A 72089-nucleotide genomic window follows, 5' to 3' on the forward strand; every position below is an offset into this window, starting at 1 on the left:
TCTCTCTCCTTTTCTTCCTGTTTTTCCCAAGGGAAGTGTCTATTTTAGGAACCTGATGTTCTCTGACAGCTCTCACACACTCCTCCGTGGCATTAATGCTGAAAGAGGCACACGCACGAACACGATAACACACATACATTCACATATTATAAGGGAAAGCATGTACATCTCCATAAAGGAATACTGAGTCTTTCTAACATCAACATTTACAGAGGTCCTCGGGTCACGTCAGCTGCACTCGAGTAAATCGGCTGCAGGACAAAGGAAAATCCAGCACAATAGAAAACAATTTTCCAAACAGCACAGGACATTACCACATACAGTATGAAAAATTGCCATACAATGCAACACAGTGTGGCACAGTACCACTCTGCTCAATGCACAACATCACTATAGAAGACAATAAGATTCACTGCAGATTTCCTCATCCTGTTAGTATCGAATGCAGTCTGGCTGTCTGTGTTTGGGGTCTGCTCGCCACAGTGATATGATATCTTGTCATAGTTTCTGTCATAACTTGTCAAGTAAGATTATGACCAGCTTTAGACATGCCATAGAAAGGGTGAATCACATTCTGAGGCTTTTTACAGTATGTGTGTGTTTGGGTCTGCTTGTGTACGAAAACAGTACAGAATGATTTAAGACACACATATATATATATATATATATATATATATGTAGTCATTAGTATTTTTTTATTTTATTTTGTGTGAAACACACATTAAGTGTGAAAGATACTTAAATGTCATTGTATAGCTCAGGAAGTCTAATTATGCTCCTCTGCTGACACAAAGACGTTCCATTGGCCCTCTCTTTGAATCTCCATGGGTACCTGACAAGATACGTGACCTGGACCAAGCTGGAGGGATTAATGGCCTTAGTAGTGCACACACACACACACACACACACACACACACACACACACACACACACACACACACACACACACACACAAGCAAAACACAGTAAAGCATGTGCTTATTTAACACAAAGTTATCCCTTTCACATATAACTTATTTGACAGATTGGGAAATATTTTTTGACCATATTCACATCTGTAGGGATTATACTGATTATCAGGGATGGCACGATACCACTTTTTAAGGTCCGATACCGATATTTTATCTGCCGATACCTATACAAATCCGATCTTTAAAAAAAAAAAACAAAAAAAAGATTCCAAATGCCTGGATACATTTTGCATACGTCAACAGTCTCACACACAACAAAATCTAAATCTTTTAGTTGTCCCACGTACAAGACTAAGAACCAGGGAGGGGCAGAGCTTTTCAGGCAGTGGCACCAAAGCTCTGGAACTGTTTACCACTCCAGCTCCATTTAGCTGACTCTGTGGAGTCTTAAAAAACCTTTCTGTTTAACCAGGCTTTCTGTTGACATTATTTTAATATGGTAATGTTAATATGGTTTTGATATGGTGTTTTATCTGGGTTTTTTGATATTGTGTTTTAATTATTGTACAGTGCTTTGTGACTTTTTTTCTGTGAAAAGCATTAAATAAATAAACTTAAACAAACTTACAACAATCGCCCTATCACCTGAATCCTGTTGCTCCTATGTGAGAAGGTGATGCATTGGCTTATGGTATGTTGCAAATTTCAGCAGGGCTGCAACTATCCTTAATTTAGTAATCGAGTATTCAATCAATTATACCATCAATTACCCGAGTAACTGGATAAGAAATACTTTTTCACATTAACAGTTCATCTGCACATTTTAACTTCCATACTGCAGTTTTTCCCTGTGTGAAACCAACAGGGTGGATGAAGCAGCTACAAAGTTCTCTTTTCTTCACTTACTGATCAGGTGGTTGATGAAGGACCTCCAGCTGTTTCCCAGTAAAGGTTTAATGGAGGTTACAGGGAGAAAACTTTCTTCTGCTCCATCTGAGCTCACCGGCTCCGCCTCTTTGCGCTTGTGCAGACAGACTGCACGTAAATCAGCTGACTGCTGCTGTTGTGTTATCGGTGTTTATGTTGAAAAACTGGGGGCTGTGTGAGCGTCATCTCGCAATGCTTTATATTCACAAGCATTCTCCTAAATACGTTTCTACTGCAGGTCTATATTTAGTCACTAATCAGGGATTAAAGTATCAAAAATATTTTGAGGGGTCCTTCCGGTACCGGACGCGGCGCTCGCTAGCAGTATGTCCGGGAGCTGAAGTAGAGAAAAAAATAACTGCTGAAATTCTCAGCACAGCGAGCACAACACACGAACACGCAGAGAGCGGCGGAGGCGTGGAAAAACATGTCAGCGATCATCCACTCGGTGTCAAAGGGAATCCGTCGCCGCGACGGAGAGCTGCGGGGATTATTGCCTGATCCCCACTCCATTCCAGGAGGTGGCGGTAATGCAGCTTTAAGCTGGTTTGGTCAACCGCAAACCCACAAGAAGAAGAAGACGACCGAGCACTGTAATACAGCTAATGTAGGTCGGATCGGATCGGATCGGATTGCAGTTTTTATTTCTTACCGATATCCGATCCTGTAATTTAGGCCAGGATCGGACTGATACCGATACTGAATATCGGATCGGCGGATCCCTACTGATTATGAAGACCCTATCCCACTTAAACTTAGATTTTTGGCCTTTATGGATATTTTTCCCCCTCATAATAACTCTGCATGGGGTGATTTATTTATTTTTAAATTAACTAATCCACTACTGGATACTGGCGTTAGGGGTGTGGCTGCACAGATTGACGGGTGTCCTGACACAGTCATCTGGAGGTGATCCACATCTGGTACACTTCAGTTGCTACTTCGACTCTGTGGGCTGGACTCATTCACTGCCTGTGTTCTGTTGATACCTTTTTAATGGAATATCTGATATGGCTTGCTGTGGGGTAGCATCCAAGGAGTTTGCTGTTCAGTTTCTGTGTTTCTATGATTCTAATATATTATTTGTCTGCTACAAAACAATGCACTCATTTGTTAATATAATTAATATAAATAATCTTTACTTTGCACCCTTGTGGCTTGCTAACTAACTAGCATTACCTGAGAAATCCATATAAAGTAACTTCTGGCTCAAAAACAAAAGAAACAACCAAAAAAAAAAAAACTACAATGAAAATGCTGAATCTTCAAAATACAACATCCAAAACCAGTGAGTGAGGTCAAGGTGATTATGACCAGATTTTTACTAGCTATAGTTTAAAATTACATACCAGTGGCTAGGTTATAGGTAAAGAGGTAATTAGAATTTAGTGGGGAACTACTGTCTGTCATGTTACTTGATTTCAAAAATAATGGGGCTGCAATCCTGTCAACATTGTGAGTGCCTGTGTCTTCCTTATATATGTGTTCTGGACTGTGTTCTGCTGATTATGAAGGCTATCTGTGAGGCTTTTCAGTGTAATTATAGATTTTCTCTTCTGTAAGCCAGTCAGAGAGGACTGTGCCTGACTCTAAGCATGTCAGAGTTCACTGCTCTCAGCGTGGTCACACAGCAATTAACCCGCACTTGCTGTACAAACTGTCACTCCTCTTAACTCTCTCTTTTTCTCAAACACACACACACACACACACACACACACACACACACACACACACACACACACACACGCACACACACACACACACACACACATTTGATTATACTGCAGGTAATCCAAATTTGAATTACATGTTTCTGAACCACTCCTTTTGCATCGGTACCCTGTAAGTGAGGTCAGTTTTATCAAATGCAACATTTTAGCAGAATTATTCGCAGACTGCTGTGAAATAGATTTAAAGGGACTAGCATTTAAAGCAAAAAAGGTGCGTACGGCATGTTTCCTTCATCAAATACACACACAATAAGAGTGTGTTGCATCAACACACTCTGTCTCCTTTATCTCGACCACACACATTTGTGTTTCTATTACAGTGCATTACAACACCCACTCTAACCCTGACCATGACTTGCCTAAACCTAATTTTAACCAAAGCCTAACCTTACTTTAACCTTCAGGCAAACCTTCATCCAAAATTGAATGATTTATGTCATGAGGAGGCAGGTCTCCTCAGTGTCAGTAATACGAAATAGCAGACGCACACACACAATGCATCATCCAGAGTGTGATTTTCAGCTGTCCACCTGCCATTTCAGGTTTGCATACTCTGCAATTTTCACGCAGCTTTCCAGCAAGGACGCTACCTCGTGACACACAAACCTACACATCTACGCACACATACACACATCATTCATGATTCATGCTTGAATTCCCTAATATTTGATTGCCACAGGTCATTAATTATTTGTGCTTCTCTCAAAATATATCTTCCTGCATGACAAGGACATGCACCATCTCGCTGTCCATCACAGACTTTCACGCTGCACATGCTCAGGTACAGACTCAGACAGTTTATTAAGTGCCCATTTTAAGTTAAAAAAAAAAAAAATGCCACAGGCTTATTTGTATAAATTAAACAATTGTTTTTTAATTTGCATTTCAGTAGTTGGTAAGCTTTGTAAAATAACAAATGCATTCAATACCCATAATTTCAAGACAGGTTTTCTGTTTAATGCAATCTATGTATGTACTGCAGGTTAAATCATTTACAATGAGAGACACTCCAGGCTCCTTGTACGAACATATGCCGGGAAAAAGTGAAGAAAATGTTGTTTTTCTGTTATGGTAGTTTGGCATATTAGATATTACACCCAATCATCATCCTTATTTATTCATTACCTGCTAAATGCCTCTTTCTTATCGCTGCTAGCAAGCCATCTGCTATTTGGAGACACAATAGAACATAATAGAAACATTGAATGGCAAACAGAAGTACAGTTTTATAGAAATAACAGATTTGTGGAGAAGACAATGAATAATTCTCTTTTCTATTAAAAACCTACATGAGACTGCAGAATGCACAAGAATGTGGTGTATCTTATCAGCGCTGACAGTATGTATGGTTCTATTTTCTCCAGGGTAGCTAGAAACATAGAAAGGCTGAATGGCTCTTAATTATTGGGAATAACACACACACACACACACACACACACACACACACACACACACACACACACACACACACACACACACACACACACACACACACACACGCGCGCGCGCACACACCCGTCCTGCGGGCGGTCTTTGTCCTTCTCCAAGTTTGGGTCCTCTACCAGAGGCCTGGGCGTTTGAGGGTCCTGCACAGTATCTTAGCTGTTCCCAGGACTGCGCTCTTTTGGACAGAGATCCCGGATGTTGATCTGAGATATATAATACCTCAAGGATGGCACATCCATATGTGCTGGCGTAAGAAGATTTAGTCTCCCAGCACAGCCTCTAGTGCTTGGAGATACCAGGAGGCAGCTGAACATCCAGCAGCATGGCCAGTATTCACTTGAGCACTCCCAGAGCTGTAACGGTGGGGTGAGTGGGACCTGTGCTCACAGCCGAGTACCAGCCGAGACATTTGTTGAGGACATGCCTCCCCAGACCATCATGGACCCACACTGGTCCTGCTTGATGATGTTGGAGGCAGCATTTTGTTTGCAGTGGTGTCCCCAGTCTCTCTTTTTTTTTTTTTCTGCCACATGTGCTCAGAGCTCGTCAGACTAGAAAATAGATAACCAAGTAGGATAGAGGGCCTCAAAAACAAACAGATATATAGAAAATGGATGTAAACACCCAACAGACAGATAAACAAAACCAGTTTCGGATTATCTCGAGGGATTGAGTTCATTGAGTTCTTAAGCATTTTTTACTCTCTCAGTTTGGTTTGTGTTCAGTAGCCACACCATAAACAGGAAACACAGGTTGTGTTTCAAGCATCTTTCAAGGTTGCTTTATTGTGGTGTGGTTAGTAATAACCACAAAACATAGCTTTATGGGTGTGAGAGAATCTCAGCTGATACACTCACTCAAATAAAACAAGCCACAGCATAAACTGATGTTCACATTCATGTTTCACACTTCTGTATTAATTCATGGATTTTTTTATTTTAGAAAAGACAATTGAATTCAAAGCAGTCCTTCCTGGCTGCAGCTCATACATCTCCTGGAAATTGTTTAACATTTCAGCATACATGAGAAAGCAAACATTGAAGCCTCTTTGAAACAGTCCTTACTAATTAAGATGACCAGTCAGATTGAAAAAACATATTAATAGAAGCTTTGATACCACAGTGGTAGGACAGTAACCTCACAGCATAAGGCTCCTAGGGTCTTTTTGTGTACAGTTTGCATGTTCTCCTTGTGCCAGTGTGGGTTTTACCATACCTGTCTGGTCTGAAAGCAGTTTATCATATCTTCAAACACACAAAACTAGAATCAGGGCTTCCAGATTAGTTACCAACACTACAGTGTAATAAAAAAAACAATGAGGTCATTATAATCTGATATAATTCTATACAGAAAAAAGCAGCGATATCTAGACCTCATCTTGAATGTCACTCAAGGCCTAATTTAAACTTGGTTACCATGCTGCTGATCTAAGAGGACTGTCGGCTCGTGATTATTTTTGCAGCAATCATTAATAACCTCATTTGGGCACTGCAACCCAGAGGGTAGTTTGAAAGGAAATTAGAACAAATGCCATCCTTGGCTCTCAGGAACATTTTTGTCCCCTTGTTAACTCTAGCTTTGCGGTGAAATTGTACCTAGCAACAATTTGCTTGATCACCATCCACAACCATATTGCTAGTGAACTTGAGTATATATTGTGTGCTTCCTGACTCTGTCTTTTTCCCTCAGCACACCACCGGCTTTAAAAATACAGAGCGGGGAAACTGCACCTCTGATGAGTATGAGGTTTTTATCATTATAGAATTAGACTTCTGTGTCAGCTTTTTCCTACCTTGTCAGCTCTTTCACTTGACTGGAGGTATGGCTGAGGAGATGAGGCGAAAAATTCTTTAGGCCTATTTCAGCCTCATAATGGGCTGTCGATTTCCCTGCAGCCACGAAGGAGGAACTTGGGAATGCATGCTATTTGCAGACCACAGCTGTTTGTCAAGATATGATTATAAAGAATGACACAGATACATCAGCGATCTTAATCTCTACTTTTTCAGCATGTAAACCGAAAGGACTGTTCAATTTCATCTATCTTATAATCACACAAAGAATGGCAGCAGGTGGAAGGGGGGAAAAGAAGTTAAATGAGGCAAAAAGATTATCAAAGCTTGCTGACCAAGGCGAGGATAAGACAATCCCATGCAAGCATTGTCTTTGTGGAAATATTTTCAAAGTGTCCCTGTCCCCTCTGTTCTTAAAAAGGCTGAGTTCTGAAATAAAACCAAGGCCATATAATTCAGCAGCAATGTGTGTTGGACGAGAGAGGAAGATCTCTAAATCTGCAGTTTCATGCAGCTCCTCCCAGCCTCTGATTTCTGACGCTTGGCTTGCCAGATAAGATTCTGAACTTCAAACATACAGTCACTGCTCATCCTGTTAAAGCAGAGATAGAGGATGAGGCTCTCTGAGTTGAGATGTTTCTATAAGGCATGTAGGCCTGTTGTAGACATGATAAAACTGTAATACTGAGTATAAATTCACACACATGTACATTTCTTTACACCAGCGTACATAGTGAATTGAACAGGAAAACATAAAAAAAGTACCAGAACACCCAGACCACATGTGCACATACTATAGAGAAGGACACGAACTATTCATTTATCTCAACAGCCCTAAAGCAGCAATTTCATCAAAGACAAACATCTACAGAAATAGGGTGCACTTTCATTCAAACTGTTTCTTATTCTCCTTAAACCTACTCTAAGTGTTTCATAATGAACATCCCAAGTGTGTCTGTCTGGAAAGCTGGTAATGGAATATTTATAGAATATTTCTGGGAATACTTGTGGGAAACCCTGGTTGTAACAAGCATCTTTGTTCTACTGAAGCACGATTTCTGCTTTTCTATGTTGCATCTCTTTCTCGCTGTCTCTCTTTCTGTGCCTCAACCTCTCTGCTATGCTCCCTATGCTTCTGTCGTTGTGTCTCATCGTATATACAGTGTGTGTCTGTGTCTTCCTACCTTTTTTTCACTGGTTTCTCAACAACCTCAAAACCTGAGCTCAGTCAGAGCCTCAGTATGAATCTTATATGTAATGTATTACCATAGTAGCCATTGCATAACAGAAATCCCTTAGAACGCATCTATCTTACAGCCTGTTCTTTTTTCATTGTAGCACCACAGAGCTACTTATAATCGGCACAAGTAATTCCCACCACAGCCATTCACTCTTGCTCGCAGATGTGAATACTTAATTTTTGTTCATTTAACTGGCAAAACAAATGTTTGATGTTATATACATGTTCTTAATACACTGCAGGGTGACAGATAACACTGACAAAATCTGAGTGTGCTTTCTCACGTGTGCTGTAATTTGCGAGGCCACGCTGACATTTATAAAATGAAGGTTCAGCATGTGTTTGATGTAAACATGTCCCAGAGCGCATTACTGTTAAATGTTGCAAGATGTTTTTGGATAAGCACAAAATACTCACATGGTTTGAAATTCTCTCTGCATTAGAAAGATTCTTTAAAGGTGCAATTAGAAGTGTTTCTTGTGCGTGTGTTTTGTCTTCTTCTGGTTCAGTATTATCACTTTAATCGCTGTGAGAGGCAAACCATCCTTTCAGCAAAAACATTTACAGAACTGGTTGAAGCTTTTTGAACCACCAGAACAAATCAGTTTGTAACCTGTTTCTAAATTGTAGGACCTGACGCATGAACCACGACAGCGTAATCAGTGGATGTATTTTATAATGTCAAAAAACATTTGCTTGCTGTTTGCACGGTGCTCTTACTGTGGTCTTGATGCTGGACTAAATAAACAGCAGAAACGAGGGACTAAGTTTGCGCAGGTAAATAAGTTGAGATATTGTTTGGTTTTAATATTTAAAGATGTTCATTTCTTGGCAGAAAGCCAGTTCTTTTGTGATACCTTTCCAGCATTAAATGGTGCACCAGAATATCAATTTAGTAGCAGTGGAACATGAACCAAATAAAAAGATTTATTTTTCCAGGAATTGGTGGAGGGAAAAACCAGCTGAATTTTGGACTTGGAGAGAAACACAACTTTAAATGTATGACAGTGTGCTATTCTTGTTCAATATGTATTCAAGCCAATGTTGTGTAACACTTTTGCAATTAAATTTTTATGGGGAAATAACACTGCATATAAATTTTGTCTTCACAATGTTTTGTGCTGCTCATACGTAACTAAAAGATCCATTAAATTATTATTTTTTTTTTTTTATCGAGACAATATTTTGCTGCTGCATGTGGCTGCCATCTTTTCAGCAAAACATGAAAGGTGTTGAGGTTTCTCATGTGGTGTCATGCACGCACTGCTCAAGACTTGTCCATTATTTTGGACATGGTGCAACTGCCGCTTGCTTTTTTGTTGTTATTGTTGCTGTTGGGCAAAAATATGTATTCCCTGAGTGTATGGTCAGTGGTTCCAGAGGGTTGCTGGCTCTTACTGGATAAAACTGATTGCAAACAAAGGTGCTAGTGATTGCTTTGGTAGCTAGCAGATTGCCATTGTTGCCTGTAGCGGTTAATGTTTGTCTGCAAATATCTGGAAACTACTTGCCGAGCGGTAGTAAAACTTGAAATGTGTGACGCAAACTGGGAATAGGTTTAAGGTTTGCCTTAAAAGTAAAAGTTGTGCCTTAGCACTACAGCCGACATGGTTAAAAAGGTGCAGCTTTTATTTTGAAGGGAAATGATCTTAATCTCTGGTATGTGTTACTCTTTTTTTTTTTTCACTATAGCTCCAAAAGTAGCTGGACAGTATTTGCAGACAAGTCCATGGTTAGTAGGATCTGAGTATAAATAAATTGTTTTGTTTAACATATGTGTGGCTATTTATAGATATTCATGTAATTTTCATGCAAATTAGGTCTAGCTAACTAGTGGACCATAAATTCCGCCTGTGGCAAGACTTCAAAAGTAGCCCAGTTCTGTGGGAAATCACAGACCTGGCAACCCTGCCACTGACCTTCTTTGCTTAGTCACTTCAAAAGAGTATAACATGATAAATCTCAGCTCTGTTTCTCTTCTGGTCTTGGGACACATTTGCTGCCCCTGGAATCCTGCACCTGGAATTTTCTGGAATCTGTGAAACACGAATAGCCGAATCAACCTCAGCGAGTAATTACAGTCACTTGGGAAGAACTAATATGAAATACTTGCACTTGAAAGAGCTGTGTGCATGTGTGTTTCTATGTGTGAAATACATTAATTGATAACCGTAGGAGCAAAAAACTATTCTTGAAGCTTACCTAACTTTCTCTGATAGACAGTTATGGCCTTGGACAACATCACTAAAGCCAACTTCAATTGAATTTACTCAGTGGGTTCAATAATTATTAACTTACAGAACGCTTGGATAAGAGGTGGGTGAGCACTAGGAACCGAATGCAAAAAAAAGAAAAAAGCAGACTGTGGAGGAGAGTGTTGAGTGGCGACACAGAGAGAGAAAGAGAGAAAGAAGAGGACAAGAAAAGAGAGTTGTCCTGGAGGCAGAGCTAGTAAATGAGTCATTGAAGTGGATCTGCTATCAGGTCTATTCTAACAGCCCTACAAGTGAATGGATGCCTTAAAGGTTAGGCATAAAATGATTTCTCATTTTGCTGCGATATACCCCCTGGTAGACATTAATGCTTTGGTTATGGACTTGAGTGTAAAAGCTCCTGAGGTAACTTGCTGCTTGTCGGCCATAAATATTTCTGGCTATGTATATGTATACTGTTATTTCAATGAGGCTGCTTTTATGGAGAGGAGTATATTTTTGTGCAAATAGTTAAAGTTGATGTGATGCTGTGTGTCATTTCTATAGCCAGGTAGTCACCCTGTCTACACAAAGCCAACTCCCCTGGTACCTTAGATCACAGCTGGGACTCCGTTCAGCTTCGATCGTCCTGACCCATTTCAATACACACACACACACACACACACACACACACACACACACACACACACACACACACACACACACACACACACACACACACACACACACACACACACACACACAAGCACACACAGATACACCGACACTTGCAAGCAGACTCATGCATTCATACAAAGTAAAACAGCTGCACACAAAAAACACTTACATATGTGCCAGGTTTCATTTCTGCTTTATTGAGTCTGTTCATGTCACAGCTTTGCAGATGTTTTAGCCATGGGGACACGAACACTAAATTTGCAGAAATTCTCTTCCCAGTCATTTGGTTGGAACAGCGGGTTTTGAAATGATAATGAATCTGTGGGCCAGGATTTCCCATATGGCATCATGTCTAGTGTGGAAACAGTAGAAATAGAATAAGGCAGCCTTGGAAAGCAGCAGCAAAAGATTTTTTTTTTTATTACCAAATGTAAAAGTCAAATTCTGGCTGAACTTGACAGATAAAGCAGTCGGTGTTTCTAAGAAAAATAAAATGTTAAAAAAGTGTGAATCGGAGGTTAATGTTACTGTTGCAGAGTGCAGAGGGCTCCTCGTACAGTTAATTTAGAGGTCAGTGTTTTGCTCTATCAATCAATAGCTGGAAAGCAACATCAATATAAAAACAAACTACATATATACCCAAAAAATGTTGGATGGAATCATGACTCACAATAAAAAAACAACAAAAAACAGAGTTGTGAGTTGCTTCCTGCACACTCCAAGACACATGATTTCAGGTGTTGATTACAGGTATAATAAACATATGTACCAACACACACACACACACACACACACACACACACACACACACACACACACACACACACACACACACACACACACACACACACACACACACACACACGCAGCGTTTAAAAAGGTTTAAAAAAAAATCACACATAAATACAAGGAGGGAGAAGCCGTGTATAGATCAGATTCCACAGCAGCATAACTACACAACAGGTAACACTGACCATCCAAACTCAACAGTAGAAGGAGGCATATTTGAGAACATGAAGCCAGAAGGTGTGGTGTTGCATCCTCTGGCATCTGCAGATGCCCCTGATCTGGAGCTGATGTGTATCTTAGGGACTGGGGACTTCAGATGCTCTCTGGGCCTGCGTCTGCTCCAGTCCGGTGGTGTATGGCAGCCGCAGACCTCACAGCTGTGGCCCCCTTGCCTCAGGGGGCTTAGGTATGCCACATGGGATTATATTGAACTTGAGTTTTTAAAATGTTGAAAAATTTGGGTACGCATCTCAAACATGTTTTGTCTTGTGTTTTGTGCAGGTGATGACCCACGCAGAAGCAGCCCGGTCTGCCAAGCTCACCTTCGTTTGTGTTCACAGACAACGCTGTGAATTTCTGGAGAAGATGGCACCTCAACTTGAAGGAAAGGTGAGTTGAAGTCTGATGTTAGTATTGGAAGGAAAAAGATACACAACACCCTGAGTTGCTACAGTTTATCCGTTGAGTCAAATTGTGCTAAATATATCAGTCAGTAACAGCAGTTTTAATATTTGTTTTTGTTTCTTCACATCTGTGATTCTGCACGTTTCTGTTTTCATTTGCTAAATCGCCTGAAAATAATATTTAACATATTGCGTCCGCATAAGTTACTAGTTTCATTTACACATGGGAAGCATAGTAGCAAGACTTAAAAATGTAAAATTTCATGGAATAATCATATTAATTTCTTAGTAACAACTTAGACTAATCCATGTTATTTGAGAGGACATGAAATTATCAACTACTGTGTCATTCATTTATTAAAGGAGTATTTTTTAGTGACACAACAGCATCTAAATCAGTGATCTTACCAGTTTCATAATGCTTGTATTGTCAAATTGTGATTTATTGGGTATACAACTGGCTAGTAAACCAAAACCAAAAGTAATTTTTAGGGCTGCATAAAACGATTATTTTAGTAATCGAGTATTCTATCGATTATTCCAGCGATTAATCGAGTAATCGGATAAGAAATACTTTTTTTTATTAACAGTTTATCTGCATATTTTAACTTCCGTACTACAGTTTCTCGCCATGTGAACAAACAGCGGTGAATGGAGCAGCTACAAAGTTCTCTTTTCTTCACCTTAACACTTGCTGATCAGGTGCTTGATGAAGGACCTCCAGCTGTTTCACAGATTTAATGGTGGTTACTAAAAGAAAAAGCTGCTGTTTTGGACGCTGGAAAAACGTTTCCTTTTTCACTACTTGAGCTCACCGTCACAGCTTCGCCTCTTTGCGCTTGCGCAGTTAAAACCGCTGCCTGCTATGAGTGTTTTGAAAAACTAGTGGCTGCGGGAGCCATGGCGCATGTGTGAGTAATGGTGTAATGCTTTGTATTCACAAGCATTCTCGAAAATACGTTTCTGCTGCAGGTCTATAATTAGTCACTAATAACGGATTAAAGTATAAAAAATATTTTGAAGGAGCCCCTCGGTCCTGGGGGGCGGGCCTTCCCGTACCGAACCATCGCTAGTGCTAATGGCCTGCGCTCGCTAGCAAACCAGTTCTGGTAGCTACAGCTGAAGTAAAGACAAAAATAGCAGCTGAAATTCTCAGCGAGCACAACACACACAGAGAGCAGTGGAGGCGTGGAAATGCATGTCAGCGACAGTTGCCACCCGTCCCGTAAAGTACGGAACACGGCATGTTACGGAGCCGTATTCCACGGAGTCCCGTAACATACGGGGTTCTGTATTTTACGAGACAGGTGGCAACTCTAGTGATGATCCACTCTGTGTTAAATAAAATCCATCGTAGCGACGGAGAGCTTTTTAGAATGTGTGCTTGTGTATACGTGAGTGATTCACACTCCAGTCCAGTAGGTGGCGGTAATGCAGTTCTATGTTGGTTTGCCAGCCCCCAATAAACTCACAAAAAAACGTCAGCACTAATGCTGCTAATGCTAGTGAGGAGCGCCGCTTACACCGAGACAGCTGAGCGCTGCAGAGTTTAAACGAAGCATCACACAGTAAATTTGTGTCGATAAATTTTTAGAATCGATTTAATCGAGTTAATCGATGAATCGTTGCAGCCCTAGTAATTTTACACAATGGTATTATGTTACAACAACACTTCCATTCAAACATTTAGAATTATTCTTTTCTTTAAAATCAAAAGGATGAGTGTTGTTATAATTAACAATTAATTCATCATAACTCATTCATAATTTTGATTCCAATATTCTGGTGTGTTACCTTATGTGTGTTTATCATGTTAAAGGTCCTACTGTTGTTAGCACAACTGATTAAAGAAGCAATAAATTGGTCAGATTGAGTATCTGGAACATCATCCTCGGTGGGATTATTGTGTTTACAACAATCTCAAGACCTCTCAAGTTTATATGATGAGGATTACGTCACTGGAACATCTTCCAACACCTCTGCACTCAGTTTGAACCCACAAAATTCCCCTACACTAAGAAATATTTGAAGGGGAAACTAAAAATTGAAAGAAAGCTAATCAGAGTCTTGCCAAAATTATCAGTAATTGTTGACAGTAAAAATCAGCATTTGCTTTTTTTTTTTTTTTTTTTTTTTAACCACGTCATCTCAGGGCAGCTTAGTTGATTCCAGGTCTTACAATATCACACAGACACTGAACAAATCCCTCTTGAGAAAAAAAAAACTCCCTTTCAACAGGAAGAATCTCTGACAGAACCAAATTCGGGCTGAGGGGCTGTCTGTCTGAAACGGTTGGGGTGAGAGGAGCGTGGAGAGAGAAATAATGAGCATTTGAAAAATAACAAACAAACAGCGAGCAGGTTTGCGGGAACAGTAACCACAGATCAAAACCACGCAGCTATGGATCGAGACGTATCTCCCGAAAGGTACCGAGAGAGTGGTCTGAGAGGAGAAAGCTTAAAATACAGGAGAAAGGACCAGAGGTTACTGACGTGTAATCGTGGCATATGAAAGCACAGTGAGTGAGGAGAGTAGATGAGAGGTGTTACACAAAAACACAATGTTGTAAAAGTCACACCTCATGTGTATGGAAACCCTCTAACACGTATTACTCATAAGCAGTAATGTAATAACCTCAATGTTCTCTGCTGTTCGCACTCACATGATTATTTGGGAAGGACATGTATGAGATAAATGAAAAATACTGTAACTACTTTCTTCTTTTTTCTCTCTACTTCATCGTGGGTTTTTTTCAAGGTGTTGGTGGACCTCAGTGACAACTTGAAGAAAGACATATACATGGAAGCAAGTGCTGCCTACCTGCAGCAATAACATACTCCTTCAAAAGTATGGAAAAGAAATGAAGAGTCTCTCATTCATAAATATACTGTACATGTAAGTCAAAGGCAGCCCAACATTTCTCCAAACAAATCTTTATTTGTTGTCAAAAATCTTTTGTTATGCTTTTTTTTTCTTTTTTTTTTTTTTTGCAACCGTGCTAACTGCAAATGTGTGTGAGAATGACATTGTTTTGGGAAAATGCTCCTAAAGAGCACTTGGAGAATGAAAGATCAAAACTCTCCACTGAATCCTAAAGAAGTGAAACAAATCAAGTGCTTGCAGCTCCCTCGACAGGTTAGCCTGCTGTGTATCCATTCGGCTGAAGTGGAAACATTGATTCTCATCATTTTGAGACTATTCCTTTCCCCTGAGTGTCTTTTTAAAAGAAACAAAAGCAAGTAAAATCCTTGCTGTGTGTTCTCTAGACTGCTCCCTAAAACTGCTGTAGTGAAAGGCCTTAACACCCCATCTGCGTGGGCTCCGCAGACTGGACTCCTGGCAGGGAAACAGGTAAGACAAGAGTAAAAGTAAGGCATCTGTTAAAAAGATGTCAGCGAGATCAAGATGGAACAGAGTCAGGAAGCTTCCGAGCCTTAAGGAAGACTTTGGTTGTCTAGAGTAAAAATACAGACAAGGCAGTTACAGAAAGAGGAGATTACCAAATTGATCTGATCGTCATGAGAAATGTTTGACTTCAAACTACAAAATAACAATCGCTTCCAGCATTTTCTGTAATGCAATGGGAAAAATGTCTTTTAGACTGCTTAATAACAGGAGATTGCTTCACAATACTCCATGCAAAATTTAGGGAAGGAATTGATTTCGGTTTTGTTGCTGCTGATTATTGATTTTGCTGTCTTTCCATAACAATGCGAGGGAAAATGAGGGCAGTGCTTGTATAAATACACAAACAAGCACACTTCATGATCTTACAAAGTTGAAAGACCAGTGTTTATTGCAGCTTCTGTTTCACGGCTACAAAGAGAAACACAAACATGCTCGAACCTCTGGAGACCAAACCTGAATCTGCCTCAAATCCTCTTCAACACAAACAAGCCCCCATACATGCGCACACAAACACAAACACACTCGCACATACACACACAAACCACTGCAGTGTTCTATTTCTTTGAAAACAGGTAGCTGTGAGAGAAAAGGGGGGTTTTGTGTGTGTGCGTGTGTGTGTGTGTGTGTGTGTGTGTGTGTGTGTGTGTGTGTGTTTTTATCAGTGCATATGTAGTTACAGTATATAGCCACACACACTCATGCTTTTAAGTGTGTGCTATTCCCCAGCCAGCAATTTGATTAGATCCACAGCGGGGCTGTGGCTCTGTCACATTTACATTCAGATGGAGATTTAGTCTGTCGGCTGTCCCCTGCTGTTACTGGTGCAGTAATGTAGGGAGACATGGCTGGCTGCCCGGTCCACTTACACACACACCTGGGGAAAACTGCTCAATCCTACTGACTCCGCTATATGCCTGTCAAAAGTGCTCTCTCTCTCAAACACTCACTAGCTCTCGCCAGTTCTCGCCTTTTACAAACAACTTAATCGTCTTATCAAGGAGCTGTGAGTACAGTAATAAGCTTCAGTGTGGTGAGATCTAGACATGGGATTACAAATTGAGCAGCATATGTATATAAAGTAGGCACCGTGTCTTTATGTAGTCATAGATTTTCCGGGGCTTCATCTCAAAAATACTGAAGCAGCGGTGGGAGAGAAACAAAACAAGGGTAATTCTGTCGACGTACACTGTAGGTGTACACTGTGCACTCATGTACTAGATATTTGAATTGGCACTGGTGAGTCATCTCAGTACATTTATTAGCGATAGAAACACACAGATCATTAGAATGCGCCAAGAGAAAAATGTTAATAAATGTTAATGTGCATATTATTATTGTCAGGTGTTTTATTTTCTTTGAAGTTTGCTTTCATCAATTTACCATCTGATACACTTCATAACTGCAGAGAGAAACGATAATGTAAGAGACATGATGAAACTTCACAAACAACTAAAACCCCATCATTTTCCAATTTAGTCAAAAACTACTAAAAACACATCAATTGCTCCTGCTTACAAACAAACTGCACCATAGAGGGTGTAGGTTTATTTTTTTGGGCTTTTGTGCCTTTAGTGGATAGGGTAGCAGTGAAGACTAAATAGGAAGGAGGGGGAAGGTGAGCAGGAGAGGACAGGTCAGACCCATCCCAGGCCACTGCATTTCAGCCCAAAGGTGTATGTATGCCTGCTCACCCACTGAGCTAAAACAACATCCATCAGTGCAGGTTTTTGAATCAGTTGCACATATGCTGTCCTGCTGCCTTAATACCAAACTGCTGGCTGAAAAGTCTCCAACAAAAACCTAATTTATTCCTGTTTCTGTAGTTTTTGAAAAAAATAAAAATAAAAACCTCAATGCTCAGCTTAGGGGAATTAAAAAATATATAAAATTAAACTATATATTTGTGACAAGCTTTTCAGAGAATTGCACATTTATAGAATATTTCTATTTATGCTGCCATGCATTAGGTGTCCCTGTGTGGGAACAATGAAGAAGCAAAACGGGCCGTGGCAGAGATGGCCACCAAACTAGGCCTCATTGTTGTGGATAAAGAGTCCCTGTCAGCTGCTAGAGAGCTGGAGAACTTCCCTCTGCGGCTGTTCCCAGAGCGGAGGGTGCCTTTATGCAAAGCTGTCAGCCTCACTGCCTTCTTTGTCTTCTGTTTGCTCATTAGAGGTGTCATCTATGCATATGTGGAAAAGGATCAAGAAATCTCCTACTGCATAATGATATCCCTGGCCAACAAGGTAAAGATATGACCCTTTATGTTTAGTTTTTTGTAAGATGCTATTTTACACTGCTTGCTGAAAAAGGGTGTGTTTTATTTTTATTTTCCATGTTTCAGGTGTTTCCAGTCGTGTCACTCGTTACGCGGTCTCTCTGTTACCTACCTGGTGCTATGGCTGGGCTCCTTCAGCTCTACATAAGGACCCAGTACAGGTCAGGCATCAAACCAGGACAAACATTTTCATTCTTGGTACAGTTTATAAGACCTATCATTTTTGCAGCATAAAATGCTTAGCTTCATTTTCAATATTCCAGGCGTTTTCCCCACTGGCTAGACCGCTGGATGCTCTGCAGGAAACAGCTTTGCATTTCTCCATGCCATCTACACATTTATCATTCCCATCCACTATGCTGTTAGACACAAACTCATCTTGCATGTGGTGAATGATGTACAGTTCAGCAAGCTGGTCCAAACTAATTGGAGTGTTTCTACAATCTCGCGCAAAGAGAACTATTAAAAAAAAAAAAACCCTTATATGTGCATGTAGAACATTAATTACAATTAGAGTCCTGCTTTTCTCTCTTTTTTTCAGAAGAACAATAAAACGACCCTGTTTTACTTCGGCACCACCGAGGCATGGGGCACAGACTCATTCTATGTGCTGGGAATCCTAGGATTCTTGGTTTTTGTCCTGCTGGGACTAACATCCTCTGTGGGAGGGACTCTTAGGTGGAGAGAGTTCAACTTCATTCAGGTCAGTTCACAGATAAAAATGCACAGTCCTTTATATGTATGTGTGCTTGCTCCTGTTCACCTTTAAACTCAAACTCTTTATCAGTCATATGCTTGCTATCAGTAAAAACATATTTTAGGGCCTTTTAGATAATCTACATTTGGAGCTTCTAAGATTTTATCAGTTATTAAAGTGTTGTAAAAGCAACATAGCAATATGTCACTGGCACTCGTCTCCCCAGAGCCTAGTTAACTAAATGCCTAACACAGGCAAGCAGAGGGAAAGCCTGGCAGACTTTAGCCCAGGATTTTAAATGTTAAGTTATTCATTAAATAGAATTATGATACCTGGTATAATCCCCTAGTGAGACTATTTTTTAATACAGGTCACAGGCCCATTTGTGTAAAGGTCAGGTCCATAGATAGACCTCAGATAGGGAATGTTACTCAGAGATAGAGGTCAAAGTCAAAATAATTCTTATGATCTGTTGAGGAGAGTTATGGAAGACATGAAATAACAATAATGTGCTTACATAAGCTTGCTTTTTTCTTGCTGTTGTGATCACTGTTGTCAACACGGGAATATAAATGCTACTGTGACAGTGTGTAATAGAATATTTTCTGTTCTCAACTGGTTTAATAAGGTGCAAGGAGGTGCAAGATCCCTGATTATCATCACACACAGGCACAGTTTATTACTGCACCATAGCAATGTTTGCTTCCTCCCCTGTTTGCACTTATTGTCAATGCTAAAAAATGTAAATGAGAGCACATTATACAGTAGGTTATTTGTTATTATGTCTACGTCTGTACATGTCAGTCTTAAATTCTGCATAAAACATTTCCAGAGATACTTTGGTAATTTGGGAAATAGCTCATTCCATTTCTTCTACAGACTTAAATGAGACAATTGATAACATTATTTTGGTTTTGTGGTAAATTTGCCACTATCAGCAGACAGTTGGCTCATCTAAGCTTAGTGTAGCATGAAAAAAAGGAGAAAGCAAATACTGTAGCTTGGTTGTGTTTATAGAAACCAAATCAAGCACCTCTAAAGCTCAGCAGTTAATTTTTTTTTGTTAGTTTTTTAAAAAAAAACAAACTACTTTTTCCCTTTGGACAGAAGTTTCACATATTTTGAGTATCTTTGCTAAGCTAAGCTAAACTCTTTGCTAGCTCCATCTAAATATTTACTGAACACACAGGAGGCAGGTATCAACCTTCTTTCTGACTCTTGGGTTTTTTAATCTTTTTTTTTCAATTTTGTGTTTTCTTTCTTTCTTTTTTCTTACAGTCACACCTTCACGTACGAATGGTACACTCCTCCGAGCTACATGCTCTATCTGATTGTTCCTTCTGTGACGCTGGTGCTCAAGCTGTGGTTCTCATCCTTCACTGTGTGGACCATATGCTGTGAACGGACCTGGCCAAATGAGGAACCATTTGGTCACCAACCTTTAAACTCTGGCTGCTGATGACTGGGAGTTTGAATGACATGTTATATTAGCATGTGTAATTTGTAGTTATAAAGTAGGCAAAATGACATACAGTAACAAATGATGTGATTTTGCACAAAGCGTATTTAAATAAAGAGAGATTTTTAGGCAAAGTTGAACATTTATACAGAATTCAATTAAGCTATCTGGTGGTTAGACTCCAATGGCCCATTGAAGCAGAATGGAATCCCAGCGATGGTAGGAATTAGGGCAGGACCTCCGGAGTCTAGACGCTGGTGGTGCTGAAGATAAAGATGGAGGCTTTGCTGGCGGAGTGATTTGGGTAAGGTGGAGATGGGGAGGAGGTGGGTTGCATGAATGAGAGCAATGATGTCAGCTTTGAGTTTAACTGCATGGAAAAGCAGAAGTGATGTGAAAAATAAGCAGACAGAAAGCAGACAGAGGAGTGAATACAGATCTTCCTCACTGAACTTACGCCTAAGCTTCATTTTAGATGCGCTATTATTTATGTAAAGAAGAAGAAAGAGATTTTTTTTCATGGTCAGTTAGAGTGTGATATGTCCCTTGATCAGCAAGTGCTGCCTATTCTTAACTTTGCAATGCTCAGAGAAAAGTTAGGTTTATGTCAGCCAAATTGACAGGTCTCTGTGGATATAAATATTTTTTAATGTGTATTTTCTTTGAGCATTGAAAAAAAAACCCATTTCAGATGTTTGCGTAGTATCTTTTTCACAGAATGTGCTGAAAAATAGATTGCTATCCCCTGTTGAAATCCACTGTTTTGATAAACATAGGCAATAGTTTCTGTATTCCACTCTCCTTTCCCTTCAAGTGGAGCAATTGTATCCCCGAGGTTGCTCTCTTTTCAGGATGTTATTGATCTCCCTGCTTTCTGACACAAATATCTCACTACCCATACCTGCCTCCCTCTCAAGAGCACGCCAAGACCCACATGCTTATGCACATACACAGCATAAAGGTGAGTAAGTCAATTGTATTTCCACATGCAGATTTATTCAAAGAAAACACAAGGCACTTAAGTACGAGGTGAAACAATAGATTTTGTAGTTAAAAGCAGATTCACAAACAACCTTTATCACTGTAAGTCTAGTGCAGTGTTATAGTCACCAGCAGATTTACCAGGCTGAAGTAGGTAGGTAGTAATAAAACATGCAGGCTGCCCTCAATATACTGACTACCACCGAGGAGTTGCTGAGGAGGCAGTTAGATTCAAAAAGATGATGAGCAGAGGTGGGAAACTCAATAGTGATGGCTGGTGAACAGGTGCAGGATTGTTAGAGGAGGTTGGTATGTACAACCCTAATGATACAGAGACAGAAAAAGGAAGGAAGAAGATGGAGTAGCTGTCGCCATGACAGATTCTGGTACTATATAAGGAACGTGCAGTGCCTCTTTTGCCTAAAGCAGAACATTTAGGCAGAGACATCCTGTTATCTAGCATCTAACAGCATTATCTGCATACACAATCTGTAATCCCTTACATCCTCTCCCATTGTATCAGTCTCCTATTACCAGTGAACTGATTTTACCAAACTGCCTGCTGTTCGTGTGCAGTGGTGTCTGTGTGTGTGTTGGTGTGTGAGCGATTCCATTATTCCAGTATTGCCTCTGGAAAGAATTAAGATGTAGCAACATGCAGAACAGAAAAGCTGTGAAACAAGCTAGCTTACATAATTCATTTCCTCTCATCTTTAATTTTACACACCTAGACAGCCCTGAAACCTATAATAACTTTATTTGTGCCTAGCCTTGAAGGTTTAAACCTGTGCGAGTGTAAATAAGCTGCAGAAATTGTGGGTTAATGCAGAGATCACTGACATTCAAGCTCCACCTGTAAAATGTATAATTGGATGTTAAATGAAAGGTGTGTAATGAAATAGGATGGGAAACTCAAAAAGGTAAACTATTTGTCCCAGAATTGTTACAGTGAATAAAATGCATTTAATTAAAAAATGATGCTTTATTTATTTAGTTATTCTTTAAAGGAATTAGTTATTGGTTATTCATTAGATTATTTTTATGTTCATTAATACAACTTCTGAAAATGACAAATCCTGCAAAATGGACATCTCTGAAAACGCCATCTCCATATCTTGATAAATCGAGCTGATATTTGAGGTGTACACATGTACATTCTTGCCTGAAAACATCTTAAAAGTTTATTTTGTGTCACAGAAATTATATTATATTTCATACTTTTAGGCTGCTCTCCTCTGCCATTGCTGCATTGTGCGTTTTGTTGCGCAATGAATCATGGGATATGGTAGGCCACAAAGGATACACTGGACGCATCCTTCAAATCTGAGGAAAAGAAGGACACATTCGTCGGCCGCATTTGGAGGAGCCTTTGAATTTGGACAGCCTTCGTTGCCTCGCTGTGATGTAATCGGTCTACAAATGCTGCCTTAGAAGGATGCAGCCCCTGAATAGATTCGGGTGAGGTTGACACAGAAACTCTCAAGGTTGTACAACCGTAATTCCAAAAATGCTGGGATTCTGTGTAAGCTGTAATTAAAAAGAGAATGCAATGATTTGCAAACCTCATAAACTAATATTTTATTCACAATAGAATAACAGGTCAGTAACATGATTGGGTATAAAACCGAGCATTTTAGAGAGGCAGAGTTTCTCAGAAGTAAAGATGGGCAGGGGTTCATCTACAAAAATTTGTGTCTGAAAATTGTTAAACAGTTTCAGAATAATGTTCCTCAATTTACATAATATCATCAAATGGATCAGAGAATCTGGAGAAATTCCTGTGCGTGAGGGTCAAGACTGAAACTCAACTTATCATGAAATGAAAAATATGAGAAAGAAGACCCAGGACTGCTGAGCAACTAGAATCCTAAATCTTACAGGAATGGGACAAGATTCCTGTCCCAGAAGTTCAGCAACTGGTCTCCTCGGCTTCCAGATATTTGTTAAAAGGAGAGGGGATGGTAAACATGGCCCTGTCCCTGTGAGAAGCTGCGCAGGCTCCGTTTTTTTTTTTACATTTTCATTCCATTTTCTTTCCTTTCTCTGTCAATTTCTCTGTGTTCTCAGGTGAAGAGGTGGGTCCATCTGCCTATGGGTGGAGCTATCCTTTCCCGGGCTTAGCAGCAGCACATTTCCTCATCAATCTCTGTGTATTTAAGGATTGGCTGAGGCTGATACTCTTCGCCAGTTTGTCCCATCCATAGTGGTGGAATATTACAGTATTTCTGAACCTCTAACTCACATTTCCTGAGTCCACCACCCATTTCCCGAAAACCTTAAACTCAAATCCAAAAACTCAAGCTAATTCCCCAAAATCCAGTACTTTCCCATCAAAATCAAATAATCACTGCAACACACAGTGACCTGTGTGCAAAACCAAACACTGTGGTCAGATCACACACACAGCAAGTAATAAAGCTTTTCACAAAGACCATCTGTTACACATTACAACAAATAATTTAAGAAACAGCACCCAGGGCATGTAGTCAACAGAAAATGTTTAGTTCAAGTGTATACAGTGAAACACTGCCATAGTTGGAGTGACATGACAGTGCTGAATGTAGATAAACAAACAATACGTAAATAAAAATAAATAACATACAACAGAAAGCACATCACTGTACGACAGATTCAATCTGCGTCATCATGTCTGTGTGGGTGTGGTCCGGCCAGAGGACCTCATCCACATCACAGACAATGGGGCAACGGGGAAAATCCCCCTTTGTGCCAAATCCAGCCTTGACAGGACTCTACAGTAACATCATCACAGGCATATTCCATTGCCTCCAATCTATTCTCGCCTTCCACCTCCACGCAGAAAAAAACACCTCTGCTGGATTGAGAAAGGGGCTGTGAGGTGGATGGAACACGTTCATGTAGCGCTGGTTGTTTGCGAACCACTGGCGTAGCACAGTGAAAGTTCACATTGTCCCAATCTATGAGGTATACAGGAGGCACTGCTTGTTGATCCTGCTGTTCATGTGATCCTGTAGACCAGGTGTCCAGTGTTGTATGGCCCCAGGGTAGCAATGACTGTGGAGGACCCCCCCCCCCCCCCCCCCCCCCCCCCCCCCCCCCCCCCCAGTTACCAATGGCTGCACAGAGGGTGACATTACCACCCCACTGGCCAGGGACTCCCACATGATGAAGTGAAAAGGGCGCTCTTGTCACCCGCATGTGGTCATTGTTCAATTCTGGGAAAGGGGAAGTACACTTCGATATTGCACTGTAATGAATGTCATAATACTTGCAGTGTGGCATACTGTGTCAAATGTTGTACAGCATGGAGCAGTGAATGTCCTGGTGGTGCTGCCACAGAGAATATGCTCAGATTGGGTTGGACCCTTTGTCCTGCTTTCGTAATCCCATGGATGAGGACATGGTTTATTTTCTCAGTGGTCCTCATCCTCTTCCTCTTCGTCTGCCATCTTTCACACATGCTCTTCCTCCTCTGCCTCTCTATATGTGTCTGTCCATTATAGATGCACATGTGCCACCTGCACACTAAACTGACTTTTATCCTGCCCAGTTGGTCTGGTCACATCATTTGACAAATGTGTGTTCAGTTGTGAGTTGCTGTGTGTGACAGCTGACAGTAGTGTTGGAGTTGTGTTTGCATTTTGCTGCCAGTTTTGCAACAATGTGTTCAGTGACTGAGACTGTGTTTAAGGTTTAACAACACATGTGTGAAGTGTGTTTAGTGATTGAGAATGTGTTTGCTGTTTGCTGCAAAAGAGAGTGATTGAGTTGCACTGGATGTGTCTAAGTGCCTGAACTGTGTTCACGGTTTAGCCAAAAGGCTGTGTGGTTCGAGAAGTTCATTTAGGCTTCTGTGGATTTGATTTAGGGAATGGGGTTTAGTGTTTTAGTGATTGTGAAATACTGTAACTCTCCAGGTATAATCTGTCCTATGTGTAATAGTTTCTCCTTGCCTGATTTCCAGTTACCTGCCTGAAACCTGTATCCAGTTCCTTGGAGCTCACGCCTTTGTTCCAGTATAAAGTGCAGACCGCAACTGGTCCTGCGTCTCTGTTGTAATCCACTCTCTTTCAGAAAACTCCATTGTGCTGCATAGCACTGTTCCCATTTCCCCATTTCCCCAGTCCACCTGTTCACTTTTCAGTTTTTAACTGTGATCAGAGTCTGCTCCTTGGGTCTGGCAAACATAAAAATATGACAGTCACAACTTCTTTGAGATGTGTTGCTGCCATCAAATTCAAAATGAGCTAGTATTTTTCTTAAAATAGTTCAAACATTTAAAATATTTTCTATGTTATATTGTGAATCAAATATGGGTTTATGAGTTTTCCAAATCATTACATTCTGTTTACATTTATGTGTCTCAAGTTATTTCTGACTCATATACCAAATGGTTGGCGCCTCTCATGTTGAAATATCAAAAGAATGAAACTGTTGTAAAACCAAACCTTACTGTCAAAAGTCTGGAAAGGTCAAAGATTAAAAATTCTTTCGATCATGCGACAGCTTTGATGCTAACATGCTGAGTAACTATAGTTAAAATAGCCAGACATGAGGCTGCATAGCATTAGATCATTTGTGTTAAAGGATGTTTGAAATACACAAATGTCTTTATCTTTGTGAAGATAAAAATATTTACAACCAAGATGCATGTGAAATATGCCTCTGCATACTTATGCTTAACTCTTATTTTATATCTAATTTAGATAAGCGTTTTGAACCTTGACTGTATTTCTGCATTTTTGTGGAGAAAAGACGATAAAAGATTGTGTTGTTTTTTTTTCTTTGTTTTATGTTTCACATTGTTTCTTTCTGAGAACTCCAAGGCTCTGCAGACATTTAACATTCAGAAAAAGGCCTGAAAGTATTCACTGAACTCTAATTAAAATCTAAATAAATGCAGTGTTCAAAGATTTTATTTTATTTTCTCTTTTCAATGTGTCTGCTTTTCCTGAACTATTAAATTTTAAGGTCTTCAGGTTTGATTAAAATTCCTTAACAGAGGAGTTAACCTAGATTTCTTTAACCTGCTGTTCTAATGCTCTGATTAATACGAGTCAACTCAGTTAATTAGGCCAGATTCAATTCACCCAATCCTTTCACTCACTAGTCCTGCAAAATGATGAGTTAGGCATACTCAGTAAAACCTCAATGACTTACCAGTGCTACACCAACAGAATGAATGGAATTACAGTGCTGGAAGCACAAAATCAATTGTCCACAAATCTACAGAGAAACCCATTCAAATTCATATTCTGGTTTGTAATCTGCTTTTGGGTCCACTGCACATTGCAGTAAGAGATCATGGTGTAGTCCTACCACAGTTCAAAAGTGTGAGATAGTTTCCTTGTCTTTGGAATTTGAATTGATCCAGCAGGACCAAAGGCTTCAGTGGAAGTTCAGTTCTCCTAGGGGTGGCTCACTATCACTGTTCAATAGTCTCAGGTTCTCGGTCTCGGGGTTCCAATGCTAACAGGTCAGTTGTCATTCAGATTCAAACTGCACCCTGTAATAGTGGCAGTAACATTCACCATGCTTATTATGGTGGCCTAAAGGCATCTGTGCACATTGTCAGAAAATGTCAACTTACACGGGAAAAGAATATAAAATACACAATCTAAAATACTTACTAGGTCTCATTTTAGCTATCGGTGGCTTCAACAGCATATTCAGCAAAGAAGGTGAGGGAATAGCATGCTAACTGACAGCAAAGAAAACTTTGACTCACCAAATCTTATTCAAACTTGATCAAAACAGATTTTACCCACAAGGAACAAAGTTGGATACCATTTCTGCCACGTAATTCTCCACCCTGTTATCTGCCAATGTTGCAAACTCCTCAGTAAGGAAAGTAGCTACTGACTGTCCTAAAAGTCATTTTAGGTTGTAATCGAGGCTATAGAGCAGAAGAATAACATCATTGGAGAGACAAAAAGTGATTACAAAAAATGTTTAGAACTACAAATGAACTTCATGAAATAAAATTAAAACTGGAAAAGACTGCATCTGACCAGTGATTTATTTTTGTGTGGCTGCAACAGTGAAGAATCATCCTGCTCTGTAAGCCAGGCGGGATCAGTCAGTGCTTTGGGATGGGGAGGGGCTCACGGCAGCACCCGCTGCTCACTGAGGACAGTAACTGCAGAATGATTGGTGCTTTCATGTGCAGCCTCCTAAAGTTTCTAACAACAAAATCGCTAGATTTGTTGCTAGTTACTTTTTTGAAAAAAATGTTGCTAGACGGGTCTGAAAACTTGCTAATATAGCGACAAAGTCGCTAAGTTGGCAACGCTGTCATCTGACGCTCCCTTCTATCCACCGAGTGGCATTGTGGTTACAGGGATCAGCTGTCACTGGCAAACTTGACATAGAAACAATACACCAAAAACAAAGTACAAAACAACAACAGGACTGAAACTACAACTGCTCATCCTCATCTAGGGACAATTCTCAAATATGCTTGTTGGGGCAGTCTGCCTCCTCTACACTACTAATGCCAGATTATTGAATTGGGACCCGCAGCAGGTGATCGGTCAGAACCACACGGATGTCTTGCTCGCTTTATTTTGCTTTATTTCCACCACCAAGACAATTACAGCTGTTCTTAGCTCCACCAGGTTGTGGTCGCATAGGGTCAGTAGTATGGGTCTGCGGGGGTGCAGGTGTGTGGGTATTTGTGTGGTCTGCAACAAGAACCACCAAAACAGGTTTAACTATATGAAAATTACATCATAACAAATGCACATGTGAGTACACCCCGCAGCCTTACAATCTAAACATAACAAATCACATATGTAACAGGTTTAACACAGCAACCATAGCTCAGTAAATAACCTTACTCCCCAGACTTAACATATAATGCACATAACTAGTAGGTATACTCTTTACAACGATCCAGTGGCACCCTCTGCTGGTCTCTGAAGTGAACACAAACATGACCGCTTACAGTCGCACTCGGAGTGGCATTCACTCTGCTAATTACTCTGATTAATGCGCGGCACGGGTGCGTCCCACGATCACATAAAACGTAGGGAATCTCCGTATAATTACCCCTCTAAACCAGCCACCAGCCCAGTCTAACAGATAACAATACTATACAACACAATATAATACAATACAACCTTAACATGCTGCGCCGGAAATAACGCGCTCCTTGGGCTAGCAGTTAGCAACATCACGGCAGTCCAGGGCGTAGGTGCTACACCATCTTAAGCTATTACTCCCAACCCCAGTCCTTACTTGAAATAGACGCACACAGTCCACTGGCCGCTGCACCAATCTCCCTCTGGGTTGACAGTCGATATTCTTCACCCGTTCCGCTCGTAGCCGGCGCAGCTGAACTACCGCGTCCTGTGTAGCTCATGCGCAGGCGGCTCTCAATCCCTCCGCCGTCAGCAGGAAGAGAGCGAGCCAGGTCTCCTGATACTTCCCGTGCTGAATCTCCCCCGGAACAGCCTTTTTTACAGCCGCCCCCAGATTTCGGAAGGAAATCTGTACATCCAAAAAAAAGGGGCCTCCACCGTTCTCCTTGTCAAAGGGTAATATCTATTCCGGGATAGCTGGGAGCTGGATGAGCCGGGCAACAGGGCGAGTGTAGGTCTTATCCCCCACCCTCACTTCCGCTGACCGCACTTTCCCATCACGTCCAGGCGTGACACCGATTACTTTACCCACCGGCCACAGGGCACGTGGGAATTGAGGATCCACAACGAGAACCGTCTTGCCAGGCTGCAAGTTTGGATTCTCTGTATTCCACTTCTGCCGGACTTGAAGACCAGGCAGATAGAAACTGATAAAATGTTTCCAGAAATGATCGGCCAGCAGCTGGCTATGGCGCCAACGTTTACTGCTCAGGCGCTCTGAGGAAGGGTACACCACCTGCGGGAGCGAAGCGTCCCGACGTCCGACTAGCAAGGTATTAGGTGTGACCGGGTCTGGGTCTGCGATGTCTGTTGAAGTGTAGCCTAAGGGTTTGGAGTTAAGGATTCCTTCAATCTCCACTAACAGAGTCCTCAATACCTCTTCAGTGACCAACTGGGCTCCCAGGGTTACTTGAAGCGCTTGCTTCACAGATCGTATCTCACGTTCCCAGCAGCCCCCGAAGTGGGGTGCATTAGGCGGGTTGAACCTCCACCATATCTGCTGAGGGCCCAGCTGGGTCTGGAGGTCTGGTGCGAGGGCCATGAAAGCCTCCTGCAGTTCTCGATTGCTCCCTCTAAAATTGGTTCCTTGGTCGGAGAGTAGCTCGAAAGGTTTGCCTCTTCTGGCTATGAAACGTCTTAATGCCATCAGGAAGGCGTCTGTATCCAGGTGTGAGAGCAGATCAATATGTACCGCCCTGGTGGTCAGGCATTTAAACAGAACCCCCCAGCGCTTCTCAGTCCTCCTACCGATCTTCACCAAGTAGGGCCCGAAGCAATCAACTCCTGTAGAGTAGAAGGCCGGCTGATACAAGCGAAGTCTCGAGGGGGGCAGGTCAGCCATTCTAGGGACTTGTGGCTTGGCCCTCCATTTCTGACACTCAGAGCACTTCCGTTGGAGATGCCGGATGGCCTCCCTGCCTCCTGGGATCCAATATTTACGACGAATCTCAGCGAAGACTCTCTCCGGTCCTGGATGATGCAATCGTTGGTCATAGTCCTGGATCAGCAAACGGGTGATCGGATGTTTGGCATCCAGTACAACTGGATGCACCGCATCTGGCTCTAGCTGACTACTGTGGCGAAGACGACCCCCTACCCGGATGAGCTGGTCACCAGTTTCAAATTCAGGGGCCAGGGTAATCAGGCGGCTGTTCTTAGCAACCGGCTTACCGGCTTGCAGTTGGGCGTAATCCGTGGGGAAGCAATCCAGCTGCACCTGACGTAGCAAGGATTGCTGAGCTTGGTGGTAATCCTCAGCCGTGGCGCTGGTCAAGGCCGCCCCGTGGAGGCTCTGAATAGCCGCGGCGAGCAGCTCTCTGAAGGTAGAGAACTGGGTTGCATCAGGCAGGAGACCCCCCCCGGTAGTAAGACCGCAGAAAATTGTTCTTTTGCGTTCCTCGCATTCCTCTGCACTAATCTGAAGAGGCGGAGTTGCCGGCCATACATCCGGGCTACTCCCCAGAAACCCCGGCCCCCGAGCCCACCGACTCTCGGGTGTTAGGGTGGGAAGAGGTTTCCCACGGGTTATATCATCAGCAGGGTTGGAGGCCGACTCTACATACCTCCACGTGTCTCCCTTCGTGAGATCCTGAATTTCGGCCACACGTGTGCCGACGAACACCTTGTACCTGCACGACTCTGACTGAAGCCAGGTTAGGACTGTGGTCGAGTCCGTCCACAGTACCACTCGTTGTACAGGGAACGTGAGCTCAGTCTTGAGGAGCTGGGCCACTTGGGCTCCTGTCAAGGCCGCACATAGTTCTAGACGCGGGATCGATTGCTGCTTCCTGGGAGCAACTCTAGATCTAGCAGTGACAAAGGCTACCTCCACCCCCTGCCCGGGCCTCTCCGACCGGAGGTAGGCTACCGAGCCATAGGCTTGTTCGGAGGCGTCGCAGAACACATGTATCTCCCGCTGACAGTCCATGGTGTCTAATGGTGGACTAGTGTAACACCTGGGAAGGGTTATATTCGGTAAATGCAACAACTCCTTCTCCCACCCTCGCCATGCAGCAATCAGGTGCTCGGGAAGCTCGGGATCGTCCCAGTCTCGCTTCTTCTCCCACAAATGCTGGACGATGACCTTGGCCCTGGTTGTGTAGGGTACAAGGTACCCAAGGGGGTCATATTGGCTCGCTAGCACTCGGTAAATGTAGCGCAGCGTTATGCAATCTGGCCTCGTCAGGGATGCCCGATGTTTGAAGGACAGGATGTCCTGATGGCAGTTCCACTGCAGGCCTAGGGCGGACTCGGCCTGGCCGGGGTGCCCTTGGGCTATCCATCTCTCGGCACCTGCTGATCTCAGCTCCGCTGGGATGTGACGGATGGTGTCCGGATGCGTACTAGCCCATTGGCGCAGCTCGAAGCCCCCCTCAACCAGAAGAGACTGCAACTGTTGGATAATAGACCTCGCCTGGTCCACTGAGGCCACACTATGTAGACAGTTGTCCACATAGAAGTTCCTCAGTACCACGTCCCTCACTGGATCACCGGGCCGCGTGTGATCGGTAACGTGCCTCTGCAGGGCGTAGATTGCACAGCAGGGGCTACAGGTCGTACCGAAGGGAAGCACGGCCCATTGATATACCGTGGGCGGTTCATCCCGTTTGAGGTCTCTCCACACAAAGCGGAGTAAAGGTTGATCTGCTGGTAAGAGTCTAACCTGATGAAACATGCCCTTTATGTCACTGCTAAAGGCCACGCTGTGTTCTCTGAAACGTAGGAGAACAGCGAGTAGGGTAGGGCCGAGTGCTGGGCCAGGAAGCAGAAGCTCATTCAGATCGACCCCTTTGAATTGGAAAGAGCAGTTGAAAACCACTCGATGCTTGCCATTGTGCTCAACCAGGTGATGCGGGATGTACCAACTGTTAACAGTCTGGCCCTGGTCAAGTGGTAGCTTGACGACATAACCGGCCTGCACGAGTCGTTGGATCTCGGCGTTGTAGACTCGGGCTATGTCAGGGTTCTTAGCCAAACGCCTCTCAGTACTCCTGAGCTGAGGCAACACCGCCTCCTTAGGTGCCCACAGGTTCGGGAAGTTTTGGACGCGCAGTAGAGGGGTAGCATAACGGTAAATGCCGTTCACCTCGACCCGCACAGTCCCTTGTTCCAAACTGCTAAGAGCCTCCTGATCCTGTCGCGACCTCATACTAGCCTTCTCATTTCGCCATGGCAGCACATCCAACTGCCACAGTTTCTCGACATGCTGCTGAATGTCGGCTGGTGGGGCTCTATAACTGGTGAACAGGCAATGCTGCTCACGAAGATACGCCTTGATATTATTGGTTGGCCCCTGTAGTGTCCACCCGAGGCGAGTGCGGACTGCCACAGGTGCCCCGGGGGGCCCCAGGACTACCGACTCAACTGGGGTCACCAGGTGGGGGTAGTCTGAGCCAATCAGCAGCAATGGGACAATATCTTTGAATGATGGGATAGGAACCCCTTTCAGATACCGGTACTTGCGCTTCAACGCCTTAACCGGATAGGTGTGCTGCCCTAGTCCCAGCTTCGGTGCCGTGAAGGCCCCTTCTATGCGGTACACCTTATCTGGACAGCCCACTGGTGAGATGGAGAACGCGACCGATGCTCCTGTAAGCACATGCTGCTCCTGTCTCACCGTCCGCAAGGGCAGGTCCTCGGGCTGGCCCTGGAGCCCCAGTTGCTGTACAGCGGGGTCCAGCAGTAAGGTGCGCTCTGACCCGTCGTCAAGCACCGCGTAAGTCTCCATGGTTTGAGTGCCATGCCGCAAAATGACCTTGGTGACTTTAAGTAACACGCGGCTCCCCTGCGGGGGTTTGCCGATGTAGAACACCTCCTCTACCGCTGGGGTAGGTGTGGCCTCACTGGCCTCAGCCGCCCCAATGTCTGACCTCTTATCGCCTCCGTCCTTTTTCCCACTGGCTGGTGCATTAAGATAATGCAGGGCGAGGAGATGCCTATTATTACAGGACTTACAGAGCATCTTCAGGTTGCAGTCTGAGGCTCTGTGCTCCCTACCACACCTCCAGCAACGGTTATTCTCTTGTATCCAACTACGCTTCTGCGCTGTGCTCAGATACTTAAAGTTTGAGCAGTTATTCAGCGAATGCTTGTCATTGTCGCAGAATGGGCAGAATTTCTTCGCACTCTGGCCTAGCCCTTTAGCGGCACCTCCCTCGGTTTTGGTTTCGGTACCTACCATGAGAATGGAAGCCTTGGTAGGTAGCCTCGTAGCAGGCCGGAGGTCTTTGGGCCTGGCATCAATATCTTTCTTGGGGCGGTATTGTGCGATATCATCTTGGATCTGGAGCTCATACTCTAACCAGTGAGCCAGATCCCGAAGCGTGGGGATCGGGATCCGCAGAGGGTGTATATACCGTCTGAACCCAGATCTGAGCTCGTGCGGTAACTTACCCAGCAGGCGGGTGACATGTGAACCACAGTCCAGCTCCACCCATCCTTTCTGCCCCAGCTGCTCTAACATGCTCACCAGCGAGCGGACATTCAAGGCAAACAACCTAAAGGATTTAATGTCCCCACTTAGGATGCTGGGCCCATCCATGAGCTCCGCGATGCGCTGCAGAGCAAGCTGGTGCGCCTGCCCATACTGCCGATTCAAGGCGGCCATAGTGTCCGTGAAGGGGTAATCCGAATTGGTATAGGAATCTGCGACTAGCAGTGCCTCTTCCAATTTCAGATGGTCAACTAATATCTGGAACTTAAAGCGTTCCGAAGCTCCCTCTGGCAGCAGGTTCTCCAGAGCCATTCGGAGTCTCGCAAACTCCCTAGGGTTCGGGCGGCTGAAATCTGGGATGGTAGGCGCCGGCCCCCTATACACGCTCTCTCGCCCACCCGGTGGGCCCATGTATTGGAAGCTGGATTGGTGCCGTTCCGGTCCATGACCCGGACCCCACCCCCGTTCAGGGCTGTAGCCCCGTCTCTGCTCGGGGGAGTCCCTGCGCCACCATTCCTGGCCATCGCTGGTGTAATACTCCCCTCCTGTCCTGGGTACCCTACGTGAAGCGTAGGGCCCCGCGCGCCCTGGGTCAGACGGAAAGTCGTGTCTCCCCCAATATTGGTCGGGACCTCTGACCGCATGCTGTGGATATGATACGGCCCCACTAAGAAAACCCTCTGGAGAGCCTGGCCGCAAGGCTGTGGCTCTAAAGCCGGAACCTGTACTGTGCAGTGTCCCCTGGGGAGCCCCCTGCCGATACCCCTCCACCAAGCCGTGGTGCTCAAGCTTGACCCTGAGCTGCTCGTTTTGGAGTCTCAGCTTCTCCACCGATGCTAGAAGGCTGTCCCTCTCCAGTTCGAGATCATGACGTTCTCTCCTCCCCTGCTCTGGGCTATGGGGTTCCTGGCTAATCGGGGAGGCCGAGCGTGTGAAGTATCTGCTGTGGTGGTCTCCATCTCCCAATTTATCCTGCGTTGAGGAAGGAGTCTCCATGCCTGGTGGTGGCCCCGATCTGGCTGGGAACCCAGATCGGTCATCGTTGTCCGGATATGCGGGGAGGGATTGTTGCCTCCTGACACACATACCCACCTCGTCTTCCTGTGCTGTAGACATCCTTATCTGCTGTAGACTCCTCATCCGGCTCGAAGGACCACTTTGTTGGGGCAGTCTGCCTCCTCTACACTAATAATGCCAGATTATTGAATTGGGACCCGCAGCAGGTGATCGGTCAGAACCACACGGATGTCTTGCTCGCTTTATTTTGCTTTATTTCCACCACCAAGACAGTTACAGCTGTTCTTAGCTCCACCAGGTTGTGGTCGCATAGGGTCAGTAGTATGGGTCTGCGGGGGTGCAGGGGTGGGTATTTGTGTGGTCTGCAACAAGAACCACCAAAACAGGTTTAACTATATGAAAATTACATCATAACAAATGCACATGTGAGTACACCCCGCAGCCTTACAATCTAAACATAACAAATCACATATGTAACAGGTTTAACACAGCAACCATAGCTCAGTAAATAACCTTACTCCCCAGACTTAACATATAATGCACATAACTAGTAGGTATACTCTTTACAACGATCCAGTGGCACCCTCTGCTGGTCTCTGAAGTGAACACAAACATGACCGCTTACAGTCGCACTCGGAGTGGCATTCACTCTGCTAATTACTCTGATTAATGCGCGGCACGGGTGCGTCCCGCGATCACATAAAACGTAGGGAATCTCCGTATAATTACCCCTCTAAACCAGCCACCAGCCCAGTCTAACAGATAACAATACTATACAACACAATATAATACAATACAACCTTAACATGCTGCGCCGGAAATAACGCGCTCCTTGGGCTAGCAGTTAGCAACATCACGGCAGTCCAGGGCGTAGATGCTACACCATCTTAAGCTATTACTCCCAACCCCAGTCCTTACTTGAAATAGACGCACACAGTCCACTGGCCGCTGCACCAATCTCCCTCTGGGTTGACAGTCGATATTCTTCACCCGTTCCGCTCGTAGCTGGCGCAGCTGAACTACCGCGTCCTGTGTAGCTCATGCGCAGGCGGCTCTCAATCCCTCCGCCGTCAGCAGGAAGAGAGCGAGCCAGGTCTCCTGATACTTCCCGTGCTGAATCTCCCCCGGAACAGCCTTTTTTACAATGCTAATCAAATTAACCTGGGTTACACCCTCCCACCTTAATCTTATGCAGCAGGGTTCTAGCTGAGTGATCTAGTTTATCACCCGGTGCTGCGCCAGGCTGAGAATTTCACAGGTTCACTATCAGAACCGATCGCTATCACCACACCACAATTACTAGCAAGTGATAGTCCACTTGCTAGTTCGGATGACCAGGATATACATTATTACTGTTCCTGTCTCAAGTCTTCCTCTGAAATGCTGGGAATGACAGGAAACCCATAATAATGCTCAAAGCTGTCTAGAATAGCTTTAGTTGACATAGCAAGGGATGTTACAAGAGGAAAACCAAGAACACTGTTGTCCATATCAGCTGGTGGATGGACAAGGTGTTTCTCACAGGTTGCATTAATGGCATCGTGAGAAACATCAGTAAAGCTCTTAGAATCAGGTAGATGGTGTTGAATGAATTGGCAAATTTGCTCTTGTTCTTTAGGAGAAATTGGATAATTGACTGGCTCAGCATGGGAACATCGTGGCAGTCCATCAGCATCTAGATTGTACTTCCCTGCTCTGTAGCGAAGTTAGAACCTGAAGGAGAAGAGTAGACCACCAGTGATGGCTGGTTGCATCTAACTTAGCTGCGGTCAAAAGGTAAGTCAGAGAATTGCTGTCTGTGATGACTGAAAAAGAACTTCCATACAGATAGTAACTAAGCTTCTTTGTTACAGCCCCCTTGAATGCCAACAACTCAAGTTTGTTGGCTGGAAAACAAGATTCACTTTAGGATAGACCTCTGCTGTCAAATGCAATTACATTTGTTTTTCCCCATTGCTCTTGATAGAGTGTAACCCAGTTGCTCTTTCATCTGTATGCAAGACATATGTCAACTTTGGATCAGCAAAACCCAACACAGGGACAGTGGTTAGCTTGTCAATGATAGTTTTAAAATCTTTTGGCAAGATTTGAGAAGAGCTCCTTGAGCTAGAAATATTTATCTTTGTCCACTTTGTGACAGCTGTCCTTCTTTAGTGGTGGGTATCCAGTGGTGAGGTCATTCAGGGGTTTTACTATTTTCAAGTAATCTTGAATGAATCGCTGGTAATACCCTGCAAACCCAAGGAATTAATGCAGTTCTTTGAAAGTTATAGGACTTGGCTAGGTTTTAAGGACCTCAGCTTTCTCAGGGTCTGTCTCTACATCATGCAGGGACATGATATGGCCCAGATACCTCACAGATGTTTGGAAAATTTTTACAATTTTTCCAGGGACAATTTAAATCTGTACTCCTGGAGACAGTTGAGTATGTGGAGTAGCTGGGTTTCATGTTCCTCAAGGGTTTCTGAAAACACACTGAGATCATCCAAAAACACAGAGATTCTTTAATGTCAATACCACCTATGCACTTCTCAATCAGCCTTTGGAATGTGCTGTGAGTATTGCTTATGCTCTGGGGCATGCTGTTAACCTCCCAGAAACCCAGTGGACACACAAAAGCAGTCTTATGTTTGTCAGCCTCATCTACCTTAATAGTAGTAGTAGCCATATTTGGGGTTGAGAACAGAGAACCACTTTGAGCCTGTGAGGCCAGAGAAAGTCTTCTACAGATTAGGCAATGCACATGCATCCTTGATAGTTTGGAGGTTTAGCCGTCGATAATCGACACAGAGTCTTACATCCCCATTCTCCTTCCTTCCATATCACAGCCATGGTTAATGATGACTCATATTCTGTGATTACTCCTGCATCACTTAGCTCTTGCAGTTGTTGCCATAAAGCCTCAAGATCTTGTGGGCGTATTGGGTGAGGCCTGTGCTTAAAGGGCGTCTTGTCACTTAACTTGATCATCTTACACTTAAGTGTCAGTACAACCAAATATTTTAACAGTTAGAACTAGCTCACAAAAACTTTTCTTTAGCTTTGCATTCAGCATAAGAGGTGGTATCCGCAGACTTCCTGCAACAGCACAAGTGAAATTACCGTAATAACCACATGCTGGCTGTGAAGCGCAATTTCTCAGCTTTCAGAAACCATCTGCATTTTTCTGATAGCATAAACCATCATGTAATTATGGTAATGCAAAATTTCCTTGCACAAATGTGTCGGCAGCAATACGCTCAGTGTTGAAGGCTGTTAAAAGGCATATCAGCAACGATAGCTCATTGTAAGGGTTAAAAGACAGAATGGTGAGAATCACCTTATCTACTGTCTTTTACTGCTTTCCTTTGACATCTACCAGGCCAGACTGGGCTGTCTTCTCATCTCACTGATGCCATTCTCTAATGATGTGTCACGCTCAAGAGAGCTAGCAGTTAAGATGTGAGAACTGACTTTCTGCTTTGATGCACCAAGATTTTTCCTCATCTGGTTTACTTTAGCCAAATGTTTCCTCCTCCACTTGCAACTGTAACAGTAACTTACAGAATCGGGGGGTGGGGGTGGGGGTGGGGTGTCTCTTTTATGCTCAAGCTCTGATATTACGGCATTATCTCAACAGCCACGGCAAAACTGACATAAGAGGTGTCTGTCAATTTCACTAGCTCATACAGCACTCCTTTTTAGCGACCTGCAGTTGGTGTAGTTAATGGGACAGTTTCTCCCCAGCATCTTGGAGTGTGTTGAGAAATTTGGCAAAAAGCTCATCACCATCCTTTAGAGCTTCAAAAGTTGAATCCAGTAGTTTAAGGTAAGCTGTCGGTGAAGCCTGGGGGGCCTAAGGGTTATACAGCATCAGCTGCTGGTGATGCCAGGCTGTCTAGGATTTTTCAATCGGATTGTGGGATTTCTTCAAAATGAGCTGCCACTCAACTTTGAAATCCTAAGCAATTCACTCAAATAACTCTGGGTGGCGCTATTAGTCACAGCAGGTAGGAATATGCTTGATAAAGCTCAGATTTGGTATGTGACTTGACTGGGCAGACCCACTCAAACTCTAAAACAGCATTAGTTATTATTATGTTGTGTTAAAGGGTGTTTGAAATCACAAACTACACAGACAAAGATAAAGAAAATATTCTAAAGATGTATGTGAAATATGCCTACGCATACTTTTACCTAATTCTTATTTTATATGTAATTTATAGATGCATTTTGAACCTTGACTGTATTTCTGTGTTTTTGTGGAGAAAAGATTGTGTTGTTCTTTTCTTTGCTTTGTTATGTCTCACATAGTTTCTTTCAGAGAACTCCAAGGCTTTGCAGACGTTCAACTTTCAGAAAAGGGCCTGAAAGTATTCACTGAACTCTAATTAAAACCCAGATAAATGCAGTGTTCAAAGAAGGATCTACTTAAGCTTTTTTTCCAGTCAGATATTTTTTCTTAATTTTGCCTTTTCAATGTTTCTGTTTTCCCTGAACTATAAAAACTAAAGTATTCAGGTTCGATTAAAAAAAAAAAAAAAAAAAGAAGTTTAAAATAAGTTCTTTCTCCATATGTTAAATCTTCATATTTTTTCATGCAAACTAGCTGTGTAAGCTTCAGCATTGCAGTAAAGACTTATATTTTCAGCACAGCATGGGCTGCGCTCACCATGGCTGAGGACATCAGTGGAGCAAATGGTACCTCAAGCAAAAGTGTTTTCCACTATTTGAGAATTGGACCTTTATAAATTCTCATCTCCCCCCCTCTGTTGAGGTAAAAGTTGCCCTCCATTACATCAGGAAGCAGCTGGCCTATCACAAGGGGCTTTTTCCGAGTTCTCACACAGCACATAATGCTTAATTGATTCAGCACAAATGTCAAAAGTGAGGTGTTTAAAGTGAGTAGTGTTACTGCTGCAGCTCCTGTCTTGCAGCCTAATTTATTGTGGAAACCCCCGGGGGTTTGCAAGTAGGCTACAGCATCACAAGTGCCATGGTTTGAGGAAATGTTGCAATTCCTTCAGAAAAGAGCTCAACCTGGGCAAAACAATGTGATGGTGAATAACTAGTTGTTTCACTTGGCTAAAGCCAGTTGCATCTTGAAGGTGGTATGGACCTGCAGGCTTCTGTGTTCAGCTCAGTATTGACTCAAAGACAGTAATCAACAGTATGCACTAAGAATACCCACCCATAAAGCAAGGATGTGGGGGAGACTAAACAGGATATCTTTAATATTGTAAATCCTCTTAAATATTTTTCACAAACTTGCATTTTATAATAATAAGCTTTGCAGGAGTTTTTCCGCTTTTCCTGCTATTTTTTCTTGGTGAGCTCTGCCAAATAGTTAGTCGGATAAAGAATTCACTAAAGTTTTTGGCCTTTCTGCTCTAAAGTAATACCAAGCATTCATATCTAAAAAAAAGCCTTAAAAACAGGGTCATTAAAGTTGAATTAAGAAGCCATAAAAAGAGGAGAAATCAAGAATAATTACAAGCTGCTAAGTTTAATATCCAGGCATTGAACTGAAGTAACATTGGTTCTGACATGAGCCATTAAATCACAGAGCATTAGATAGATTAATGGTTGTAAAAATGTAGGTGGAAAATTGAATGTAGTTTTGTGAATGTCTATGCGACATACAGGAAATTCTTTTTAAGCACTTAAAGCTTTTCCTCAGGTTTTGTCCTACTTTGATCCTAACATGAGCCGTGCAGTTTTACAGTGAATAAATCAACATGACTTTCATAGGCACACTCATGCAGGAGCCCAAGTCTTCTTCTCCTGTCTTCAAGGGCTACAATCATAAAGATAACATAAAGCAGAATTTACTCACATTTAGATGAATGTGTAGAGATGAGCTCCACAAGGAGGGCCAAGAGCTGAGTCAGGCTTCATAAACATGGATGATAACACATAAAGGCGAGCTGAATTACTGTCAAGGGTCAAAATAGTTCAGGGAACCCCTGCCTTATATTTTAGTATTGTAAATGGTTTGTCAGTATAGTCATAAAAGACACTGGACACGAGACTAGACTACAGTTCAAAATGATTGTTTTTAATGAACTGTGAAGAAGAACATCAGAGGGAAATAAATGACACACGATCACATATCGTAATCCTTCACTTCAACAAGGCAATGTGGCAGGGAACACAGGTCAGGGTGTTTATACTGAGGAGACGATTTAGATGATTGGTGACAGGCGTGGACTTAGATAGAAACCCCAAACCATCATACATTTACTAATTAATTCATTAACATAGATGTTTTTAATTGATTATTCTGATTTAACATAAGCTTCTATCTTTTAAAATGTTGTTTTTTTGACAGAAATCCAAGCTGATCAAAGACACTACCCTCCCCAAAGACTAGCTGCAGATGTTTCAAAGCTTCTCCTGAATGACTTGAGATATTTATAGTATGACTTCAGTGACAAGTCAGTTGTTTATTTTCTATTAGTACTCTTCCTATGGCCTGGAACTCTAGTGTCCTCCAGTTTGTGACATTTTCTGGAGTGAAGTTTAGATCTTCTATGTAGCGGGGAAATGACATAATTCCACATGTGAACATCAGTCATCATTTCAACAAAAGACTGAGCAATGTCAGTTTTCCCACCATTGGAGTGCTGCTCCTGTATGAATTGCGGAGTTAATAAATTAACTCTCTGGAATAACAATTGGTTTAGCGATGTCCGATCCACAGAAGAATTTCTTTATTCAGGGCTTTCTGTTTAACCACAGCTGCACCAGCCCAGCTTCAGCATCCCAAGTGGAGCAAATGGGCTGCCATGTATTCAGAATGTAGCCCTGCCTGATAAATGTTACTCTGTTGTCCCTGACATAGATGTCAATCACATTACTTGCCACTTACTTGAATTCCAGGAAGCCAGTGTGCAGAGAGAGAAAAAATGGATACATTCAGCCTCACATTAGCTGTGCTGGTTTCTTGTGGAAAGGTGAACATTTTGCCAGATAGATGTACAACAAATGGGGGATAAGCAGGGCCAGATCAAGTCATGACTAAAAACAAAAAAACAACCAAAATCTGATGCCATGCTGTACATGTCAGTACTGCTTACAGTACAGTCATTACCAAACAGACAGAGAAACAGAAAGTTTGATGAAGCTGACTAAATATGGTTAATAGCCCTTTCAATATGCCATTAATCTTTTCTTTTAAATATGAAGCTATAAGTAGTCCAAGATAAAAGTCTTTTTAAGACCTCTGATTTTTGTGTATAAATAAGAAACCATATGTATTACCTTGAGGCACTGCAGCACATGCTTTCAGCATTGCCAGAAGAATCAGAATTGGCATCTGATAAAAAGTCAAATAAACTAGACAATTCAATTCAATAATTTCAGCTGCACTGCTTTTCCTGACGATATGCAGTGGAAGATAGAAGAGAAATTGCGGTCACCTTAATCCTTATTCATGTCATAGTTGTACCTTTAAATCTGTGTCAAGATGTTGTGACAAGAGCGAACGGGAATTGTGAGTTTTATATCCTTGCTGCTTCCTCATTCATGTCAGGGTGCATTTGGAAACTACTGCCTCCAGAAATACATTTCCTTGTACCCATTTAACAACACTGAATATTAAAGGTTAGGCTTGTACTTGTGTTCATTGTGTTCAGTCTTTTAATGGAGTAGTGTTGTCACTCTTCCTTGTTGGCTGCCTTTTGATCCATTCTCTATCAAGATGATTCCACACTGCTTCAATAATGTTGAGGTCCAGGCTAATTCCGTTAGTTTTTCACAAGATCTGCAACACAATGACTGAAATGCCGTCCCAAATCATGACAGAGGCTCCTCTGTTGTACTTTTCTCCTACACATTGATGGTGATTTGAACCAAACATTTCAAATTTGGATTCACAAGACCTCCATAAGACCTGTTACCACTGATTTTCAGTGCAGTTCTTGGATAATTTGGTCTACACCAGCCTTTTGTTATGATAGATAAGATTCAGCGCTTGAGTTAAGTGCCTTTTATATGTTTCTAAGTTTTCTTCTCTTTTTAATTTTACAACTTTTTCTCATGATAATTATTACATCCCCAACAAGGTCTAGGATTGAGAGGAGTAACATAATACTGGATGGAGAAACATGAGGAGGCTGTTTGGGTTGGTTTGAAAGCTTTATTGTCAAGATGTTAACAGAAGGAAGCATAAAATTGATTTTGGGGAAAGCCAAGGCCAACACAACAAACAAAACAACCCTAACTTAAAATGAAACCGCATCAACAAAGTAACTTAGTTAACACAAAGATTACAAACCTACACCTCGGCTCCCTGACAACTAAGGAAAAAAGGAGAAAAAGGTGACTACCATACAAAATGGCAGCTCTCCCCTACAAGCTTCCTGATGTTATGAGAATGGTGTGGCCCCTTTAAGAGAGAGAGAAGGAACAGCAGTGTGACGTGCGTGGGGGCGAGTGCATGTGGGAGGGGGAGAGATGCAGCGCGAATGTGAGGGCAGATGCTAGTTGAGCACTATAGAAAGAAGACACAGTTTGTACAGCAGGTCGTGATTATAAAATAAAGCTGTTGCTCCAGCGGACAGTGGTGTCCCGTCTGTTGTTTCCACGGTGGAGAATAAGGGAGTTAACCCCGAGGTATTCGGCCCTGGAGAAGAGTAAATCTCCCCTGTGCTCTCTGACCCCGGTCTGAGAGCTGCTGCAGGAAAGGTTAACACTGGCGACCACGAAGGGACCGGGATTCCTCTGACGTTCCAAGGAAAGAGCAGCGGTGAGCAGAGAAACTGTGAAATAAAGTGGGACAGTTAAACCAGGCTAAACCTTATAGTTTACCACATTGGACTGAGCAGCTAGGCTAATACCAAAATGGCGGCTCGCAACCCATGGCCTACTGTCGCAGACCTGCGCACACATGCAACTAGCCACACGAACCCATCCGGGGTGCTAACAGCAGCTAACGTGAACTTAAAAGAGGCATCAACTGGCTATATGGGCAAAAGAAGCAGGAAATATGCACATCCTAACCCTTTTCTCTGTGAAGAGGAGCCGTTTGGAATACGGCAGACAGTGGCTGAAACACCACATGACCCCCCACAGCCCAAGTGGTCAAGCACAAACCCCTTTCTCAAAGATGTTGAAAACACCTGTGCCCTTCCGGACAGTGGGGATAGCGTACTGAGCCACCCATATTCTCAGGTACAGAGTCAACAGTACGCAACATCATCACCTACTATTACTGTTGCAACCCCCCACTCCAACCCATTTTCTCCGGTACACCAAAACAGCTTTGTCCAGAGCACCCCCATTTCTCAAGCATCCTCCTGTCCCGCCCGCACCGGACCTCAGACATCCCGTTGCAACCCACCTGAGGAGACTCTACAGTTAATGCACTCGCCCAGCAAATGTGTTCAGCCCAGACTACGAATACAGCAGCCCCCCAGTTTGTACCATCAGCCCTCTTCTGAGAGCGAGGAGGATTATGATTATAGAGAGAGAGTTCCCACCTTAAGGCCTGGTCAGTATGATGGCACTACTCCATGGAAAGAGTTCCTGCACCGGTTTGAGAGCTGTGCAAAGGCAAATTATTGGTCAGAGAAGACCATGATAGTCCAACTAAAGTTTTGCCTGGTGGGAGCTGCAGGAGCTATCATCCACAGGAACCCTCGGTCATCACAGTGGAATTACCGCCGCCTGGTGGAAGAGTTGGAAACTGCATATGGCCCTTCTTCAGAATATGCAGCTGCAGTGGCTATCGAACTGAGACAACGTGTCCGCCAAGTGGGTGAAGCCCTACACGTGTTGAGAGATGACATATATGGTAAAGTGGCAATGGCTTACAGTGACAGAACAGAGACTGAGCAAGACGCTATAGGCGTTGAAGTTTTCACTAATGCTGTGGGTGACGCAGAGATTGTGCAGAAACTGTTGGAACAGCGGCCTCACACACTAGCCCAAGCTTATAACATTGCCCGCCGTCACGAAACCACCAAGCAGGCGGCATCGTACGTAACCACCCTCATGCACACTGGGACACGTAACCTGGCTGAACGAAGGTCACGGGCAGCTGTTATCCGGAAAGGGATCGAGGCAGAAGGCCCAGAGCCCACCACCACACGTAAACCGTGGGGGGGTAAAGGACAGAATGAGGGGGTGCGTTGTCATAACTGCTCCGGTCTGGGTCACCTGAAGAGGAACTGCCCCTCACCAAGGAAGAACGCCAAACCTCAGGCTCCATCATCCTCTCCCAGAAGCTCGGGGCCCAATGCACTTCACCTCAAACCCAAATGCCAAGAAATGAGCATTCACATGCTGGTGCATGAGCTGGAGGTATGTGCAGTTTTGGACACTGCAGCAGGGAAGAGTGTCCTGCCTGCGAACCTCTACAACGCCATTCATCCGGAGGTCCGCCCTCACCTTCAAATATCTGAGACAGAGACTGTGATTGGGGTTGGGCCTGGTGATGTACCTGTCCTTGGTGAGGCATATATACCTGTACAGATTAACAACCGGCAGGTGAGCGTGCATTTCCTGGTGGCTGACATAACTAGCAGGCCTAATGAGGCAATCCTCGGTCATCCATTTCTGGTCCAAGCCCAGGCGCACCTTGACTTTGGAAACCACCGTATAGTACTCTTTGGAGAGGAAGTGCCACATTTTCAGCCACCGAACAAATCTAGGGCATTTGTAGTGAGAGTGGCCCGGACTGTGGTGCTGGAGGCCGGAGAGGAGTATATGGTCCGAGGCAACACCCATACTGGAGAAACAGTGAGGGGGGAGATGATGTTGAGCCCCACCAAAGGTTTTGTGGAGAAACACAAAGTGCTGGTTGCCCGTGGAGTGGTGCAGGCTCAGTCCTCTAAAGTTGTGCCCATCCGCATCTTTAACCCTGGTAACTCTGCCATAACAATTAAGAAGGGGGCCATTGCTGGGATCCTTCAGCCGGCCCAAGTTCTGCCTCAAGCAACCGCAGTCCAGCCTGAGCTGACTGCGGGCAGCATCCCCGTTGTTCCCCAGCATCTACAGGAACTCTACACCCAGAGTTCTGCTGAGCTTAATGCAGGGGAGCAGCTCCAGCTAGCACAGCTGCTGTCAACTTATGGCGGCGTGTTCTCCACAGGCCCCAGCGACCTTGGCCGCACCAACTTGGTGCAGCATGATATTATGACACGACCTGGTATCCCAGTCAAGCAGCCACCACGCAGGATGGCGGGGGTTAAACAACAGAGTGCCGACCAACAGATTCAACAGGGCTTGGAGGCAGGCCTAGCCCGCAGCAGCCACAGTAGCTGGGCGTCACCCATAGTGATGGTACGTAAAAAGGATGGAACATTTCGCCTCTGCATAGACTATAGGGCCCTGAATGACTGCACTATCAAAGATGCGTACCCACTGCCCCGCATCCAAGACACATTGGACACCCTCTCCACTGCCAGGTGGTTCAGCACACTAGACCTTGCATCTGGCTACTGGCAAGTTGAACTAACCCCAAGAGCTCGTAAAGCAGCAGCCTTCTGCACCCGAAATGGACTGTTCGAATGGAATGTCATGCCCTTTGGACTGTGTAATGCTCCAGCGACATTCCAGCGACTCATGGACCGTGTCCTGGCCGGCATGCAATGGGAAACCTGCCTGGTTTATCTGGACGACATCATTGTGCTGGGCAGAGACGTGCCAGAGATGCTGGAGCGGCTGGGCCAAGTTTTCACCAGGCTCCACCAAGCTAACCTGAAACTAAAGCCTGCAAAGTGTTGCCTCTTCCGCCACCAAGTTGCCTACCTGGGTCACATTGTATCAGAGGATGGTGTCGCCACTGACCCCAGTAAAATCCAGAAAGTGAAGGAGTGGCCAACACCCACATCAGTTCAGGAGGTCCGCCGTTTCATCGGTCTCGCATCCTATTATCGGCGGTTTGTGAAAGGCTTTGCCACCATAGCTGAGCCCCTCCATGCCCTGACCAAGAAGTATGCACGGTTTCAATGGACTGAACAATGCCAGGCAGCATTTGACAAACTCAAGTGCCTGCTTACCACTGCGCCAGTCTTGGGCTACCCACTTGACCAGGGCGACCTGGTACTGGACACCGATGCAAGTGATGTGGGCATTGGCGCTGTTCTCTCCCAAATCCAGCAGGGGAGGGAACGTGTCCTAGCATATGGCAGCCGCAAGTTGTCTAGGACTGAACAGAACTACTGTACCACCAGGCGGGAGCTGTTAGCAGTGGTTGAGTTCACGTCACACTTCCGGCAGTACCTCCTGGGGCGGTCTTTTGTTGTTCGTACAGACCACAGCAGTCTTCGGTGGCTAACCAAGATGAAGGAACCTGAGGGACAGCTTGCCCGGTGGCTTGAGAAACTTAGTGAATACAACCTGGAGATCATCCACCGCCCAGGTCGGCTGCACAGCAATGCAGACAGCCTCTCCAGGAGGCCTTGCCCCCAGTCATGTCCATGCAAGCTGCCCAGTCCCTCCCCTTATCCAGTGAGTGTCAGACATCAGGCGGTGCAGTGCGAGTTGGACTCTGATGTCAGCCAAGTGCCACAGTGCTCAGTGGGGGTAGGCAGACACCCCGGGTTGGCAGCAGTGGGTCCAGTGGGGGTGGAGGAAGCTTCACTTGCCAATACAGACACTTTGAGTTACACGGAGAGAATTTACCTGACTAAGACTGATGAGGCTGAAACTAAACTGTTTTGTGGTTGGTCTTTACAGGAGCTGCAGCAGGCCCAAAAAGCTGACCCAGACATTGCTCCCATCAGAACCTGGTTGGAGGCCAGTAAAGAACGTCCTCAATGGGCAGCAGTTTCACAATACAGCTCTGCCACAAAAACGTACTGGAGCCAATGGAAACGGCTCTACTTCCAAAATAGAATACTGGTTAGGCGGTATTACTGCCTTGATGACACCCACTTCTACCCCCAGATTGTGCTGCCTCGTGTCTTCCGGCCCGATGTCATGAAGCAGATGCATGAGGGACCGGTTGGTGGACACTTTGGCGTGGAGCGCACGGTCACTCGGCTGCAGACCCGATACTTCTGGTACCGGATGAGGGAAGACGTCTCCCTCTGGTGTGCCACCTGTACCAGCTGTGCATCCAAGGCCAGGCCCCACAAAACACCACAAGCACCGATGGGCACTGTTCGTGTTGGAGCCCCAATGGAGCGTGTCGCCTTGGACATTATGGGCCCATTGAATGAGACAGAGCGCCGTAACAGGTATGTGCTCGTCATACAGGACTATTTCACTAAATGGGTAGAAGCCTTTCCCCTGCCTAATGACAAGGCAGTAACTGTTGCTGAAGTGCTGGCTTCAAAGTGGGTGTGTCGTTATGGAACTCCACAGTCGCTGCACAGTGACCAAGGCCGGAACTTCGAGTCTGAAGTGTTCCAGGAAATGTGTGCACTGTTTGGTATAGAGAAAACACATACCACACCTTTCCGACCTCAGTCTGATGGCCAAGTTGAACGGTTCAATGCTACCCTACAAAAGATCTTGGCCACCACAGCGGAGCGTTGCCACTGGGACTGGGACCTCATGATCCCTTATGCAGTGATGGCCTACAGGGCGACAAAGCATAGTGCAACTGGGTTCACTCCCAACTTCATGATGTTTGGAAGGGAAGTGAGTGAGCCGGTGGACCTCGTGGCAGGCCTCCCATTGGACCCTGAAGAGACCCTTTCAGCCCCTGAGTATGTCCAACAACTCCGAGAGCGCCTAGAGCTGGCACATCAAATTGCCAGAGAAGCACTTGGGGAGTCTGTGAAACGGGCAAAGAGAGAATACGACAAGAACTGTTGCCGCACACAGTACCAGGTGGGTGATGCAGTTTGGTATCTCATCAAAGGTACGCGCAAAGTTAAGAGCAAGGTTAGAAAGTTCCTTCCATCCTATGAAGGCCCGTACTTTATCCTGGGGCAGTTAGATGATCTGGTGTATCGTATTCAGAAATGCCCCAGGACCAAAGTTAAAGTGGTTCATCATGACCAGCTGAAACCTTATCGTTCTCGTGATCCCCTGGATAATGCCTGGGTCAGACAGCATGCTGGAAGCTGGACACCAGTGGAGGTGTCACCCCCCACTTTGGACGAGGATCCTATGGACACCGGTCTGGGTTTGTCGCAACTGTTCCTTGTGGCAGACACCAAGGGGACCCCAAGCACCATCCCTTCAGGTCCAGCAGTGGAAATCCCAGCAGCTGCAGCTGCAAACTCTTCCACCTCCCCTTGTCTGGACTTTCCTGCCTCTGAGGACCCTTGTGATAGTGGGGGTAGTGCTTCAGCACTATTTCAGCAGGACCAGCGCCCTCAAAGGCCAAGGCGCAAGCGGAGACCACCGACCAGGTTGGGTGAGTGGGTGACTCAGTGAGTCTTGGGATCACGGACAGTTTGGGACTTAAAAAGGGACAATGAAAGAAAGTTGGGGTTATTGTTGAATTGAAGTGAAGACAACTGTTCTAGTATGTCTGTGCTGTTTGAGACAAGAGGTTTTATTATGTTCAATTTAAAAAAAAAAAAAGCTGGGTGTAGCAGCTTATTGTTGTATACTGTCCTTGTGTTATTTCTCGGTTAGGTGAAATGGGGTTGTTGTGTCATCCCATATGTTCCATGGCACGGATGCCTCTCCAGCTGATATCTGCACTGCCTTGATAAGCACTTCATCACACAATGAACTTTTTTTTTCTCTACGTTAAGGTCCCTTTCTCTACTGCTCCCCCTGAGCAAAGTGACCTTAATGTACATGTTATGTTGCAGGCACTGTGTTTTTTTTTTTTTTTTTTTTTTTTTTTTTTTTGCAGGAATGGATGTGCTGTTATTGTGCTGGATTGGACTTCTGGGATAATGTCCATCCAGAGTGGGGGTAGTGTTATGAGAATGGTGTGGCCCCTTTAAGAGAGAGAGAAGGAACAGCAGTGTGACGTGCGTGGGGGCGAGTGCATGTGGGAGGGGGAGAGATGCAGCGCGAATGTGAGGGCAGATGCTAGTTGAGCACTATAGAAAGAAGACACAGTTTGTACAGCAGGTCGTGATTATAAAATAAAGCTGTTGCTCCAGCGGACAGTGGTGTCCCGTCTGTTGTTTCCACGGTGGAGAATAAGGGAGTTAACCCCGAGGTATTCGGCCCTGGAGAAGAGTAAATCTCCCCTGTGCTCTCTGACCCCGGTCTGAGAGCTGCTGCAGGAAAGGTTAACACTGAGCACTATAACAGAAGACAAAAGAAAAGCAAAAGACAAATCAATGAGGTTAACATCCCAAAAAAAACCAAAAAAAAAAACCAAAAAAACAAAACAAAACAAAATAAGCTAACCAGAAACACAAGAAACCTAACAAAAGAGTCTAGCAGCACACACTCAAAAGCACACAGCGCTCTAACCACCAAGAAAGTGGCCAAATGCTCTGACTTGTAGCTACAGTCAACTTATATAGGTCCTGCAGAACATCCATTGGCTTCAGGACTCAGACTCCAGCCAATGACATTAAAAGCAGGATCAGCAGGAGCCAGTAGTAGGGAAGGGTGGAAACCAAAGATCAGGACCTGGAAGCAGCATAGTAAACATTAACCTGATGCACACTCTTTACATTGTTTTAAGGGAATGTAAAAATAATGTTGAACTCCTTGTTAACTCTTTTAATGACCACTGTCTTGCCATTTTTAATCTAGTCGCACATTACAAAACTAGTCATCGCTCTCTGACTCACTCACCCTGGTTAAATAACCAAACTCACGGTCTTCCTGTTGAAAAGAGATTATCTTCATCCTGCAGAGTTGTTGCTGATGCCCAAAAGCCAGGATAGCTTTCAACCCAACACACTGCTGCCTGCACTTCATTGAAAATCAATAGCACTGAATTTTACTTATCTGACATTTTTGAAAGACAGTAGGCGAGTACTTATTTAACCAGCATTCATGAGATTTAAAACCTCTTTTGTCTGAGTGTCCTGAGCAAAGATGGGCAGCATTACCCTTGCATGCATTTTGATGGTAAGAGAGACAACATTTCCTGGTTTCTTTTTTTTTTTTCCTTTGCTCTTTTTTTTTTTTTTAACCTTTTTGCCAGTCGAACTTAGATAAAGGTTGATTGCATGTAAAAAGGAGCTATCAGTTGTCTGTTCTTAGCTCTTGATCAACTAAAATAGTTTGCAGAAGCACAACATCAAGGGCCTATTTGGACTGTCACATCCAAGTATTACACCATTTCTTCAGAGGACTTCTGTGATGTGACTGTCACGGAGAACAGCATCATGAACTGCAGGGATGAACCCTGGAGAGGGATCAGACTGAAATGACTAGGCAGAGCACACTGAACTCAGCAGGGAAAGCCTCCCCAAGTTTGACTTCTGGACAGAATGAGATGTAGTTGGGAGGCAAGAAGAGCGAGAAAGATATAGAGCAATGCTTTTGAATCACACTATAGGTTAAAGAACATTTACCAGTTTTTGCACTCAGCTTTGAAACAGATTTTATATCTGATAGGAAATATTAAATGCTTTACTGTTTTAATGTTGTGTCAATGCTAAAAGAAAAGGAGCTCCATGTGAGATTTAATTCTAGCTGATGCCCTCAAAACTGACAGACATTACAGCACAGATCAACAGAGGGCTCTAAGATGTCTGTTCTTTATAAAATGTTTTGACTAATAAGACATTTTTGTTTCTATTGTTAAAAATATGGAATATACTACACTACTGCTTTACTCCTATTTTATAATTTAGAACTACCCAAGAGAAGTTGTACTATAACAAAGATAACACATGAATTAGAAGCAACCAGCTAAGCAAAAGGCTGAATTTTAGAGTAGGCCTCAGTGAGGCCTGGCATAAAACACCGGCACCTGTGAGACAGAATGGCAAACAAAGGAGTGTGGGAGAAGGAAGGAACAGGCAGGTGTGCAGGCATTTAGATGCCTATGACGGAAAGGGGAGTGTTTCAGGTGTGATCCTGCTTCTGAATTTCATATAAAACTTTGTATGTGTATTTCAGGTTGTCAATAAATACTGTAGAACATATATAAAACTGTCAACAATGTGCGTTAAAGTTATAGTGTTTAAAATTTTCACCACTAGATGTCAATAGATTACAGATTGTAATCAACTGAGGTCTGTTTTTTTTTACCTCTCCCAATTCAAGTGCATAATCCTAGCTACAGTGGCTGCTATAGGACAAGCATGTTTAAATCAGCCAAGAGAGATCAAAAACATTACATTTAGACTGTACCCTATAACAGTGGTGGCCCACCAGCTTATTTCTAATGCCCTTTGGACTTGGTCCAGATCCACCCTGGAATTTTTCCCTGTCTGTGGAAAGCTGTCAATCCACTGTTTACCTTAGCTGTTAATGCTGCATGAGGAGGTCCACCATTATTTACTCTGGAACAGGCTGTAAAACTTGTGAAGTGAGTCTGATACAGGTCAGTGAATCAAAGAAGCTCAGTTTTGACCACTGACAGCCATACTGAGGTGAGTTGCTGAGGATATGCTGAACTTTTCTGTCAGTAAGTGCTGCTGTTTTTGCTGCTGTTAGCCGCTGTTCGCTGGTGTTAGTGAAACTGTCTTTGAAGTGGCTGTAACTTAGTGAATAAACTCTCATATGATGTGAGAATGTAATCCAATTGGTTTTCAAAAGCTAATGTCTAATTTGTTGACAATAAGTAATTGTGACAATATAGGGAATAAATGAGCATGTTTATGCATTTTTTTGCGTGTTAGATCTCTGACTTCAGGTTAGGAGATGAGGCTTGAGGCGAGGAGGAAGAGATTTTGTTACGATGCCAGTTGGGTTGTCTGTTTCCTTTGTGTTTTTATTTCTTTGGTGAAGGGGACACCTTCTTCGGTGATAAAACATAGGCATGATCCTTTGTATGTTGAGTCTAAAAGTGCAGGCATGAATTCAAATGTCCCTCCACAGCATGCGAATGCCTATGAGTTCTCTTCTTCTCCACCTTTGGCATACCACACAGTATGTGACTGTACAGTATCCTGTTATCTGTTAAATGACCAAAAAAAATTACTGAATCTACCTTTAATGTGACATTACTGACATATGAAGAAATGGCATGACATCCAAGTTACTCTCTGAGAAGTTTGTTATAAAACAGGAGTTGTATGGTGCAACAGAGGACAACACCAGGCAGTGACCTGCATAAAGAGCCTTAGGCAACTGTCAGAGTGTCAGAATTTACCTTCTAACCACTGAGGCGCTGTGCAGAAATTTGGCAATGAAAAACATAAAATGTAACAGCCTGTCAGTAAAACCACAAGCCATGCGGGTGATGAAATGGTGAACAAAATATTAATTATACTTTTTACCTTGATGATTATGTTCCTTCATATAAGGGTCTCATGATTTCAGTCCACAATAGTTTGTGGTGTGTCTGGTGAATTACCTTTATATTTAAGAAATATCTTTAAGTGTGGTAGAGCTGATGAAGGACAAAAATTTCAAGCCCTTGTTTGTGCCATGTAACCCAAATTAGTTTGTATGAGTGGCTCTTCTTGCATGAGGGATGTTGTCAGGAAAAGAAGAAAATGAGTTGAAGAGCATACACACATGTCCAGTGGTGCAGAGGGTTTTTTTTAGGCCTTGACACACACAGAGCAATAATGTAGAACATTATTAAACTGAGTGGAAAAACTGAGGATAGTTTACTGGAAGATAGGTATAAGGTATGACTTAATAATGAAATGTAAGACAAAATAATTGGTATTAAATTTAAATGTTGTTATTTATAAAAAAAAAATATATAAAAAAATCTAACACCTTTACAAACTACCATAACCATACATACTCTCATGGCTTTGAAATGTTTATTAGACTTATTGTTACTGACACCATATCTGTCATTATCTGTATGAATATTTGACCACCGCTTTTACTCTAGACACTGTGGAAGAGGCAGGCCTGTACTAGAAGCAGGATTTTCTGTACTACGAATGTGGTTATTGTGCAACCCTAAACTGCTCCAGAGTAAGTTAGATTCCAGATTAGAGACAAACAAGTATGAAATCACCACCTACTGACCAATCAAGTCTCTGAAAAATGGCATTACCATTCTTGGAAGATCCCTCAGACCTCAGAGTGCAGATAACAGGAGGTTCTAAAGTTTTTAAATAGTTTCTAAAGTATTTGTGCTTTAAACTCGACTGAGGTCACAGCTGAAAAGAATCAAAACTAAAACTTTTAGTTTCTTTTAAACATTAATTTCATAAAATACATTATATAATCCATCGAACATCTCTCATGTCTTAATGATAGAGTTGTGATGTATCTGTTAACTTAAACAGCTGGTATTTTTCTCAGCTTTCTTTCCTTTCTTCAAATAGACTGAACTTTATTAATACAGTAGGTCTTTTCCAGTCTTAGTGAACCAAAGTATGCACACATTCATACAACACTTTTAATACTACGGTACAGAGCCTTTCCTTTCACACACATTGGTCAGATGCTGCCAGCACCACCCTTTTCATGTGAACATGCAGGGGAAATCCTAGGTTAACTTAGCAAATTGGTAACCAGCTTCATGTGACTGCTTATCTTTATTGCTGCTGTTAGGGCAAGTGGAATGGAAAGGTACCCTCGAACTGAACCTGCTTCCATAGTACAGGGCCCTGGTTACTGTTTGTATGTTTCTAACAGATAACAGCATAACAATTGCTGCTTTGTCTTGCTCTGTGGTGTGCTGCCTGGCAGACGGCACACAGGACACCTGCTGCAGTGCTGCTTCCATATCCACTATCTGCAGGAATCTATTTATAGAGATTAGTGGAAATGCTAATGCTAAGGATGCAAGGGGTGCACTGGTGCTTACACCCTCACTCAACATGAAATAACAAGGCTAAACTGAATTAAGCATGCAAGTTCTCAGTCACTTATTTTCCCCCCTGGTGCTTAGCTTCAAATTTTATTTCTAGCTTAATAAATAAATAACACCACCAGTCCTGCTCTATTTACATCCCGGGAAATCTTTTTTAAAAGAAACTAATTTCACAAACACCTGTACAATTTTCAACCTTCATGTTGATATTGAGATCTTGGTCAGCATGTATGGGCTGGAGGCCAAATAACAGTCTTTAGTGGAAGAGCTCACAGCCCAAAGGCAGCACCAGGTAAGGAGGATTACACTATGTAAAACAATGCTCATCTTTCATAAGTGAGTGTTATTTTCTTACTGTTTTTAATTGTAAAACAATAGAAAATGTCCATTATTCCTGTCAAACTTTGCTTTTGTGGATTTTAGAATTTTTTTTTGCCCTAAAATAGCTAACATTTTCCAGAGTGTTTGGTTGAAAATTGTGCAATATTTGAGAAGATTATTGACACCTTAGCAAATTTTTCTACATAAGTTGTTACATCAATTTATTGTTATTTTTTCTTTTAATTGAACATTTTTATAGGCAATTTTTGAAGAGACAACAGCTTTTAAAAAAAAAGGCTAAAACCTAACTGTAAACCAATAATAACTGACAAATGATAAATTTGTAAAATCATTGTCTGAGCCACAAAAGTTTTGGGAACATAAATATATACAGAACTAGAAAAATATAGTTTAAAATATAGTTTATACAAGACAAAAGTGGAAATTTGTTACCTAGTGTTATTATTTTCTGCAGCATTCACAGGATTATGCAACATGTATTGGCCAGACTGTCAACATGGAGCGCTACTGTGACAACGTTCTGAAGCATCTGACGGACAACTCATCACAAATAAGCTGAATTGTGATATGAGCCATCCTGTCTTTTTCAGCTGACTCACACTAGATTGCCATGCTTTGAAAAGGCAGAAAATGATTGGTTAATTTCTTTTCTGTAGAACATACAGAGAACCTCATATGTACAGTACCAAAATTAATCAAATGATTGGGTGCAGAGAAGAGAAGAAAGGAGACAGGATTTACAAGAGAATACATGCAGCACCTTTATTTTTTTGCTCAAAGCACTACATTTAGCCAGAGAGATCATGTTATCATCTAGCATCCAACAATATTACCTACGCACACAATTTACAATCCCTTTATACCATCTTGGATTGAATTATTCTTGCATTATTGATTTCAGCACATTTCCTGGGTGCACTATTGTGTGTGTGTTAATGAGATATAAAAGAATAACTGTAAAACGTGGCAAAGAGAGCAAGCTTACGCTCATCATTTCCCCACATGTTTCAGTTTCACACATCTAGACATTCTTATCCCTTAGATGCATAATTGACTGGACTCTACAGTCTTCCACAAATGGGTCAAAAATGACCCGTTTTAGAATTAATGTGTTTTTATGCCATCATCATCTGTATTATATTTTGGTCCACACAAGAATGAGTTCATGTTTGAAATATTTTTATTTTTCACTTTAAAATGTTGAAAAGAAACAAATGCACAAGAGCAAATGTCAACATCCATTTTATGTATGCTTGGACCCTAAATGGATGTTGACTGGATGGTACTACCTTGGCCTCCAGTAACACTCTGAGGAATCTTGGAGTTTGCTTTTTTTTAATTCGTGCAATATTTCTAACATTAGAAACATCTCGTCTCACAGTGATGCTGAAAAGCTAATTCATGCATTTATTACTTCCAGGCTGGTTTATTGTAATTCATCATTATCAGGTTGTCCTAAAAGCTCCCTGAAAAGCCTTCAGCTGATCCAAAATGCTGCAGCTAGAGTACTGACAGGGACTAGGAAGAGAGAGCAGATTTCTCCCATATTGGCTCCCTGTTAAATCCTGAATTGAATTTTAAATCCTTCTTCTTACATACAAGGCCTTGAATAATCAGGTCCAACCTCATCTCAAAGACCTCATTGTACAGTATCACCCCAGTAGGGCTCTTCGCTCTCAGATGGCTGGTTTACTTGTGGTTCTTAGGGTGCTTAAAAATAGATTGGGAGGCAGAGCCTGCCGCTCCCAGTTGGAATTTGGGAGACAGACCCTCTCTTCACTTTTAAGATTAGGCTTAAAAAATTCCTTTTTGAAGCTTTTTAACCATTTAAAGCTTATGGTTATGGTTGGATCAGGTGACCCTGAACCCTTCCTTAGTTATGCTGCAATTGGCCAAAGCTGCTGGGGTGTTCCCATGATGCACTTTTTTTCTTTTCATTCATGTCTTTTCACTCTGTTTATATACCACTTTACATTTAATCATTAGTTATCATCAATCTCTGGTTGTCTTTTTTTTCCGTCTCCCTCCCCTCAGCCCCAACTGGTCATAGCAGATGGCTGCCCCTCCCTGAGCCTGGTTCTACTGGAGGGAGTTTTTCCTTCCCACTGTTGCCAAGTGCTTGCTCATAGGGGGCCTTTTCATTGTTGGGTTATCTCTGTATTATTGCAGGATCTTTACCTTGCAATATAAAGCATCTTGAGGTGACTGTTATTGTGAATTGGTGCTATTTAAATAAAAATTACATTTATTTTAATTGAATAGTTCAGATTCTGACTCTAACTGCCTCTTCATCCAGCATCTGTAGGACCATGTCAACTGCATACCTGCAGCAATGACACCTTGGATGAAGAAACATCAAAGAAGGAAAATATTTGAAAGACAAGCAAATTATTGGCCAATATGTACCTATATAAAGAATCCCACACATGCATGTGCACAACTCACAGACACACACAGATCTGCAATAGATACAGTAATGAACTGATAACAATTTTTCACTACAAAGATATTCCAAGAAAATGACCTCATTGTATCATTTTTGATCCACTTTTGGATCTAAGGGTTAAAATCTGTCAGCCATTAAGACTTGATTCTGTGCTCTAGTTTGAAACAGTGGGTATAGAGAATATATTTAATTTACCTGTGAAATGTACACTGGTATGATGAATAGTAACAAGTGAACTTTGTGATGAGCCTTGGTGCACTACGGTGGTTATAACATCATCCAGTTCTCCTGCTTTTTTTCAGATTGCATAGTAAAGGTGACAAATTTTATACATATTATTACAAAAGACATACATGTGAAATTAATGTATATTTAATATAATAAAAAAATATCCAAATAATATTATTACACAAAATGGGACTTTATTGGAATAAAAAAAGATTTATGAAAAATATTCAATCTTGCCTCCAGCACATAAGCAAGAAAAAAATGGCAACACCAGGATGGAACAGAAACAAAAGATAACAGTCAAAGAAAGGTCTAAAGAATTTACTTCCACAAGCTAAGAACAAATTATTATCATAGATAGATAGATAGATAGACAGGATAGCCAGGAAAATCAAAACTCTTAAAACTTGAGTGTTGTTTTTTCTATTTTAGATATATAAATTTACTTACTACTACTTACTACAACACATTGATAGTAAAGAGTTGACTCAGCCGTATGCATTGAGCGTAAAATACTATTACAGAAATAGATTTTTAAATCTTGTAAGAAATCAAAATCTTGTTTCAAATGTTTATTGACAGGACTCTTGTTTGTTTTCTAACAGCACTCTTCCTGCAATCTGAAACTCAAATGCATTCCAGTTCAGCACATTGCCAGGTGTGAAGCTGAACTTATTTGAATAGGTCTCGATCTCACAGGAGGAAAGGGTGTAGTCCCACATATGGACATCAGACATCATGCCAACAAAAGACTGTTTGATATCAAATCCTCCACCATAGGAATCCTGTTCCTGAGAAATGGCAGAGAGTTGAGTTAGCAACTGTATTGTTCTTTTTTTCCTGATATACATTATAAACATACAAGAAAATAAAGAGAGTGGAGCACATCTGGAAGTTTGTTAAAAATTTAACTCAGACTTTTGGAAACACTGTAAAATGTTGCCACCATAGGTTACCTAACTTAGGTAGTTTAGCAAAGAACAGTATATTTAAGGTCATCTTCTTGGCCACCTCTGGACCATTTTTAGCAAAGCTGCTGTTTTTAGATCTTGTAGATCTAAAAACAACTTTGAGTATTTTATTTGCCTTTCAATGTTCAGATGCATAATCAAGCTAGCCCCAGAGCCTATTCTAGATATATTTGAAGACAATACAGAAATCTCTAGAGTGTCTAGGATCATGGTGAATGGCAACTGGTAAAAATACCGTATATGTAAATTTAGCCACTGGGCAATCTGCATAAATGACTTTCATATGGAACGCACTGCCAATTGAAATAAAAAATGTAATATTTCAGAGTAAAATTTAAAGTTCTCTAAAAGCAAACGAAGCTGTTGCATTTTAATGAAATGTTTTTCTATTTATAATTACACTTATTTTTCAGAATGACTTTTATTTATTTACTTTTTACAGCCTGTCTTGTCTGGCAGGTTTTGCAATCAGAATTATGATCTGAATGCACTGTTATGCAAAACATATTTGCTCTTCCAAGATGAGCTCTGTAGATTCTCTATAGACTTTGTCCTTTTATTTTATTTATTAATTGTGTTATTTTTCATGTAAATGTATATTTTGACAGGCGGGGGGGAAAAGCAAGAAAGGAAAGAAAAGGGGAGAAAATAGGAAGGAAAAAGAGGACAGAGCACAAGTATAAATCCACATGGTTCACCAACTGCTGCACCTGTAAAAAAAAAAAAAGAAAGAAAGAAAAAAAGAAAGACACACAAAAACAGACAGTACCTGGAAAAAAATATAAATGAGAAAAAAAAAATGGCTCCACAAACCAACAATCTTGTTGTGTTGTAGACTGCATTTATATTTTGTATATGTAAAAGCCCAACTTCAGACAGGGCTGAAAAATTTGCATACACTTTACGCTGCACAACACAGCAGCTTAATGCTCTATACTGGAGCTATGGGAAATGCAGTATTCCTGTAAAAAACAATAAGCAAGTCAGGAAGTACATAAAAATAAATAAAGTATTTAAAGTAAACAAAATTTTACTTTATTTTTCACTTTGTGTTTGGTTACACATGAAAAATCTGCTCAGATGACTCAAAAACATATTTGGTCCAAGCATAAAACAGACTTCAAATTAAAACTCATTTGTGCTTACTGTCACATTTAAGGGCAATTCGTGTCCATAAATATGAACAAAAGTGACCACATTTTTGTTCATGTTTTTCCATGAAACCGTGTTGGTATGTTAGACTAAAGGAAAAATTTAGACACAGAAAGCTATTTCTGCATGTTTGTGTGACGATAAACCAACAACTTTTGATTTCCTGTCTTTGAAAATCAGTGCAGTTCATGCAATGAAGAACCACTTGTCTAAGTATGGTGATTTAAAAAGGTTACCTGTCCTAAGACAATGATGATGGGTCCACTGATGTTGGATCCAGAGCTGACGAATTTCCTGCTCGAAGGCATTCCATCTACCCACAGCTGCACGAGTCCAGAAGTAGCGTCCCATGTGGAACAAATAGAATGCCACGTGTTCAGCTTGTAGGCCAGCCCTTCAAGATCAACCCATTTGTCCCTGACATACAGGTTAACTGCACCATTTACAGCTTTCTTGTATATCAGGAAGTCATTTATAACAGACGGTGTAGCCAAAGAGAACAATGAATGCTCTCTTTTTAGGTCAGTAAAGGACCTGAAAGCAGTGCAAAATTGATTTAACAATCAGACATGCAGTAGAATGTTAAAGGGTTAATTCATTTAGTTTGTTCAAAAGTACCTGAAACACACGGTTACAGCACTCAGATCTTGCCTTGATGTAGTCACCCTCACATGAGCTGTGTTAGTTTCTTGTGGGAAGGTGAACATTTTATTTGACAGATCTTTAAAAAAAATAGAGAAACATGTGAATAATGCAACTGGAAAGAGTAATGGTAAGCAATTTATTGTAATAAAAAAATAACTAAAATCAAGAAACCGAAACACTAGCTTCATCATTTCTGTTAAAGCTGAATTCACTGTAAATTTTGACATCCACAGAACAACACCACTTCACAATCACGTTAAATGTATAATGTACAGTTTTATTGGTATCCACATTTCTATTTTTAATGCAACTATTTCAGAGCTTTCTCCTTTGTACCATCTGCTCATATCTGCTATCTACCTGTAGTGTTAAATATAAATGGTTTTTTGCTTCCTATAAAAATTAGTTGAGCTGGAAACTTCCCATAGAAAGTTAATTGGAGCTGGAAATTCCACTCGGCTCACTGAATTTTGATGTTTATCATTGTTTGATTATCTATGACATGTTTGGACTTAACCCCTGCCTCTGGACCTCTGACTTGTTTACTTGACCTCACTGGCAGCTTGTTGCTGAATACCAAGGGCGTCACTTTGGGTCCAACATTGGGGGGGTTAAGCTCTCTGCCCATTTATTTATTTATTAAACCATTTACTTTTCTAAAAGGAGTCAGGAGATTTTGGGTTAACCATATTAGAAATACATAGTAATGCTTTTACTATGTATTTATTTAACTCTTTGTATTTACTATGCACCTTCAACAATTAAGAAAAGGCTTACATTTTTCACATTTCTTCCAACATTAACAAATATCTTTCATGAACCTGTTTTGTTTTACTAACAATTTTGCAGACCCTCATTCCACTTAAAAAAAAAACATTTTAATTTGGCGTGTCAAATACAATAAATATAATATTTTGCAGCAGTCTGTTCTCCACTGAGCATGTGAGAGTTTAATGCAATCTTTACTATTAAACACGTTCTGTAGAGAAAAAGGTTTGAACTTGATGTGTTTAAAATATAACGAGTCTCATCTTGGACCTTCTGTGACTCTCATCTTCAGTCCTGTTATCAGTACTAATATTAGTTAATAACTAAATACATAAAATGTTCTGTGTGTATTCTGTGTGTAAACTATACATTTGTTTAATGAGTTTAGTTTATTACATATTACAGGTATTGTACTGTGCCGTATGTGTGCAAATAACCACTTTTATCTTCTTTTTTTTTTTTTTTTTTTTGACTCATTGTCAGATTAGGAGGAGCAGGTCTAACGGAGCTAGCTAAAATATCTGAACCGGTATTTATAGTGTCTGATACACAGTGGCATAGTTATTAAATCATCAGTTAACAACGCATATACATTTACCTCATTTTGATTTTTCTGCTTTTTACAAGGGGGTGTTGTCGACCAACAATGAAAAACTGTTGATTGTCCGCTTTTTGTCCTCTTTTCATTTTTTTGAACTACCCCCCCTCCCCAGCAGCTGCTTCAGGCAAAGGTGAACGCTGCTGCTTGGTAGAGAAAGCGGGTTGGGTGATACCAAGTTTTTGTGAGGAGAGGGGGGGTTACATTACCAAATGATTAAACATGCTAGTATTTTACCCCAAATTGATAATGAGTAAAGAAAATTAACATGTTATTCATGTAAGATGTCTTTTGTAAATTGAAATGATGTGACTTTATTGGGGGGGAAGGTGTCATAACCCCCCCCCCCCCCCCCGCAAATTACGCGCATGCTGAATACTAAGCAGCAACAATCAAGTAATTATTTTAATAAATATTTAAGATGATATATTTTTGATTAAAACAAAGCAACAAAATATAAAATAGCTATATTTTACAGGGAAAAGAGTATTTTTTCTAGTATTTCTTTCTTTTTGAACAAGGATAAAGGAGTTGGTACCTATCTAAAACAGTAAGCATTAACAAACATCAAATGTTAGCAGATGTGAGTACGCTGTAGGCTAAACACTCTAAAGGATGTCTTTGTACTGTGATTCATTTGAGTTGTATATGTTAAATAATTCATAATTAAAAAAAAAAAAACCTTGTGGAATGGCACCACACGATGTCAGCATCACCAGTAGAAGCAACAGCAGCATCTAATAAAAAGACATACAAACCAAACAACTGTTTAAACTTTTACCTGTATTTCACTGATGAAACTGGCATCAGATTTATTTGTATAAACAATACCAATAAAGTGCTCTTGTGCATGCATTAATTTTAATTTACTTTGCAAGGTATTTTATGTCTTACCTTGGATGCAGTGTCAGGACGTTGTGCATAACAGTGCAGAATAATGCTTTTCATACTGTGTCTGCTGGTGTAAATTATTAATTTTTTTTAATGCAGTCAATTTCTCTGTAAATTTCTAGTTTCGTGATTCCTACAGGTGTGTTTACAGCTTACGGGATTAGATCCCAGTGATATCATATTCAACCATTCATGTTTACTCGTGTTTATTCAATGTTGAATCACCCTCTAACGTACATGTCTTTAGACTGTAGACAGAAGTCGGAGAGAACTCGCACCAGTACAGGCTGACCATCCATATATTGTTACATTGTTATTGCCAATCTTGTCAGTTATAAGTGGCACAAAAGTGTGTGTTTCGTTTTTTGCAAATGAAACAGAAGATGACTTGAGTACAACTGAGCTATGAAGTTTATCAATATACATCAGCTAACAATATGTCAGATTACAGACACAAAGAAGAAATGCCGTGACATGGCATTTTTCTGATTTAGATTCTAAACAAAAATCCAACACATTAGTTGTATGTGCAGCAGAGGATGACATCGGACAAGAACCTGCATAAAAAGCCTTAGGCATCTGTCACAGTGAGAGAATCTCTCCTGTAAACACAGAGGAATAGCAGAAAACTAGCAATTAAAATAGCATTATTTAAAAAGCCTGACAGTAAAATCACAACCCTTGAAGATGATGATGATGATGATGAACAAAATGTTAGCTATACTAATCATAATGATGATTAAAAATGCTTTAATTTGAGCCTTGTGATATCAGTACATCTACTTTGTATTGTCAGTGGCAAACTGTAGACTATAAACTGCTCACTTACGTTTGTAAATAAAAACATTTATAAGCATGGGGACATTAAATATTGTCAGCACTTGTACTGTATGTGCCGTTGAAAAATATTTTTTTAATGAGTAGCTCTCTCATGAGGCACATTATCAAGTTGCCCAGCCTGGATAAGAAAATTTGTTAAAACATATACAGTAATCCCTCGCTACTTCGCGGTTTGCTTTTCGCGGACTCGCTGTTTCAGGTTTTCAATCAATATTAATGTAAAATATTTATTGCGGTATTTTTGCTGTTTCGCGGGTTTTTGGGGTACTCGTTCTTCACATGCGTAGTATGTGTTGTACAGTAATGTATATATTTGGTGTATAAATGTGTGGGGAGGGTTTATAAAAACTTAAAATAGTGTATAACTACTAAAATAATGTACAAGTATTAAAATAAATATAGCGTCCCTACTTTGTGGATTTTCACTTATCGCGGGTGGTCCTGGAAGTGAAGTGAGGAATTACTGTAATATTGCATTTAATGTGTCAGAAGTTTATACTGGACTCTGAATCTGAAAAAGGCAAACTGAAGAGATATATGTATATAATAGATATATGTATTTATTCACATTACTAAAATAATGTGAATAAATACATATAGTGTTGGCAGTGATGACTTGGGTGAAGGTACACTATGGGCATGGAAAGTATAGCTTCATATACCAAAAAACAAACCAAAAAAGAGGAAGCTTCAAAGCATGTTTCCATTCCTGGTCTTCTGAAAAACCAATAGCAGGAACTGCATTTTTTAAAAAATATATATTTAAATTTATTTGTTTTTTGCTTCCAGCTGTTGGTAGGATTATATCCTCTGAATTTATTAAATACCTGCAGCTCCATACAGAAGGATCAAAGAGCTTCTTCAAACTAAGTGTTGTTCGCAGTCAACTAATTACTTTTAATTATAAATCCTCCCGACATTGTGATAGAATCAATCCAGGTAAGCTTCTAAATGACATTATATACAATTTTGCAAGCAGGCTTGTCTGTACTTGTCTTACAGCATGTGTCATGAGTAATTCTGAATTTGAAACACTACCATTAAATTTTATCTGCATACTGAAAAATGACACTGACGGGGTATGCATTGTGGCAAAAATCAATTTTTATTTTGCAAAACACTGATAGTATAGATGCTACATAGATAGATACAAATGCTTTACTTTGGACAAAGAGTCAAAGTCAAAGTTAACTTTATTGTCAATTAAACAATGTAATAATACATTACACAGAAGACTGAAATTCCGTTTCTCCAAACCCCAAAATGTGCAGTATTAAGAACAAAAATGACACACAACTAAGGGTAAAAACCGAAGCATAGACTAAATATAAAATACTACAAAACATAAAATGTAAATAAATAAATAATATCAACAAATCACACAACATAAGACAGGCAGTGGGGATACAGTTTCTAGTCTAACACAGTGTACCAGAATGTAGTCAGGTTGAGGTGTGTTACTCGAGTGCAGTGGTAATAGTACAGGTGTACAACAATACAAGTGCAATATGGCAAAGTGCAGAGTGCAGAATAGCAGAATGGAGATAGATGAGTTTTAATAACGTATGTGCATAAATAGATAATTTTGCAGACGTTGTGTCTGACATTTACACAGTTTACTGGTCATTTTATGCATATTTTCATGAGTGAGTTGAGCAACCTGGTGGCCTGTGGGAAAAAGCTATTTCTGAGTCTGGTAGTCCTGCAGCGCATACTGCTGTAGCGCTTGCCAGATGGTAGGAGGGTGAACAGTTTGTGTGAAGGGTGTGTGTGGTCTTTGATGATGTTGATGACTTTTTTCTGGCAGCGGGATGAGTATAGGTCCTGGAGGGAAGGTTGGGCTGATCTGGTGATCTTCTCTGCTGTTCTCACCACCCTCTGTAGGGCCTTCTGGTCAGCAGCAGAGCAGCTGCCATACCAGACTGAGAGACTGTTGGTGAGGATGCTCTCAATGGCACCCCTGAAGAAGGTGGTGAGTGCTGAAGGAGGGAAATTGGCTCTCCTCATCCTGCGTAAGAAGTGGAGGCGTTGCTGTGCTTTCTTAACAAGGGAGATGGTGTTGGTTGTCCATGTAAGGTCATCAGTTAGTTGCACCCCCAGGAACTTGGTGCTTTTCACTGATTCCACAGTACTGCCATTGATAGTGAGGGGTATGTGTGTGGCTTGTGATTTTTCCTGAAGACAACAATTATTTCCTTTGTTTTGTTGACATTGAGATGTAGATTGTTAATACCACACCAGTTGATGAGTTGGTGGACCTCCTCTTTGTAGGCTGAGTCGTCATCGTTGCTGATGAGACCCACTACTGTTGTGTAATCTGCAAACTTGATGATGTGATTTGAGTTGTGTCTGGCACAGCAGTCATGAGTCATCAGTGTGAACAGGAGAGGACTCAGCACACATCCCTGAGGGACCCCAGTGTTCATGATGGTGGTCTGTGAGGAGTTTTTGCCAACTCTTACTGTCTGTGGTCTGTTGGTGAGAAAGTCTAGTAGCCAGTTGCAAAGCGGGGTGCTGATGCCTATAGCACTGAGTTTGTTTATCAGGTGTTGTGGAATGACAGTGTTGAAGGCGGAGCTGAAGTCAGTGAATAGCATTCGCACACAGCTGTTTCTGTTCTCCAGGTGAGTCAGGCTGAGGTGGAGTGCTGTTGCTATGGCATCATCAGTGGAGCGCTTGGGACAGTATGCAAATTGGAGAGGGTCAAATGCGGTGGATAGGCTGGATGTAATATGAGCCTTGACCAGCCTTTCAAAGCACTTCATCATGATGGAAGTGAGTGCTATGGGCCGGTAGTCATTCAGTGATGTGGCTGGAGATTTCTTGGGTAGCGGTATGACGGTGGTGGCTTTGAAGCATTCTGGTATGATGGCTTGGCTCAGAGAGGTGTTGAAGATGTCTGTGAGAACATCAGTAAGTGAGTCAGCACAGTCTCTAAGTACACGCCCAGGTATGTTATCAGGACCAGCAGCCTTCCTGGGGTTCACCTTTTGAAGGGTCCTCCTCAAGTCAGCAGGGTCCAGTTGGAGTGTTACATTGTCCAAACAGTGAATGGCTTTTGTTGGAGTGGTAGTGTTGTTTTCTTCAAAACAGCTGAAGAAGGTGTTAAGTGTGTTTAGGAAGTCTGTGCTGTCCTCGCACAGTGGTGGTGTAGGCCTGTAATCTGTTACTGACTGAATGCCTTGGCCATAGGCGTCTGGGGTCTTTTGTGTCAGTGAAGTGTGATTGGATTTTCTGACCATAGGCACGCTTGGCTGCTCTCACGCCCCGGTTCAAGCTGGCCCTAGCAGTTCTGAGAACTTCTTTGTCCCCGGACTTGAAAGCAGTATTCCGTACTCTCAGCACCTCACATACCTCCCTGGTGAACCAAGGTTTTACGTTTGCCCTTGTGGTGAAGTGTTTTATGATGGTCGCATCTTCCATGCATTTGGATACAGATGCAGCCACCGAAAATTTCCGGCCGATCCGTGACGCGACCTTGGCCGGTCCTTGGCCGATTCGTGGCCGAACCTTGGCCTAAACGTGATCCCCCGCTAATGACGTAGGAATTCCGGCCACTGGTGGGAACGCCCCTAAGCAGCATTTGGGGAAAATGGTGGTAATGTCTTGTTTATCCACCAGGAGGAGCAGTAATAGTGGAAGCGCATTCATTTACAGTCCGCTGTATACTGTACCAAGGATCCTCACATCATTGAACTGTAATTGTAAGCGGAACTGTCCATTAAAAACAATAGAAAGATGAGATTAAAGCGGTCATTATAGTGGAGCGGTGAGTATTGTCTGGAGGGACGGGCTGTGCTTGAAGTTCAGCCCGGGACCTCGGACAGGCTGTGAGCGCTGCACCGCCAGCGACACTGGGTAAAAAAATAAATATAATAATTCTGATCACCAGCTGGTTTGGCCTGGGAATGACCTGGGAAGCCTAATCCTCTCATCAGTGTCACATTGTTCTTCCAAGTCTTCACAATGTTAAGCTTTTTGTTTGTTTATATTTTCGCTTTTATTTTATAATCAAAACTGCGACCAAAATGACTCTCCTTCTCAAACTAATAATACTGGCAGTCGTCATTGTATGCTGAGCTAGGGTTAGGGTTAGTAATTCAGACTAAATGTCCTGACTTCCTGACGAACAGGAAGCAGCACGTGAGCAGGAAGCAGCACGTGAGGCTGGGGAAGAATGTCTCGGACTCCCGGACCATCAGCACTGGCACTCCTCAGGGCTGTGTCCTCTCTCCTCTGCTCTTCTCCCTGTATACCAACTGCTGCACCTCTGACCACCAGTCTGTCAAGCTTATTAAGTTTGCAGACGACATGACTCTCATCGGACTCATCTCAGACGGGGACGAGTCGGCCTACAGGATGGAGGTCAAACGTCTGGCGTCCTGGTGCAGCCACAATAACCTGGTACTGAACGCCCAGAAGACAGTGGAGATTATAGTGGACTTTAGGAAGCACACAGCCCCTCTACCCTCCATCATCCTGACTGACACCCCCATCACCACAGTGGACTCTTCTCGCTTCCTGGGAACTACCATCACCCAGGACCTCAAGTGGGAGCCCACCATCACCTCTGTCATCAAAAAGGCCCAGCAGAGGATGTACTTCCTGCGGCAGTTGAAGAAATTCAACTTGCCAGCAAGGACCATGGTGCAGTTCTATACTGCCATCATTGAGTCCATCCTCACCTCCTCCATCACTGTGTGGTACGCTGGAGCCACCACTAGGGACAAACAGAGACTACAGCGCGTTGTGCACTCTGCTGAGAAGGTGATTGGCTGTAACCTCCCATCTCTCCAGGACCTGTACACCTCCAGGACACTGGGGCGTGCAGGTCGGATCACAGCCGACCACTCTCACCCTGGGCACAGACTTTTTGACCCTCTCCCCTCAGGCAGGAGGCTACGGTCCATACGGACCAGAACCTCCCGCCATAAGAACAGTTTCTTCCCCTCTGCTGTTGGACTCATGAACAATTACCCTAAGACTGCTACCACCACCCTCCACAAACGCTGATGACCCTATGTCTATGCACCTGTCTGACTGCACTGATGTACATATTAGTGGAATATAGTCTACATTCTTTTATCTTTTAATTAGTCTCTGCACTGTATATTTTGTAATTTTGTAATATTGTGCTATAGTTATAGCTCTAATATCTCTGTATATTTGCAATTTGTATACTTGTATATTGTCTTATAGTTTTTATACTTATTTGTTTTTTTCTGTAAGCACGAAGTACCGCAGCAATTTCCTAATGCTGTGAACCTGTCAGAAACCTTCTGATTCTGATTCTGATTCTGATTCTGATCCATATTACTTTTGCTGAATCTAACAAAGCATTCTTAGACTCTCCTCCACCTGCTTCATCAAACCTCAGCAGTAAACATATATGAAGGCAGCAGCTGACACAGTAACAGTGAGCGCAGCGCACTGTGCAGTCTAAACTCTGCTCTGATTAATTATATGAATGTACAGCGAGTCAATCAGGATTGTGAAACGTCAGCTGCAGAGCCCCAGTCTCCATCATCAGATCAATGCCCGGTTCATTTTCCATTTTATAAACAATACTTTAGAGGTTTTCGTGAAGTCACACTGTGACAGTGACGTGCATTAGTGTGTGTGTGTCATCAGTGGCTATAAAAGGCCTTTTCTTAAAGGATAAAGTGGTGTTTGAGCCACAGTTACGGCGGAGCGGCGGCTCCTTGAAATGGGACGCAGCCTTCCTGCGGCAGACAGCTAGCAGCAGGAACCGGACGCGCCAGGTTAGCCTAAGAAGCTACTGAGGCGTCCGTGACAACCACCATAGAAACAGCCTTTTAAGACCGTTTTAAAAACATCCTCAGAGTTCAAACGAACAAAAATATATGATTTGAAACAGTTACAGCTGCAGAGCTGTGGCGGCTTCTTTAAATGTTGTTTACACAGATGATCATGAATGATACGATGTAGCTAGCAGTGAATGACGTGACGTCATTGTGTGCGCATTTCACAGCTGTCTGTCTCAGTCTGTTGTTGATATTACTCCAATTAACGTGTTTACTTTCTCTGGACCATCTCAGGTCCACCGTTACAATTTCAGCCTACAAAATGATTTAAATATGAACACACACTCTAACATCAGTGCGCTTTATGAAGTCCAATCCTTAAAATAAATATTATGTTTGTAAACATTCATGTCTCTGAAATAAGTACAGATGTTCATGTTTGTCATTACCATTTTATTTGTTTAGAGAATTGTGAACTTCACATTGTGTATCTAATCAGAGTCTCAGCAACCTTCAGTCAGAGACTGAGACTGGATCACAGCTTTAACCTCTGCAGAGTCACAGACAGACACAAACCTTCCAAATCACACACAAGCAGCCCAGTCTCATCATTTTTGGATGCCTCTACTGTACACTACACTGTGATCAATATATTAAAAATTATAAATGAAAAGACAACATTCACATAAAGCTGTTTGAAAGTAAAATTTATAGGTACTTTCCAATAATATTTTTAAGGATCTCTGTCAGAGACCAGACAGAGCCATGACTCTCAAGAACCAGAGACTGAAATATGGAAAAAAAAAATCCCTATGAGAAATAAATGTGTAACAGTAAATATTTTGTCCACTGGAAAATAATCGTTTTGAAACAAAAGCTTGGGATATCATCAAACCAGAAAAATAGAACTCATTTTTTTCTTTAATAACACACCTTAGCATGTAGTAATGTGACACATTTCCAAACAACAATACATAGATTTTGTTCAATGTTTTGATTGTGGCAGTGAAAACACATGTTGCTGTGTGAGTGTGACTGGCAGCCTGTGCACTGAGACCATGAAGCCCACTTCTCTGAAGCAGCTTCTTCTTCTTCTTGGCATCAAAACAGAGCTGGGAGAAATCTACCAAAAAGAGAAAGAACATCTGAGGTGAATCCAGTCAGGACAAATGATTAAATTATATATAGTAGTTCAATACAGCCTCTCGGGTAGCTTTGTGTTGATTTCAGCTCACTGCTCCTGTCTGTGGACCTGTGGTTTTTATGTTTGTAACCACTTAACTTCCATTCATCTATTTAACTCAGGGAGGAGAAATGTCAGGTTGGTGCAGCTGGTGAGTTTAGGAGGGAAGTGCGTTTGGTTCTCTGTTGTCATTATCTGAAAGATTTGGTTCACCCTGTGGCTGGGCTGTATCTGGGGTTATGTTGGACCTGTCACACTTAGCAAGTTTCCCAGGTTGGTGTTTATGGTTTAGAACTTCTAGCTCTGGAGCAGCATCTGTGGCTGTGTAGGGTCCCGTTGGTTTTTGCTGTTTCTCCAGATCTGCGTTGGAAATTAGGTTATTGATCTCAGTGCATTCCTAAACAGGCTGAACAAGGTTATATATCGTCACCCTCCTAAAAAAATGGTCAAAGACATTTTTAAAATTTTATTTTTGTCTAAATTAAATTTTCAACATTCGGTTCAGTTTTTTGTGTTTTCTGAAAAGCCTGAAAAAATAAAGTAGACCATAATTTTGGGAGGGTGACGACATGTTTCATGGCTAAATAACATAACTGCTGCAGTCTGATGGTGACAGCAAGATCTGAAGCAGTGGGTGACGAGGAAGAGGAGGAATACAACAATTTGAAGAGATCCCTCAGTCTACAGTCAGCACAAAGGCTACATTAGTGGCTGTTTGAGTTTCCTTCCATCTGCTGTGAACCTGAAGCACGGAGAACACAAAACATCTCTTCCAAATTTGAGATCACAATTACAAATATGTTCTTATTAAAGGTGAAATATGTGTTGTGACCTGGCTTTTTATACACCTGGCAACCCTGGGTCATCAGTGGTAGCCCATCCCCACCCCCACACCCATCCCACACACATTCCGATCTACTGGCCCCGTGTACATAACAAAAGGTGGCCTAATGAGATGTAAACTGCCATTTGGAGGCGCTTGGTAGAAAAAGGAGTAGTGTGAAAATGCTGGTAGTTCTAGTGGTCCAAGTTGTTCACCCACTCTACTCTAAGTCTCAGAGTGGGCTTGGTTTGTGGCCTGAACTTGAGTTCAAGCTTCTTCAAACTCCACTGGTGTTGCTCTGCAGTAGCTGGTCCTCCATCTTCTTTCTGTAGGTGTTTTTTCCATCCCTGATTTTCCTTCTGTGATCCTTCTGCACAGCTCTCAGCTCCTCCTTATTTTCTGATCTAAAGGCTCTCTTCTTCTCCTTCAGGAGAGCCTTTGTTTCAGAGCCACAGTTATGTATAACAAGTAATACTCAAGTGAATGTTAAACATGTATTAAAAGAAAAATGATTCAGCTCAGCTCACAAGAAACTGCTGGATACTATTCTGGAAATGCCTAATGAATACAAGGCCACTGTGAGCAATGACAAACCTTTAAACATGATAATCAAAAAGTACACATTAAGTATCATTGCTCACCTTTATTTATGAGAGTGTCACTTCTCAAAATGATTGCATGCTGTCAGCTCTCATGGGTGAAGTTTGGCTTTGAGGGTTGGAGAAGAAGCTTTCCAGCACCTTTGGATTTCCAATTCAGTTCTGAAAGAGTAAAGACACAAACTACAATGATGTATGAAGCGGAAATGTTTGATTGTTGCTGCAGCACTAAACAGGTTTACAAACTGGTAGCTGATATAGCCTGAAGTATTAAAGATGAACCTCCTCTTCCACAAAAAAAAAAAAGATTTAGTGGTTCTTATTGCTGTTCTCAAATCTGCTCCCTCCACTGATAAACAACAACAATGTAAAACATATTAATGAATCAGTAACAAAATTATGGTGTTGAAAGTAAGTAGCCTGATGCTTCTAGATTAGTGATTCCAAAGCAGGCTGAGTCAAAACCTGAGATGGAGACTGGGTTTGTTTAAAGCTGAGGACAGTGAATCAGTCCCTGCTCACTGACAGGATTCCCAGAGTCTGGAAGCTAATACACTGTAAGTAATACACTGTAATACACTGTAAGTTTCAGCTCATTCTCAGGTGCTGGCAGGTTTCATGGATCCTCAGGTTTGTCACAGAGGATTAAAGGCAGCCAGACTTTCAGTTTTATGTGTATAGCGCCAAATCACAACAGTCACCTCAAGGCTCTTTCCACAGAAGAGCTGAAGGCTCTGCATCCCATTCTACTCTTAAGTATCATAGGAACCACAAGTAAGCCAGCAGTCTGAAGTATAAACAGACTGCTCTTTGTTTAAATAGTGAATATAAGAAACTTGCTAATATAAGGTTTGTT

General features: G+C 42.3%; 1 protein-coding gene and 2 pseudogenes across 1 annotated transcript; 1 reads left to right on the forward strand and 2 right to left on the reverse strand.

Moving 5' to 3' along the window:
- Positions 1-11845: 11845 nt before the first annotated feature.
- On the forward strand, positions 11846-20459 carry LOC115794927 (metalloreductase STEAP4-like; annotated as a pseudogene).
- Positions 20460-40629: 20170 nt separating this feature from the next.
- Positions 40630-41520, reverse strand: LOC115794035 (serum amyloid P-component-like; annotated as a pseudogene).
- A 16050-nt stretch (positions 41521-57570) lies between these two features.
- LOC115794125 (serum amyloid P-component-like) lies at positions 57571-61869 on the reverse strand. Its single transcript, XM_030749432.1, has 4 exons — positions 61815-61869; positions 59740-59842; positions 59358-59655; positions 57571-57789 (listed from the first exon to the last, which is right to left on the reverse strand). Exons 1-4 carry the CDS (start codon positions 61867-61869, stop codon positions 57571-57573), a joined length of 675 nt encoding a protein of 224 aa, XP_030605292.1.
- Positions 61870-72089: the final 10220 nt, after the last annotated feature.

This window comes from Archocentrus centrarchus, chromosome 16 (genome assembly GCF_007364275.1).
Source record: "Archocentrus centrarchus isolate MPI-CPG fArcCen1 chromosome 16, fArcCen1, whole genome shotgun sequence".
In the NCBI taxonomy this organism is placed as follows: Eukaryota; Metazoa; Chordata; class Actinopteri; order Cichliformes; family Cichlidae; genus Archocentrus; species Archocentrus centrarchus.

Bases quoted from the DNA above. Each gene is read 5' to 3' on its own strand.
- LOC115794125 (XM_030749432.1), bottom strand. From the start codon at position 61,869: ATGCTGCTGTTGCTTCTACTGGTGATGCTGACATCGTGTGGTGCCATT. The intron at 59,843-61,814 runs GTTTTTTTTTTT...TTTTTTTTAAAG, and splicing joins GTGTGGTGCCATTCCACAAG to ATCTGTCAAATAAAATGTTC. The intron at 59,656-59,739 runs GTACTTTTGAAC...CACTGCTTTCAG, and splicing joins GCTGTAACCGTGTGTTTCAG to GTCCTTTACTGACCTAAAAA.